General features: G+C 36.3%; 2 protein-coding genes across 2 annotated transcripts; one reads left to right on the top strand and one right to left on the bottom strand.

Annotated features, from left to right (window-relative positions):
• Positions 1 to 38,120: 38,120 nt before the first annotated feature.
• Positions 38,121 to 51,429, top strand: LOC140158936 (uncharacterized). The gene is given in 7 exon segments (XM_072182222.1): positions 38,121 to 38,200; positions 42,768 to 42,824; positions 43,754 to 43,912; positions 44,380 to 44,610; positions 46,317 to 47,051; positions 47,053 to 47,995; positions 48,658 to 51,429. Coding segments are annotated over 7 exon segments (2,697 nt in total). The 5' UTR covers positions 38,121 to 38,182; the 3' UTR covers positions 49,212 to 51,429.
• An 18,974-nt stretch (positions 51,430 to 70,403) lies between these two features.
• Positions 70,404 to 71,664, bottom strand: LOC140159483 (uncharacterized). The gene is made up of 2 exons (XM_072182971.1): positions 70,876 to 71,664; positions 70,404 to 70,550 (listed from the first exon to the last, which is right to left on the bottom strand). Exons 1-2 carry the CDS (start codon positions 71,662 to 71,664, stop codon positions 70,404 to 70,406), a joined length of 936 nt encoding a protein of 311 aa, XP_072039072.1.
• Positions 71,665 to 72,089: the final 425 nt, after the last annotated feature.

The raw sequence follows: 72,089 nt of genomic DNA, 5'->3' as shown, positions 1-72,089 counted from the left end.
TGACCATTTGATTCTTTGTAACATTAATATTTGTTATTCAATGCCGGCCATCTTGAATAAATTGGCGGCCATCTTGGATTTCTAAGTGGTTTTTATTTCTTCATGACAAGATACACAAGGAGAGGGTAACTGCAACTGTTGGTGGTTGTATGACCAAGTAATTGTTGTAACATCAATATATGTCATTCAGTGGCGACCATCTAGGAAGAAATCGCCGCCATCTTGAAAAATACAGTCGCCATCTTGGATTTTTTAAGTGTTTTATATTTCTGCTTGATAAGTGGCACAAAGAAATGTTAGTTGCAACTTTTCGAGCTTGTATGACCAATAAATTATTTGTAACATTAATATGTGTCATTCAGTGGCGGCCATCTTGAAAAAATGGCGGCCATGTTGGATTTTAATTTGGCTAACGTTGTTTTTGTATAAAGTGACCCAAGGGGAGTGTCTGTACCAATTTTGGTGCTTGTATCACTAAATGCACAATTGTGGCCATATAAGTCAATAATCTGCCCAGCTATTTGGCTTTATCTCAATATCAATATTTCCGAGTTCCGACTGATTTTGCTTGATCGCATCACATATGCTGGACAGAATATTACTAGACAAGCAGAGACACCTCTTATTTGACACTGCTTCTGCCGATAAAGCTCACAAATTGTTATTTGGCGAAGACAAAATTTACTTGTCATTCTTGTTGACTTCCCAAGAGTTAAATGGGTTAGGTCGAACAGCGACAAGTCTGATTTCCCCCCACTCAATCAGTTATTATGACAACATGCGCAAAAGGCAAGTATGGGAATATACCTGTTTTAAAAATAATGTTTCATGCATGTTCTAAATTACTTAGCATTGTTCGTAAGCAGTTTGAAGCATTAGACTTTTCAAAAAAATATGGCAAGTAAAAAAACGCAATCAAAAATTAAGAGTTGATGACTCCATCTCCAGGCAAAGTCTAGAAAAAAATTTCTTCCAATTTTTGGACTGGTCACAGAGAGCAACACAACATAATTATTTGCTTTTAAATGTGAGATTTACATTAATCACATTGGCGCTAGCTATATACCCACACAGTGAGCCTGAGTATCTTTAAACCGCAAGTGTCTCTAGTCATTTATCAATTTCACAAATGATGATGAGGCTTGTGAGGTGGGCTTTAATTTGCTACACCATAAAAGCATTTTAGTATTGAGGCACACTATATCTACACATTTCATCTAGGCATCTCATGTTTAAAGGTTGCATGTTACATATCAAGGGATTTGATACCTAAGTAATTGCACAATGGATAATGAAGAGGAATAATTTTGTGATTTTGACTGTTTTACTAAAACCAGAGTTTGAAATAACTTCAAATAAGTAGTCACCAGGACTTTAAACTAAAAGAAACACTGGAAAACTTAAAATGACAACAAAATTGTACAGTGAAAAAAAATCGAAATTCAAATTGAAACAGGAAATCAAGTTTCAGGGGCCTAATCAAACATACATGTATGTCAGACAACCACAAAATAAAGTATATCCTTTGGGTAAATCTTAAATAATTTAAATTATTATTACTGATGAACATTGCTTTGAAATATTAAAGACAGAAAGATATTCACACATTTTGTTTTGAGGCATCTCGAGTGCATGTCAAGTCAAGTAATCCACTCAGATTCCAAAGTGGCTTTTCAGATTATGTAACTCTATCCACGTACACTGTTGCCAATAGTTTTACTGTCTTTGTGAATGCCCTAGATAACCTTCAAGTTGCAACCAGAGAGAAATGTTGAAGAACCTGTGGAATGCTACTGATATTAAAAAGGATAACAATCATGCAGCTGCTGACAATCCCTGTCCCGGCATATTCGGTTGGCATCCCTTTAACTACATAGCCTCTGAGCACTATTGGGCTTTGCCTGGCTTCAACCAAATGTATAATTAATAACACAAGGCACTGAAGATGGGCCCATCTCCCATACCTTTGTCTTGGCACCCCCAAATATGTAACTTTGGACACATTAGTTTCAGCATCATGCAGTTGCTTCTGTACAAAATACATGTATGAAACTTCATTTCAAAATGTCTGAATCTTTGAAAGTCAGAGCAATAAATAGGAAAAAATAACCCAAGTGTCCCATGCCCTTGCCTTGGTGCCTCCCAAATGTGTAACTTTGCACACATTACTGAATGCCTTTGGTGTCCTGCATGCTGAATTTTAAAATGTCATCTTCATTTTAAAAATTACAACACCTGAGCCTCATAACCGCATCAACATCAACCTCTAACAAAATATATACATTTGGGGCCATGTATTTTTGTCACTAAACATGCAAAATTTGAACTGAAATATATTTCATTGGATTTTACTTTTACATCATGCTTATAAATATATTTTTTACACACATATTATTTTACAATTTTTTCCAAGTTAAGGCAAGTTAAGGTAGTGAGTTGGATGTTATAATACAGGCTAACTCCACAGAAATGGTACATTTGCATGAATTTTAAAAGTTCATTCAATGCTTCCAAGTTATTGTTTCCTACAAAGTAGACTATCAAAGCTTTCAGAAACCAATCTTGTTTTTTGCCTCGCATAATTTTATACATTTTTATGACAATTTGAAGTTTGGGGAATTGGAACAGCTTCGTGTATCCCTAATTTTGCAGGAAATTGCTGATCTTATGAGTATTGCAGATCCTAGTGTACATGCACAAAAGATATGTATTAGTGGTTTAATATCAGCTTTGATATCTTTACTGCAATTCCAGAACAAAATTTAAACCCATCAGTAACATTATAAATGTATACTACTGCTTTCAAATATGGGTATTAAAATGTCCCGTCTGTCACAGAAAAACATCAAAAAGTTGTTTATTTTCTATATTTTAATATATTTTTTATTCAAAACTTAATTCCTATCTCCTATCAAGTAGGCCTCATATAAAAAAAAAGTAAAATTGTTCACTAACATTTAGTATAGAAGATATTCCATCTCAAAATATGTCCCGTCTGTCACATTTTAGCATCTTACCATGTACAATCAAATGGGGGGAAATTTTCAAGTCAGACATTTTTAGTTTTTTACTTCAGATTCATATTCTGCACTAAATTTTGGCCAATAAAAAATGATTTAATGCTCATTTTGACAATTAAAATTCCATCTGGCAGTCAAACCATTGTAAACTCTAAAATTTGATCATTTTTATGGGTACTGGATGTTTGAGGTTGACTCCCCTCACATGAGAGGCCTCAAATGATGTTTAAGGTAATATTTTATCATGATTAGATGTTGTTTGTAATATCTGTGTGAAAATAAATCCCACAAAGTATATTTGAGCAACTCACCATTGCTCTAAAGAACACTGTAAAAAATGTTACAAAATGGTCCCGTCTGTCACGTCACCTCTGTCACGACTTTGGTGAGCCCAGGTATAAAAATCTCAGCTTTGTATTTTTTGAGTATGATGTTTACTGAGAGTTTATGTACCAATATTTAATTTTGACAGCATTTTTCAATAAATCTCACTTGAGAACAGATAGAGTTTTGCAAGAAGGTACTTTTCTAAAAAAATGATGTTTTTTCTGTCCCGTCTGTCACGCTGTATTTCAATTTGCAACCATACAGCCATTGAATCACTTGGTTTCATCTTGTGTGTTTTAAATTAAATTATGACATGTTCTCTTTGACTTGGAGTATAAAAGTTTGGGATATGTCTTGTAGATTTTTTTGTTGAGGCATTTGAAAAAAACAAAGGTCTATCTAAATGTCCCGTCTGTCACGCTGGAGTTAGCCTAGACAGTAAGCCAAAAAATTAAGGTACCAGTTATGTTCACCCCTTGTATATCCTAAACAAAGACATATATGTCATAATTGGAACCAACATCCAAATAGCTGCATCTTTTAGCTTGACTTGGGCTTTGCCTGGCTTCAACCAAATGTATAATTAATAACACACGGCACTGAAGATGGGCCCATCTCCCATACCTTTGTCTTGGACCTCATTTGTTGAAATTGTTCAAAAAATAAAGATATGACGAACCAAAAACCCAAGGAAGATGCCAATGTAAAAGTTGCAGTTTGCTCCATTGCGTGACCTATTGATGTGCACACAATGCGTTCACGAACAAGAGAACCAGCGCCGTGCTTCCATTGATTAACACGTTAAAATTAGCGTTGTGCTTTCATTGATTAGAACACAAAAGTGCAACTTTTGATTTCGTTTCTTTATTAGGTTTTAGACCACCGTTTCTTTAATTTTCAACCAATTTCAACAAATGAGGTCTTAAATCAGAGCTAGAGGGTACAGGTATCGGCTGCTTGTTTTATTTTGACACATTTTTCTTTATATAGGATACGCAGGGGTGAACACAACTGGTACCTTAATTTTTTGGCTTACTGTAGAACATCAAAGGTCATTCAATATTCCCCAATAATAAATGAACCCCAACCCTAACTATTTGCATATTAGGATTTAGGAAATACCTTTCCATCACCTTCCAACTCTACCTGTTGTGAATAGATCCATTTGATCTGAAAATACTTGAGATAATTTAATGTTCTATGAGTGAAAGTTAGTGTTATACATTGCTCAAATTTGAGGGGTATATTTATATAAATTGGCATCTGAAGAAGCGACTATTCAAAGGTATCCATGCAAATTTATTACTCAAAAGCAAAATGCACTTGGAAATGCGCAAGATCACTGTTTTCCTGCCTACTTCAATAAAAGTTGGGGTTCACTTCAGGTTTCACAAAGTTCAACATTTTGAACTTGAATCACGGTAGTCACATAATTCTTCCTTTTATTACATGTAGGCATAATACATGATGGTGTAATATTCACAGTATTACACCTTTTATGCACAACAGAAGGGTAACTTTATCCATAACTGGAAAAAAAATCATAAATTACTCATCAATTGCTGTATAATCTGAATGCTTCCTAAAATATATACCCTCATGAGTACATTAATCCATAATAAGTCTTCCAAAAATAAAATATTTTGAGCTATAAGATTGATCAGTCTAGCATTTTTAATACAACTCCCAGCTACCATATTATTAATATTTGATGAAAATTAAATTAATAATTTCCACACTAGTTCACATATGACAAACATCAGACAATTAGCTATTAGTATTACACTAGGATCTTTTATATACCAGGTGGGTACCAAATGGCAGGAGTCGGTATAAAACTATGACAATGTATGGGTAGAATACCCATAGATGATAATATTTTTTATCTATGATGTAGTAATAAACGTTTTTACATTGCTTGTGTAGTCACTATATCAAATTCATTAAAATGACTTAAATTATAACAAATTATGTGACTGAGTACTTTTCTTTCAATTTTGACCAGCTACTGGCTAGCTTTCAAAACATGATGTATCCAATCCATGTTGTCATAAAATATTTACTAACTATATGAATTCCTCAACTGGAACATCAATATACTTATATTATATCATGGTATCATAGAAGTGTGACTTTAAAATAAAAAGAATTCCAATGTTGGAGACATGCCACATTGGTCATCACATGCTTGGGGAAACATCTCCCTTACAAAAGTTTCAAAATGGAAAATGAAAATAATTATATCAAGTCTTCTTCTAGAACTGTCAAATGATGTATCGTGAAAATGGTTTGAGCATGCACTGGGTTAACAAGACATTCTGTAGTTAGTTAAGGGTTAAAGAAAATATGAGATGCAATTAAATGATATACAGTATATACTCCCAGGTAGATATCTGCTAATGGTTATAATCAATGACGCCAATAAAAAAATGATTTTGAACACACTGCAAATGTCATTTTCATTAAGCTTCACCAATTGCAATAATATTGAATTTCTGCAACAATGAAGGCAGTTAACAATTAAATGTTTATGTTCAAAATAACATTTGATATATTATTTCAAGTACATTTGTTAACTTGAATCAAACTATAAATCATGAAACCATGGTGACTTCATTTCAGTAGATATATTTTACACACTCAGACTTAATGTATACATAGTGTGGTGGCTTCAGCAGATAGCATACACACTAAAACTAATTCAAATACTTCAACAACAGAACGTGCTATCTTCAGTAGATAGCAAACAAATAAATGCTAATTCAAATACTAAATAGTGCAGTGGGTAGACTTCAGTTGATAGTAAACACACGTAATTTAAATAATCAATATAAAATGCTATCTTCAGTAGATAGCAAACAAATACACAGGTTAATAAAAGTAGTAAAAACAGAGTACGCTTACTTCAGTAGATAGCAAGCACACTAATTAATTTTATTCCAACAATTATTGCTATCTTCAGTAGATAACAAACAAATAAAGGCTAATTCCAATCTAGTAAATACAGAATGTGAAGAATACAATGTAGTGTGTTCACTTCAGTAGATAGCAAACACACTAAGTACTTATTTAAATAATCCAACAATAGAACATTATCAGTAGATAGCAAACACAGGTTATAAACATTATCAGTAGATAGCAAACACAGGTTATAAAAGTAGTAAAAACAGTATATGGTTACTTCAGTAGATAGCAAACACACTAAGACTAATTCATTTTACTCTGGACAACAACTGCTATCTTCAGTAGATAGCAAACAAATAAAGGCTAATGCTAATTCCAATTTAGTAAAATACAGAGTGTGAAGAATGCAATGTAGTGTGTTGACTTCAGTAGATAGCAAACACACTAGAAGTATTAAGTAGTAAGTACTAATTTAAATAATCCAACAATACAACATGCTATCTTCAGTAGATAGCAAACAAATACACAGATTAATGAAAATAGTAATAACAGTGCACGGTTACTTCAGTAGATGGCAAACACACTAAGACTAATTATTTTACTCCAACAATCGATATCTTCAGTAGATAGCAAACAAACAAAGGCTAATTCTAATCCAGTAAAAACAGAGTGTGAAGACTTCGGTAGATAGCAAATGCACTAAGACAAATTCAAATACTTCAAAAATACAACAGGCTGGCTATCTTAGATAGCAAACGAATAAAGGTAGGCTAATTCAAATAGTGTGATGACTAAGGACCGTCGATGTTAGGATTTTAAAAAATCGATATATTGGTCACTCATTATCGATAATAATCGATAAATCGATTTTCCTCCCAATTTTAGTGACCTGAAAATTCAAGTCACTAAGCTTCTAAAATTTGAATTAGGCATATGGAAATGTATTAGAAACTTTTAATAGTGGTGAGGTAAAATAACACTTATTGATTCTAGAAGTTTTCACATTTCAAAACACGTCTGTACTGACATAATTGCGGCAGTTAACACACTGCTTACGCCCGATTTTTGGATTTTTTTTTTCATTATCGGCAACTCCGATATATCGATTTTCTTCCGAAAGTGATATCGGCGATATTGATATTATTGGATAGCCGATTTTTTGATTATTATCGATTCATCGACGGTCCTTAGTGATGACTTCAGTAGATACATGTAGCAAATGTATTTTATTCAATTCAAATAATCCAACAATAAAACATGCTACATGCATCTTCAATAGATACAAAATAAATACAGGTCAAATAAAATAGTAAATAGTGTGGTGACTTCAGTAGATCGCAAACACACTAATGAGTGAGTAATACTATTAATTCAAATACTTCAACAACAGAACATGCCATCTTCAGTAGATACATGTAGCAAACAAATAGAGGTTAATTCAAATAATTTCTTATTTTGCATGACAAACCCAGAAATATTACTCACGGCTTGAGCTTTCGCCATCTTGGCTGATGGCTTGATCACAAGTGTCTGTTGTGATCTGGTCCACTGCGTTTCCAGCGGAGGTTGGATGCACTCTCACTCCCAGGGTTGAAAGTTGGTTTTAGCAGTGGATCATATACGTGACTGAGAGAATAAGCCCGTCGTCGCGGTTGATAGTTTTGGCCCCCTTTCTGCGTATCTGTATTGCTTCTCTAATTCTACGTGATGTGGCGTTAGAGTCTTTGTCTAGAATGCTTGCCTCTTCCCAGTTGATGACGTGATTTTCCTGGGCGATATGATCTGTAATTGCGGATTTATGTTGTTCTGTAGTAGAAGCCTTTCTGTTGGACCTAGTGAATTTAGTGTCTTTGAGAGTTTGAGTCTTTCTGGTGTTCCTTTATCCGGACTCCAAAGGGTCTACCAGTTTCGCCGACATACGATTTATCGCAGCCTTTGCAGGGGATGTCATAAACTGCATCACTGGTTTCCATAATGTCTTTCTTGTCCTTTGGGTGAACTAAGATGTTTTTCAAGGTGTTGGTTGGTCGCATCGCTGTGGAGATCTTGTGTTTTTGAAAGATCCTCTGTAGCTTTTCTGCCAGTCCTTCCACATACGGTATCACTACCATGCCTCTTGATGGTGTTTCTTCCAGTTTCTTTGATTTCTTTTGTTTTTGCGGTTTATCTTTCATCTGTTGTTTCACTCTGTCTAGTGCCCATTTGGGGTAGCCACAATCTGAAAGAGCATTTCTGATTTTGTTTTCCTCATCCTTTTTGTCAGTTTCTTCAGTTACTATGTTGTCTTTTCTGTCCATAAGTGTTCTGATGACACCAAGTTTTTGATGGAGGGGGTGTTGGGATTGGAAGTAAAATTATTGCAAAATAAGAAATAATTTGATCTACAACCCTACTGATGCATCTGTTTACGGAGGTTAATTCAAATAGTAAATAGTGTGTGACTTCAGTAGATAGCAAACACAATACTAATTCATTTTACTCCAACAATTACTATCTTCAGTAAAGAGCAAACACAATACTAATTTTTATTTTACTCCAACAATTGCTATCTTCAGTAGATAGCAAACACATGACTAATTCATTTTACTCCAACAATTGCTAGATCTTCAGTAGATAGCAAACACATGACTAATTCATTTTACTCCAACAGTTGCTATCTTCAGTAGATAGCAAACACATGACTAATTCATTTTACTCCAACAGTTGCTATCTTCAGTAGATAGCAAACACATGACTAATTCATTTTACTCAAACAATTATTGCTATCTTCAGTAGATAGCAAACAAATAAAGGCTAATTCAAATAGTACATACAGAGTGTGAAGACTTGCGTAGATTGCAAAACATGCTATCTTCAGTAGATAGCAAACATATAAAGGCTAATTCAAATAGTACATACAGAGTGTGAAGACTTGCGTAGATTGCAAAACATGCTATCTTCAGTAGATAGCAAATATATAAAGGCTAATTCAAATAGTACATACAGAGTGTGAAGACTTCAGTAGATAGCAAACATATAAAGGCTAATTCAAATAGTACATACAGAGTGTGAAGACTTGCGTAGATTGCAAAACATGCTATCTTCAGTAGATAGCAAACATATAAAGGCTAATTCAAATATACAGAGTGTGAAGACTTCAGTAGATAGCAAACAAATAAAGGCTAATTCAAATAGTACATACAGAGTGTGAAGACTTCAGTAGACAGAAAAACATGCCATCTTCAGTAAATAGCAAACAAATAAAGGTTAATTCAAATAGTACATGTGATGACACACTATAAATACTCCCACAATAGAGCAAGTTCTCTTCAGTAGGTCATGTAGTACACAAATAATTTCCATTTTTGTATTTTAATACAAAGGGTGTACTTTGCACTTTATCAAAGAATACTTTAGTAGCAGACCACTTTAAATACAATCTACATGTATCCTCAAGCCATAGTTAACTTTTGAAATGTAAAGAGACTACATCTGTGGTCTTTTGTTACCGCAAGTCATATTCTAAATATATCATTGTAAACTCCAGACAACACGCACAAATCATTTGAAGTAATTCAAGACAGAAAAAAGAAACCAGATAAGCTATTGTTGCCGACTGCATGTTTTCCTTTGCACTTAATGAATTCATAAATACAACACAAAACATCCTATTACATCAAGGGTGGGCGGAAATTAAAAGACATTGCATGTCTATAACAACCCTTGGTTCTTCAAAGAGTAAAAAGACGGATGAAGTTTAAATCCTCTGTAGACTGCAATGGATTTGTTACTCATCCTTCTTTTTCATACCCAATGATCGAGGTATTCCTACTTGACTGAAATGCTATGAATAATAATGATATTATTGGCCTCTTTGCCTGAGAAAGTCATACCGGTATACTTTTTTTTTGCACTGGAGATAGCATGTTCAAAAATGTATCAAGTTTTCTGAATTTCCCTACATGTACAGTAAAATAGACACATACAAAGTATGTGGTTTCTAGTCGGGGTAAGGAATGCCATTGGACTTTGTTTTAAAATACAGAAAAGCATGCGCTATGATCAATCTTCTTCCATTAATGTTCCATTTTTGAAGAAGTTACTGTGGCAAACAATTTTGTACAATATACAATGCATCACTTTAATGTCACTTTCAACCACTACTCACCATAGTTTGCGAGTGTGTTTGAAACAATAACAAAATGTTATCACTAAAACTACACATTGATACTTTTTTGAACTGCGGATCCGTTTATATTATTTTTGCTGACACGTGATGCTGTAAATGATATTACACAACTAACACAAGCACTATTCTTTTTGAATTTATTTCAATATAATTGTATGTGCAAATTTTAAATTGTTTGAGGTTTGTATAAATCCACACACTTCAGAATTGAAAATTATCACTTGCTGGTACTCAACATAATAGATTTGCACAAGTCTCTTTATAATTACACAAAAGAGACATGTTTTATACAATTTTTTTTCCAAGCTAAGTCAACCCACTCTGAATAAGATACTAAGCATGATTGTACTCATTTGAATGCATTTGTCATGAACATTTCTAAATGTACAAGAAAATCAGATCCTGAAATTTTTCAAGAGTGAAGTAGTATAATATTTACAGAACGGTCAACTGAACTTGATCATCAGCGCGGTGCAATAATCCTACCTTGATAGTTGAGCCATTGCATACCGTGTAAATCCTACGTGATTTCCACATGATTATTTTCCACACCACTACTTTTGATTCCAGAAAAATACATTACTATTTTTTTTTTTTTTAAAAAAATATAAATCCTGTTCTGTTAAATGAAACATAGCTAAATCCTAACCCTTTAGGGCCAAAAAATATGCAATTACAGTCACAAAATTCAAAGGCTTGGAACAAGTCTAACTAAGTACTCAAAATCTTGAGTATAGGCTAAGTGTTTGCTCATAATTTTGATGTCTTATGTTAATTTTGATAATTGATTATAAAAGAGATCCAAAAATGTGTTTTCCAAAAATTAGAATGCATGACCTGAAAATGGACTTTGTACAAGTTTTTGGGCCTGATTGTAACAGCATATGAAAAACACACTATCAAAACACATGTTTTTGGCCTTTATTTCCAAAAAATTAAATTTTACTTTCATTGAGTTAGAACTAGCTAAAGCATTTGGCCAAACAGAATAATCCAAAAATTAGTGCTGCATTTTTCTGGAATCAGGAGTAGTTTGAGTTCAAAAGAAAACAATTCCCAGAAAATGACCTGACCATATAGCGCAATAAATGTGTGTATTACATGCTTCGTAATAATTGATTGACAGGCGAGATGTAATCACTGCATGCAAGATTACAGATCTACTGTTGTAAACTTAACTAGGGTATATGGATTTACCTATGTACTACTTTATTTTTGAAATCATTCACCACCCCCCCACGAGATTTTTTGCAAATAGAGGAACTGATGCTCAGCACATACATTTTGTTTGAGCATAGACCATTTTAGGTACAGCACAGATTTGGTACAAACTGTAAATCTGTGGTGCAGCATAGACCATAAAATGGTCTATGGGTGCAGTGACGTAAAATCCCACAGGAAAATTACCGAAAAGCTGCTTGCCCCACCCCATCACTCCGGTGCCCCAACCATGGTTGGTGACCCCTAATAGTAGGATAACTCACGCTCACGCCACTGCTGTGGTGTGAAAGTTTTCATGCACAAAATGTACCCAATGTCCCTCTCATCATAAATGTTATAACAGGCAAGAAATTACTTTTTAAAAACATTACAAAAATTCTCCTACATTTTCAATTGAATGAGTTGATTTGAAGCAACCAGTTTTAATTTAATACCTCAATTTGACTTGGCAAACATGTAAGGCCCTTCGCACTTGATTATTAGTTTCCTGTTAAAGATTTTGAAAAAGGGACGAGGTGACTTTTAATTATTAATTATTAATTATCTTTTATTTTCTTTATTTAGTTTGAACTATTACAAGCAACTATTGACTCGTTTTGACTAGGGCGGGCATTTAATTATTTCACAACAATATTTAATTTTATAAATAAGTGAAGGTGGAGTTATACTCTTTCTTCATTCATCATAATTGTTGATATTATTAAAGTTAGAAAATGGCAAGTAGAAGTTGTTGAAAGTTATTTTAAAGGAGAAAATTAGAAATAAAGATAAAATAATTAATTATTTTGAGATTTTCAATTTTGGACGCGGGCGGTAAACAGGAAACTAATAATCAAGTGCGAAGGGCCTAATTTATTATAATTGTAATCTCGAAGTATGCATTGTGCATACGTACATCCCTTTTTTACATGCATGTCAATTATTTTAATTCAAAATATGGTTAATATTGCTTTTTATCCTCTCTCATCCATCTCTTTTTCTTCATCTCTCTTCAAATCTCTATCCTCATATCTATCTCCTCCCCTCTCTCACTCTTTGACTGCCATCTATCTTCCCAATTCTTTTCTCCTCCCTCTCTCTCATTTTATCTCTCTCAATATCTCCCTGCTTTAAATGTTTGTACATAATTTTTTCGCAAAATCGCAAGACTGGAGAATTCAAGCTCTCAAAGCTGGAATAAAATACTTTAAGTCAAGTTAACTTCCTGCACAAACAAGGTGAAATGGAGGCAATAAAGAAGGTAGCCTTAAATACCTCATCACTTGACACTACCAGTACCCAAAAAAACAAACAAATTAAGGTAATGGGAACAAAAATTAAGCTCTTTTCTTCAGAGGCATTTGTATCACAAATTGGGTGTAAATACAATAATTTCCTTTCTGGAAACATGAACTGCTGTTTGGAATATTTTCTGCAAGCGCAGAACATAAGCCTTAACAGATGGGGTAGTGGGCCCCTAGGTGCAGAGCAAAACCATGGTGGAGGTCCAGGGGGGGGCAGCTGCGCAGCATCCCCTGGAAGCTCATGGGTTTGATGCAGTGATGCTTTTTCATGGGCAAAAATTAGCATGTTGACTTTGCTGAGGCACTGTTGCATTTTCAGAGCCACAGAAAAATGGATCTTCAGAAGTAGCATATTTTTCCTCTATCTTGATTTTTTTCCTGTGACTCTGAATTTTTTTCGGGGAATCATGGTACCCGGATACTGTGGATTTTGTAGCCCTGTTGTTAATGTTATATTCCCCTCTACTGCAGGACAAAGACACTGGAAAAGAGTATTAGAAATTGCTGTAAAATGATTGTCCCAGTTAGGTATCCAGGGGTTGTGGAGTTGAAGGTGTTTTTATGATGTGTGATCCCATTGGGTACAAAGTATGCCTTGTGGAGTCAATTCTGGGTTTATGTACAACCTTATGGCGATAGCTTTGGTCCATAAGGAAAAAACTTCGAAAATTCGCATCTTGGTGTGTTTTTTATGCGATAGCAAAAAATGCACAGTCACACACATGTGTAATAAAAATTCATAACCTTTTGTTTTTAACCTTTCCACTCCTAGTTTTATTCTAGATCTTCACTGATGCATGTACACATGCAACTGGGGAAGGTTAATGTCTGAGGCAGTGTTGAACATCAGTCTTACCATTGACTGTCTCCTATTCCAAACAGCTGCATCATGATATCATTATTGAACTTTAATCAAGTTCATAAACAGAAATAAGAAATAATTCTTATACTGACCTATCGCTTGCTCATACTATAACATTACACTATATCAGCAGGATGTCCGCAAGTCCGCCATAAGTTAAAGTTGTTTGCAGCTATTATGAAATTGTAATTTGTAAATTGTATGAAGTGTTGAGTACTTATCCTCGAGTTAGCTAGCAATCTACAATATTATGTGCCCACCCCACACCCCTACCAACATTATGGGATGGATATACTCCCCAGAGATACTTGCATCAATGTAGTTATGTAGTAATATAAATACCAGTGTGTGGTACATGTATGCTCATCTATGCAGTACCAATTAACCCTTTTAATGCTGGGCTATTTTGTTCGTTTACCAGAGAAGATAAACAGGAGTATTCCCCCTATCAACTAAGATTAAAATAATAAATAGTTGGAGACTGGAGTCGACTCCCGCAGTTAAAGGGTTAATGGTGTAGAGTACAATCAGTTGTAACCCCCAAAACGGGCACCACAGGATCACAGATATTGGAACAATATCTGTAATGGGATGCCAAATCCAAAAAAAACCCACAAAAATCTACTTAGTTAGCAGTGGCGTAGCATCACCCCCCCCCCTCCTCAATTTGCAAGAAAAAAATCAGTTTTTTACGCTTTTTTGGTCAAAAGAGGTCCAAATATAGGGAAAAATCGCCCCCCTCTTTAAAAAAAGTAGAAGTCCACTTGTACAGGCATGCCCCCCCCCCCCATCAGGTCTTGATGCCCCCCAATATGGATGGTGTCCCCCGACCCACGCTATGCCACTGTTAATTATTGTTGCACCAAAAAGTCAACTTTTTAGGTGCTCTCATACCAAAAGACTGGTCTTCTATAATTTGCCAAATCAGCATATCCCAACCTGGTAAAAATAATAAATTGTGGTTATGCCTTTTAGGCGATAACCTAAAACATTGTTTATTCAAATCAAATTCATCTTCACTCATCAGAAAACAAACACCATGAGGATCATGAATACAATGAGCAAACTTTCCAAAATTGAAACTCAAAAAGCATAAACTAAACAAATAATCAAATCCTGATCCAGACCAAAAGTACTCACTACTCAGTGTATTTAAAGCCGTAATATGTGATTCTCTCCACAGCGACGCCCTCAATTTTTTCTTGAATTTCTACTTTTTGCATGATTGTAGTGCCCAATGGTGTACTAAAATACAGCATGAAAGACGAAGCCCGCAGTGCTTTAATTACAATAAAATTTAAGTTTTTATGTTACATCCGGAGATGTCCGGTTTTATTCAGAGTTCCCTGATCGAGTAATTATGATCAGCGAGCTAATACACGCATTGTAGGCGCTGGAATGAAATAGCAATTTTCTTTGTTTTACTTTTACCTCAATTGTTTGGCTCAAGTCAAAATTAAAAGGGGACAATGTGATCAGTGAAAACTAACATTTAAATAGGAATCTATTTGATGCAAATCACACATTATTGCTTTAATATTTCATTCAAAAATTAAATAAGTAAAATAATGGAAGTTTGTACATTGCCCTTACCATAAGAAGGGCTCCTTAATTTCTCATAATTAGCTTTGAACCAGGAAACATAACTTGATGCTAAGCATGCAAACAAACAAACAAACACAAATAAATATTAAACTCACCAAGTACATGTAGTACGTAAAAAAATCCAAAACTTGTCAAAAGTCGTTTACCAAAACTCTTCACTTTCTCTCAACAATCCACTCTTACGCTACCTGGTTACCTCCGTGACTGCCTGTATCCATACAGAGCTAATGTCAATAAACACGCTTGACAAAGACAGCGTTCAATATGAATTGGCGTTCCACATGCACGCAACTAGCTGGACAGCAGTGGAGGAGGAGCAAATTGCATTTGCACTATAAAATGTTTTATACATTGTCAATATGGCAACAGTGGAAGGGTTGCAATCTGATGCTGTTTGTCAAACAGACTAACTATCTTGCCAGCTACAATGATACATGTCTATCTTGGTGAACCATTGAGTAACCATCAATCTACTATACTGTTTGCAGTGCGTACAGAAAAGTTGAATCTTATGACCTGGTTGTGATTAAAAATACTCATCTTTTCTCTCTTCTTGTAAAACATTTTTTTTTCTCTAAATATTAGTACTAATTTTTCTCCTTTGGTTTTTCTCTTTTGCTTTCTGAACTTGTTCGTTTTTTTTCTTTCACATTTAAAATTGTTATTTTCTTAGTTTCTAGTTGTATTTTTTAAGGAAGTAAAACTTTTAATACAAAGGAATACTTCGTTCAATTTTGTAATTATTTTGGTATTATTCCCTTTAAGGGGGTACTACACCCCTCGATATAAAATTTGTGTCTATTTTTGCATTTTTCTCAAAAACTAATAACACAGTGGTAACAAAAGTTACGTATATTATAGGGGCAAGGAATCCAATTACTACACTGGAATTTCAGTGACCCAAGACAAAGCGGTTAGTTATTTATGATAAGAAATAAGGTACCGCTAGGATGTACCTCATTTCCTATCATATATACTGAACCGCTTGTCTTGAGTCACTGAAATTTCAGTGTAGTAATTGGATTCCTTGCCCCAATAATATACATAACTTTTGTTACCATTGTTATATATTATTTTTGAGAAAAATGCAAAAATAGTCACAATTTACCAGGGGTGTAGTACCCCTTAAGATGTATCATTATCATTTGTTCTTGTGCAAAGATAGGTGAATAAATTATATTTAAATGCATGCTTGATCCATATTTTGTACTTTGTTCTCAAATTTCAAAAAATGAAGTTTGGCAATTATCAAGTAGGCTGACAATATCTTACCACATAAGTCCACGCTTTCATAGCGAAATGTCAATGTGTAGAGGGCCACGGTTTCGCTGTTTTAACTACATCTGGCTCATAGGGTCCATGTTTGTCGGTGAAAAGATGTATGTGTGTGTGGGGGGTGTTGAAACACCGGCAAACAAGGACACACACATGAGAAATATCTGTGTTCTGCAACATACACACAGGAAATGCAGTTCCAATTGGTTCCTGGACTTGGCTAAAGGTTGCACCTTTTTGATCCAAGTTCAAACTGACCCTATATATACCAGCAACTGTGGTCAATAAGTTTTTAATGCATTATCATGTTGTTGAGTTTTAGAAACACTGTGGACATCCACAGTTCATGTATGTCCACAGTTATACAGAGATTTTTCGTGTCACATGACCTGGTGTGCTAGCGTTAACAAATGAACACCTGTACACGCCATGGAAACGATAAATCCAGGCTACGCACTTTCATGCAGAAATAATAAAATCAAAATTAAGGTTACTTTGCACTTTGCAATTGACAAATTAATTAGTCAACCACATCAACTCATGTCTTTTATGCATGAAATTATAAATCATGCATGCAAACCATGTAGAAAAAATAATTGTGATTCATACACTTTACGTTTGTTACTTCATAATACTTGACAGTAACATGCATGAATCTTGATTGGAAATCTCATATAATTTTTGTAATGGTTATAGCCCACTTTATCAGGCCAAAAAAAAGGGTTTGTCTCAGTTTCCCACACACATCTAGTTTTAAAACTCACACATAGCAAGTTTGTCAGGATCAGTGGATCACTAACTGTTAAAACCCAAGGCAAGTGACCATACATACCCCTGGGTGCATACCCCAAAGTCACTAACATTTATTATGGACGGCAGAATTAACTGTCCATTTCAATGTTGCCGAAATTAGCAACATGTGATTTTGGACTTGTTCTGGACCTTGTTTGCTTCCACTTTAAAGAACCAGTAAGTCTGAGTGAAAAACAAAAACTTGAGAGATGCCACAGATCTTTGTGGAAAATTTGCTACCATGAAATGATCATGTTGTTTACTGTTTTCTGACAACCATTTAACAACTTTTCTGAGTCAGTATGTCAAAATATATATTTTTAAGCTCTTGTTTATAGATCTGAATGTCTAATGAACAGCATTTTAGGGCCGCTACAGACTCTGAGTATTCGACGTATAATATTTGATGTAACATATCTACGCTTTTTATTCTAGTCCCATCTATTTCCAGTAATGTTTAAGATCTAACAAATGTTTGCTGTCGTAAAATCGATAATATGTTACGTATAATACCTGGCAGAAATATATTATAGATTTTACGTCGTCAAACGTTCGTTAAAACTTTTTTTCATTGCTGGAAATAGAATGGGAATAGATAAAATAACATAGTACATCAAATATTTTATGACAAGAAATAAAAAGTCTGTATAGTCATGTGATGTGTTGTGTGTCTCAAGTTGCTCAAGATTCACCTTCACCTTTTTCCCCATAAATTGATCACAAAAAGAACCCACTTTTCACAAAGCCATTGAAGTCAATTGGCAATTTGATATATGTACAATTTTGTACACTTCTAAAAACTGACATCAAATTGGATACAAAGTAAATAATCTTTGACCATCAATTTCACAAAAACACTATATAGCCTCCTCCCACACACTCACTTTCTGGCTGCTTGAGCATGGTTAAACATCTATCCATCAACTAAAACTAGCTTTTTCACACTGTTCAAACTCAAGTTAGTCTCAATTTCCCTGGTTAAGTTCAGAAAGCTACATGATCAACAAATCAGAAATTTGAGCACTTTGATTGTTGGGTATTAATGATGATCAAAATTTTCTAGAGTGTTCACCAGTTTTTTCATACTAGATTGATGAACCACACATTTGGAAATTGAGCTGAGCAAATTTCAAATGCGAGGTTACATGTAAGTGATGCAAAGAAAATTACCTACTATCCAGAGGGAATCAAATCCTTACACTTTACGATTTTAGGTGAATATAATAAATGACAGTGTGGTAATACATTGTAGATGAGGCCATGGTTTTATGAGAAGACAGAAGATACTCAATCTGTTAAGGGGCAAGGACTACAACTACTGCACTGGAAATTTTATTTCAGCACAGACAACAGTTGTGGAGTTACAGTCAAAAATGAGGGAAAACCAATATTTGATCAATAAATCAATAACTACTTGCCTTGAGTTGATGTATTTTCAGTTCAGTAGTTGTAGTCCTTGCCCCTATAATATACATATCTTACTTGTCACCAATGCGCTATAATTTTTGAGAAAAATGCGAAAATAAGTACAAAATTTGCTAGGGTGTAGTACCCCTAAAGTGTTTTTGCTTCAATATCCTAAAACATTTTGCACCATGGTCTTCCATTAAATTTCAGAACAATGCAGAGAGTCTTATGTCTGACCGACCCTACTTGAAACTTTTGCCCCCCGCCGTAGTAGAACTTTACTTTTTTGTCACCTTACCAAGTTTAATACGGTCTTTAGAAAAAAGGTTGAGTAACTTGTATGGAGTATTCAAAAATCTTCCAATTTACTCTAATAAAATGTGATAGACAGAAGTTTTTTCAAATGATGACAACATGAAGATGGTAGATGGGCAATGACCGAGGTGCATGTAATTAATATGGAAAGCATCTGAGAGGAAAAGATGTATCTCCTACTATTACCCTGGGGATACTACTATAATGTTTCTTAGCAGAGTATCTCCAGTGGCGTGTCCAGGGGGGCTTTGGGTGCTGAAGCCCCCTGCACTTTGTTAAAAATCATGTAAAATCAGCCATTTTTGGCAATTTTAGCCGTAAATAAGCCCCTGCATAACTCTGAAAACTCCTCTGTGAGCCCCCCCCAGAGGAAAAGATCCTGGACACGCCAGTGATCTCATGGACCTTTTTTCTTTTATACCTGACCAATGACCATCATTTCCTGAATGGCACATGGAATCAATACCAAATTGTCCTTTCCAGGTGGTTTACAATTTCAAAATTGAATCTTTAGAAATTGATCAACCATGAAATTTACACTCTCTCCAACTAACTCATGCCTTGTCATGTATCATGTCTTGCCCATGCATATTGACTCCATGTATACGGTACTGCTGAACTGCTAATTGATGTAGGATAATGAACAAATAGGCCAGAATCTATGTGCACTATTCAGGCTTGGGCGATATTTTAATTAAAATGAAAAATAATCAATTTTATTTTATTAATTGGGTACGGTACTTGATAAAAACACAGTATTTTGTCAAAAGTTAATCTTCAAATTAAATTGTTGTACATCAGCAATTAAAAGGATTGGGTTTCCTTTAAAAATAATATCCTAATATAATTACATGTAGGGCCAAAAATACCAGGATTTGTATGGCCCTTTTCAATCAACCCTAAAATCTGGACAAATAGGGTCGCTTTTTTGAATTTTCATATTTGGTATCACTATCAACTATTATACAAAAATGTTGCCTGTTTGTAATTCATACTGCACAAATCTAATATAAAAAAACAAGCCTAAGAAACCCTATAAATCATTGTTTACCAAGTGGTATTTTGTGGTGAACTTACATTTCTTGATATTGTATGTGGCAACAAAAAAAAGTAAATTAACCGACTGACCCTGAATTTGGAGCTCTAAGAGCAATACAAATTTTATTTTTAGGCTTTTTAATTTAATGCTCCTGCTACAAAATGTCTGGAAATATATTATAATGTGTGCAAATGTTGCAATAGTCATAAAACATTCAGGGTGATAAGAGTTGGTGGGCGCATAGGTGTGAAAGAGTGGGTGTCATAGCCAAGGCAGTTAAGCGAATGCCCTGGTGCCGTGTGTCATTACCGCTCATGCACTGATCAACCACACGATAAAAAGATTCGGGAAGCACCGAAGAAAACTTGGCAAGTGGTAGCAAGAAAGTTTCGCACCACGTACGTCGAAGTTCACTTTTCAAAGGGCGAACTGTTGTTATGAAAATCAAAACGACTGGTAAACAGGTCTACTAAATGACCTCAAAAGGTCCAATCTTCTCATTTCATCTGTGAAAAATAAAATGACGAAATTGCAACAGTGACTGTCACCCTTACGAGTGAAAATACAGCTTATTTAGCCAGTGTCAACATGGGGTCATCGGTTTGAATATTTTCCTAACATATTGGACTAACTCCACAGCTATATGGTTTTTTACAATATGTGACATGATCAAGGGGAATGAGTCACATGTCGACCCTGGTCCAAAATGAGTTTTACATATATGTTTCTAAAGACGACATTTAGAGCTTTCAGAAACTGAAAACCTCATGTTGATACAACTTTTTGTTGCAAAGCTATGTCAATTTATCAATCGCTGAAAACAATATAAAACTAGAGCGGTTCTCGGGCTTCGCGGTTCTCTGCTTTGGTGGTTTGTTTTGGTACTGAATGGTACATGTGTTTGGGTGATCATTGATGGTGTTTGTGATTGATTGGTTTAGGTTGGGTGATGTATGTTTTGTTTCTGTTCAGAACCTTGTGGGGATTTGGCGAGTCGATGGGTGGGGGTAATTAGTTAAATGTTTGTAAGAAGGGAAAGTGAGAGGTTAGAGAGTTAAAATGAGGTAGACGGTAGAGGTTTATAAAGGTTGAAGGGAAAACATAGGAGCATGGACACTTGGCCTGGTGAAATAGTTGTTGAATAGAAGTTGAATGTATAATGTTTGTTGATGAATGAGACCGATTTGACCGAATTAATTACACGCCTGTCTGCAGTGGATACTTTGAAGGGAAGTGACGGCCGGGTTGCCAAAAGATTTCAGCCCGAATTGCGGGTCAAATAATCGAAAAGTCGCCTAATTTTTTCTCTTTACCATTGGTTTCTATGGGACATGAAATGATCGGAAGTCGCGGGAGCCAATGTTGAAAAGTCGCCCAATTTTTTTTTCTTAACCATTGGTTTCTATGGGACAGGAAATTGTCAAAAGTCGCGGGAAAATCTTCAAAAGTCGCCCAATTGGGATACCAAATCGCTGGTTTGGCAATCCTCACTCACTGACGGGCGATGTGACGCTTTCTTTGGCGTGGTGTAAACAAAAACATGGAATATAGCATAGGCGTGCGCAACATCATTTAAATTAATTATTATTTACCGATACAACATGTACAAAAACTTGTGTCATATCGTTACGTAATCGCTATCATCATCATCAATTCGCTCAACACGATGAGTCATTCATCAAGTCAAGTACCAATTTCCTTGATGTGTTTATTATACAGGTTTGGGCAAAATCGATTTTTCTTTTATAATATCCCGTGGACGGCAATGCACAAAACGTACTACGCCATAATATAAATAAGGCTAAATAAAAATAAAATGATGTTTCCGGTAACATGCTCTGAAAAAATTGGGACGGAAGGAAGGAAAAAAAATATTTACACATACTGAAATTTCGACCCAATTTAACACTTGAAGGCTAGCCAATAGAAAAACAGTATGACTCGGGGTCTCAATCGCAAAAGCTCTTCTCATACTACACAAGTGTGTCGTACTGTCCAATATCATTTACTCTCTGTCATTCACTGTTCTTGTCTATAAAAGCTTTTTCTGTTTGTGCAATTATAGAAAACTGCTACATACAATTTGGAAATTTATGCAATACAAAACACTAAAGAGATAAAATAATATTTTGAAATGACCATAATTAGGGGTAGAAAAAAGTAAGGAGTCCAAACTCCAAATGGACCCTCTTATCTTAAATCCAAAAAATAGGGGTCCATAACCAAACTTTTGGGATCCAAAAATAGTCAAATATAATATTAACTTGTAAACAGTTAATGACTTGAACGTGAAATCAATAAGTGTAAATCAAACCAATTTTTAAGTTTACCTGACTTGGGGATCAAATCTCGACAGAGGTTTCTTGCCAATACAACATTTTACTAATTTGACCTCAGATGACCCCTGGTGACCCCAAATGACCTTACCAAAATATGGCTCTAAATGGTGACTGTATCCACCAAGTTTCATGCCCATATGACAGTTTTACTAATATGACCTCTGGTGACCCCAAAATGACCTTCAAAAAATTTGGCTCTAAATGTTGACTGTACTAACCATGTTTCATGCCCATATGACAGTTTTAACTAATTTGACCTCAGATGATCTCTGGTGACCCCAAATGACCTTCAAAAATTTGGCTCTAAATGTAGACTGTATTAACCAAGTTTCATGCCCATATGACAGTTTTAACGAATTTGACCTCAGATGACCTCTGGTGACCCCAAATGATCTTCAAAAATTTGGCTCAAATGTAAACTGTACTTACCAAGTTTCATGTCCATATGACAGTTTTAACTAATTTGACCTCGGATGACATATGGTGACCCCGAAATGACCTTAAAAAATTTGGCTCTAAATGTTCACTGTATTAACCAAGTTTCATGCCCATATAACAGTTTTAACTAATTTGACCTCAAATGACCTCTGGTGACCTGAAATGACCTTAAAAGAATTGGCTCTAAATGTTGACTGTACTAACCAAGTTTCATGTCCATATGACAGTTTTAACTAATTTGACCTCAGATGACCTCTGGTGACCTCAAAATTACCTTCAACAAATTTGGCTCTAAATGTTGACTGTATTAACCAAGTTTCATGCCCATATGACAGTTTAACCTAATTGACCTCAGATGACCTCTGTTGACCCTGAAATGACCTTCAAAAATGTGGCTCTAAATGTTGACTGTATTAACCAAGTTTCATGCCCATATGACAGTTTAACCTAATTTGACCTCAGATGACCTCTGTTGACCCCTGAAATGACCTTCAAAAATTTGGCTCTAAATGTTGACTGTATTAACCAAGTTTCATGCCCATATGACAGTTTTAACTAATTTGACCTCAGATGACCTCTGGTGACCCCAAATGACCTTCAAAAATTTGGCTCTAAATGTTGACTGTACTAACCAATTGTCATGCCCATATGTCAGTTTTAATAATTTGACCTCAGATGACCTCTGGTGACCCCAAAATGACCTTCCAAAATTTTGGCTCTAAATATTGACTGTACCCACCAAGTATCATGCCAATGTGATGTGACAGTTTTACTAATTTGACCTTTGGTGACCCTGAAATTACCCTCCACAAATTTGGCTCTAAATATTGAATCTACCCTATCAAGTTTCATGCCCATATGATAGTTTTTACTAATTTGACCTCAGATGACCCCTGGATGACCTTGACCCATTAACCAATACAAACTTGTTCTGTCTCGGGTCATGATGAACCCACCCACCAAAAAGTTTGGGTCAAATAATAATTGCCCTTGTAAAACAAACTGGGACATCCCCATACCCCCATTTAACATGTGCTTAATATCTGTATCATCCAAGTATCCTCATCTTCAATGCAACGTTCACTATTTATCGCTATGGAATTATATTTACATGTTGAAAAAGGTAGGCCTAGGGTTGAGTTTCTTGACGGGATAATATGCAGGCCTGGGCGAGCGGCATGAGAAAATAAATGTTGGTTAATCCTGAAATCTGCCAGGTTAGTTATTTTAATTTTTATTATATCGGTGCTGACAAAATGCACAACTTCCTCAACGTTTATAAATTGAAATGAACAGTCTTTTATTCATACTTGATAGGGGTTTATCGTTGAGTGTCTAGGACAAGATTACACAATTTTTCGGCCTACATCATTTTTAGCATTTTAACTTTTTTATTACTTGCTCTTTTTAATACGAGCTTTATGGGAATTAGTTCGACAACAACACCGATTTAATGAGCGTTAGGCCTTTGTCTTATAGTGTTAGGCCTACTATTACCGTTTTTATCAAATTTTGCGGACACAGACAAAATACCCAGCAAACACAAAACGTTTTCGACATCATTCGCAAAAGGTTATAAAAGGTTGTCAGAAAACGTTTAAATGTCGGGTTATATAAAGGGTATATTATTAAGAGTATAAAACATTTTCATAACCTTAAAAAACATTTTTTGATAATCTACTGCTCAGCAAACAAAAATGTTTTACAGAAAGCGTTTAAATGTCGGGTTATAAAAAGGGTATAAAAACGTTTTAATAACATTCCAAAAACATTCTTGAAAACTTGAGACAAAACATTCTAAACAGAATGTTATTTTGGGGTTGAAAAAATATTTGCGAAAAAATGTTTGCCCAAAATATTTTCAATAACGTGTTAAAAACGTTTTCATGACCTTTATATAACCCGACATTTAAATGTTATTAAAAGGTTTTGAAAAAACATTTTAAGAACATTTCTGTGTTTGCTGGGTTCAAACATTTTAACATAATGTTATTTAAGTATTGACACAATATTTGGCAAAAATGTTTGTAAAAATAGTTTACAATAACATTTTTTGAAAACATTGAAAAATATTGTTGTAGGCCCTATTGTGTTTTTTCATACAAAACGTTTTAAAACGTTATCATGACCTTTATATAACCCGACATTTTAATGTTATTAAAACGTTTTTAGCTAAACCAAAAGCCAAAATATAACTTATTTAAAACGTTTTTAAAACGTTTTTGTGTTTGCTGGGTAGTTCAATAGTTTTTCAATAGTTGTAGGCCTACTTAATATTACGAGTCCTGCTGCACGCTGTTTTCATAAATAAAATAGTTGTGCATAGGCCTAGGCCTATATCGCGATAAATATTATCTATCAATTCAACTGTATTTCTTTAATCATTGAATGGCAGAAAGTCGGGGAAAATAAAATAATGTGATTTCCAACAACTTCATATCAGAATTTCGACACGGACGACTCTTGAAAAATTTTATTTTTTCCAAAAGTGGCATAAATTATTTCATGTCAGAATTTCGACACGGACGACTCTTGAAAATTTTTATTTTTTCCAAAAGTGGCATAAATTATTTTTTGCGGCACCAAAAAAAGAGGGCGGGCGGGTTACCGGAAACCGAATTTTATTTTTAGTAGGCCTAACAAGATGAGTCATACATCATAGTTTATTGGTATCACATTGATACAACCTGATTGGTCCCCATATTTTACTGCTAGAAAGCCGATTGGTCAAAAAGCCACTTGAACATTTGCCCACACATTGATCAGCCACTTTGACCTTTTTATCACGACTTGATCACGCGCCACGATTAGTGACAAGTAGGTCTATTACTAGTAGGGATTTTACGATTTCAATATTACATTCGCATGGACGGTAATTTTTTTTGCGGGGTCGCTAGGATTCTAGCGAGTAGATTTCTTGCAATATTTGGCTTATTTACCATCCAATTTATATCCTACAATGTACCTGTATATCATTAGCATATCAAGCGCGGCCCAACAAAAATAGTTTTTTGAGGTTTCTGATCGTCACGCTGAAACACTTTTAAGGACACAATTTCCTCCGTTTTCCCAGCCATTTTGTTTACTCGTTGTTAAGGGTGCATGCCACTAAATCCGCGTGTGAAGCGGTTTCCGGTAAAAGTTTATCACGACTATAGTCCCAACTTTGCATTAAAAATGTGCAAAATCGGTACAATATTAACAATTTTAGTGTTGCAAATCGTGTTTTGCTAGAACTTGTGACTGTGATCTCTACTAATTTGAACAGAAAACGCGAAAATTTGAGTGATGTTTACGATGATGAGCGCATGAACACACGAGGTCAAAACGCGGTTAGCAGTCGGACGTAAACACGGGAAAATCGGGTCTTTTATATAGCGCTATTTTTCTCAAAAAGTAGACCTAAAATATGGTGTCATTTTCAGATATGTTATGCAGAATTTTGTTCTGATTAAGATGATATCAAATATATATTTCAAAGTAAGACGTAACTCGACTTATAGTCTAAAACGTGACCCCTATTTTGCACGTAAAGTCTATGGAAAGCTATTTTGTGGCATGTACCCTTTAAGGGGGCGCAACACTAAATAAGCGTCCCATAGGATAACGTGTGATTTTGGCCTACTTCGAGCGCCATTCCTGGCGTCCCTGCAATACTTGGCAAAATAAATTTGGTATCAAATTAAAGCTCTTTTTCTGTAGATTCCAAAACTTTTGTCGGCATATATCGATGACCGTTGACTTTTTTCGCTATTTCGCGGTGCAAAAAATATGGCCTAAAATATACTAAATTCACCACTCACATTTCAAAATCGGAAGTTGTCTTCATCCGCCACAGAGAATTGCTTTTGAGATAAAATGTCCGGTTTTTTCTGCATGTTATCATTGACGACACTTGTCGAATTCATATGAGCTGATATTGAGTGATTTAAAGTGAACATGTCGGTAGATATGGTCGCTACAATCTCATACTCACTATGGACTATATTAGCCGAATTTCGTTCTTACATAAAATGCGTAGTGATTTAGTGTTGCGCCCCCTTATAAGGATTTAAAAGTTTTCAAAATCCACATTTGTCACTTATTAATTAAATTAGAGAAAATTTGTAGCTCAACACCGAAAATTTCATGTCTCTGCGACATTTCGTTCAAGAGAAATGTTGTTTTAAAGATCAGTGCCGAAATGCGGAAAATCGCATATTTCGACTTTTCCTCCAATATGCGAGAGTTTGCACAAAACTCACTAAAACTAGTGACAGACAACAATTTAAGCACGTCTTTGAACCAAGTTTAATTTCTTTTCTAGATTATCTGTCTTGCCATTTTGTTTTGGAAAGCACTTGTTAATGAGTGTGAAGTACAAACATCCCCCCCGTTTCAGTAGTAACAATTATGATCTTTTTGCAGAGGCCTACTGAATATGCAGCAAAACGGCTTCATGCAGATTAACAATGCCTATTGACTTTAAAACCCATTTTTGAGCCTTTTTGAAGATTTTTGGATACAATTTCTAGACTTTGCAGGCGCCTGCTCGGCCAATAAAGCATTTTTCCCAATAATAATTCATCATGGTGACTTTTCGTAATCCTTGTTTATCATCATGATTGAAATAGAACACATTTCATGACGCGCATTTCTTATTTTACGCGAAGAATGTAAAAACAACGCGTTCATAACGACGGCCGTTACAAGGGGCGCAACACTAAATAAGCGTCCCATAGGATAACGTGTGATTTTGGCCTACTTCGAGCGCCATTCCTGGCGTCCCTGCAATACTTGGCAAAATAAATTTGGTATCAAATTAAAGCTCTTTTTCTGTAGATTCCAAAACTTTTGTCGGCATATATCGATGACCGTTGACTTTTTTCGCTATTTCGCGGTGCAAAAATATGGCCTAAAAATATACTAAATTCACCACTCACATTTCAAAATCGGAAGTTGTCTTCATCCGCCACAGAGAATTGCTTTTGAGATAAAATGTCCGGTTTTTTCTGCATGTTATCATTGACGACACTTGTCGAATTCATATGAGCTGATATTGAGTGATTTAAAGTGAACATGTCGGTAGATATGGTCGCTACAATCTCATACTCACTATGGACTATATTAGCCGAATTTCGTTCTTACATAAAATGCGTAGTGATTTAGTGTTGCGCCCCTTAAGGAGCAGTTCCATGCGTTTTCTGCGCGTCTTTATCTATTTAAAATGCACGCGAAGAAAAGAGGAGGGACATCAACAAGCGCGTTCATGGACGCCGCCAGGTTTTTCGCTGTATGTGCGTTTGCCGCGAATAGGCCTGCTTTTATTTCCAATTTAATAAAAGTTCCGATTTTGGTAGAAGTTTGAAACCTTTTGATATGAATAAAGAAGAGTTTCAAAATATTGAAAACATTTTTTATTGGTGTTTAAATTACAAAGAAGTTTTTCAATTTCATTGTTATTTTTAACCAATTTTTTGTCATTTAAACTCAAGTTTTGGCCTTCAATTTTAATAAAATTACATAAAATATTAGATTTAAGATATTTAAGTTTCTAGTTTGCTTTATTTATAGCACTGTCCAGTATTTTAAATTGTTATAACATTCAAAGTTTAATTTATATTAATATTTAATTTCAAATAGCCATTCATTACATTTGCTTTTTGGACAAAACGGGTTAAAAGTGACGCTGAAGGGGGGTAGGCCTACTTGATTGACATTTCTTGTCTTTTTAAATATTCTGCAGGTACTGAGAATGTTTTAATTTTGAAGTTATGCACTTGTAAAAGATGTTTAAAGAACGTTTACTCTTAACATCAATTAATATCTTCATGAAAATAGCAAATCAGCAACCATTGTGCATTCATGTGCATCAAAATGACGAAAAATGGCAATTGTCGGCTATCATGCTTGTGCTTGAAATCGACATCCTGTCTAAAGTATGAAAGAAAATAACCCAAAATTTCTTACAATTAATTCAAAATGTAGTGAAAAAGATAACAAAATCATTTTCAAGGCCAAAAAACGATGTTTTAGCCTCTTCAAGGGTGCATGCCACTAAATCCGCGTGTGAAGCGGTTTCCGGTAAAAGTTTATCACGACTATAGTCCCAACTTTGCATTAAAAATGTGCAAAATCGGTACAATATTAACAATTTTAGTGTTGCAAATCGTGTTTTGCTAGAACTTGTGAATGTGATCTCTACTAATTTGAACAGAAAACGCGAAAATTTGAGTGATGTTTACGATGATGAGCGCATGAACACACGAGGTCAAAACGCGGTTAGCAGTCGGACGTAAACACGGGAAAATCGGGTCTTTTTATATAGCGCTATTTTTCTCAAAAAGTAGACCTAAAATATGGTGTCATTTTCAGATATGTTATGCAGAATTTTGTTCTGATTAAGATGATATCAAATATATATTTCAAAGTAAGACGTAACTCGACTTATAGTCTAAAACGTGACCCTATTTTGCACGTAAAGTCTATGGAAAGCTATTTTGTGGCATGTACCCTTTAAGGGGCGCAACACTAAATAAGCGTCCCATAGGATAACGCGTGATTTTGGCCTACTTCGAGCGCCATTCCTGGCGTCCCTGCAATACTTGGCAAAATAAATTTGGTATCAAATTAAACCTATGTTTCTGTAGATTCCAAAACTTTTGTCGGCATATATCGATGACCGTTGACTTTTTTCGCTATTTCGCGGTGCAAAAAATATGGCCTAAAAATATACTAAATTCACCACTCACATTTCAAAATCGGAAGTTGTCTTCATCCGCCACAGAGAATTGCTTTTGAGATAAAATGTCCGGTTTTTTCTGCATGTTATCATTGACGACACTTGTCGAATTCATATGAGCTGATATTGAGTGATTTAAAGTGAACATGTCGGTAGATATGGTCGCTACAATCTCATACTCACTATGGACTATATTAGCCGAATTTCGTTCTTACATAAAATGCGTAGTGATTTAGTGTTGCGCCCCCTTATAAGGATTTAAAAGTTTTCAAAATCCACATTTGTCACTTATTAATTAAATTAGAGAAAATTTGTAGCTCAACACCGAAAATTTCATGTCTCTGCGACATTTCGTTCAGAGAAATGTTGTTTTAAAGATCAGTGCCGAAACGCGGAAAATCGCATATTTCGACTTTTCCTCCAATATGCGAGAGTTTGCACAAAACTCACTAAAACTAGTGACAGACAACAATTTAAGCACGTCTTTGAACCAAGTTTAATTTCTTTTCTAGATTATCTGTCTTGCCATTTTGTTTTGGAAAGCACTTGTTAATGAGTGTGAAGTACAAACATCCCCCCCGTTTCAGTAGTAACAATTATGATCTTTTTGCATAGGCCTACTGAATATGCAGCAAAACGGCTTCATGCAGATTAACAATGCCTATTAACTTTAAAACCCATTTTTGAGCCTTTTTGAAGATTTTTGGATACAATTTCTAGACTTTGCAGGCGCCTGCTCGGCCAATAAAGCATTTTTCCCAATAATAATTCATCATGGTGACTTTTCGTAATCCTTGTTTATCATCATGATTGAAATAGAACACATTTCATGACGCGCATTTCTTATTTTACGCGAAGAATGTAAAAACAACGCGTTCATAACGACGGCCGTTACAAGGGGCGCAACACTAAATAAGCGTCCCATAGGATAACGTGTGATTTTGGCCTACTTCGAGCGCCATTCCTGGCGTCGCTGCAATACTTGGCAAAATAAATTTGGTATCAAATTAAAGCTCTTTTTCTGTAGATTCCAAAACTTTTGTCGGCATATATCGATGACCGTTGACTTTTTTCGCTATTTCGCGGTGCAAAAAATATGGCCTAAAAATATACTAAATTCACCACTCACATTTCAAAATCGGAAGTTGTCTTCATCCGCCACAGAGAATTGCTTTTGAGATAAAATGTCCGGTTTTTTCTGCATGTTATCATTGACGACACTTGTCGAATTCATATGAGCTGATATTGAGTGATTTAAAGTGAACATGTCGGTAGATATGGTCGCTACAATCTCATACTCACTATGGACTATATTAGCCGAATTTCGTTCTTACATAAAATGCGTAGTGATTTAGTGTTGCGCGCCCCTTAAGGAGCAATTCCATGCGTTTTCTGCGCGTCTTTATCTATTTAAAATGCACGCGAAGAAAAGAGGAGGGACATCAACAAGCGCGTTCATGGACGCCGCCAGGTTTTTCGCTGTATGTGCGTTTGCCGCGAATAGGCCTGCTTTTATTTCCAATTTAATAAAAGTTCCGATTTTGGTAGAAGTTTGAAACCTTTTGATATGAATAAAGAAGAGTTTCAAAATATTGAAAACATTTTTTATTGGTGTTTAAATTACAAAGAAGTTTTTCAATTTCATTGTTATTTTTTAACCAATTTTTTTGTCATTTAAACTCAAGTTTTGGCCTTCAATTTTAATAAAATTACATAAAATATTAGATTTAAGATATTTAAGTTTCTAGTTTGCTTTATTTATAGCACTGTCCAGTATTTTAAATTGTTATAACATTCAAAGTTTAATTTATATTAATATTTAATTTCAAATAGCCATTCATTACATTTGCTTTTTGGACAAAACGGGTTAAAAGTGACGCTGAAGGGGGTAGGCCTACTTGATTGACATTTCTTGTCTTTTTAAATATTCTGCAGGTACTGAGAATGTTTTAATTTTGAAGTTATGCACTTGTAAAAGATGTTTAAAGAACGTTTACTCTTAACATCAATTAATATCTTCATGAAAATAGCAAATCAGCAACCATTGTGCATTCATGTGCATCAAAATGACGAAAAATGGCAATTGTCGGCTATCATGCTTGTGCTTGAAATCGACATCCTGTCTAAAGTATGAAAGAAAATAACCCAAAATTTCTTACAATTAATTCAAAATGTAGTGAAAAAGATAACAAAATCATTTTCAAGGCCTAAAAACGATGTTTTAGCCTCTTCAAGGGTGCATGCCACTAAATCCGCGTGTGAAGCGGTTTCCGGTAAAAGTTTATCACGACTATAGTCCCAACTTTGCATTAAAAATGTGCAAAATCGGTACAATATTAACAATTTTAGTGTTGCAAATCGTGTTTTGCTAGAACTTGTGACTGTGATCTCTACTAATTTGAACAGAAAACGCGAAAATTTGAGTGATGTTTACGATGATGAGCGCATGAACACACGAGGTCAAAACGCGGTTAGCAGTCGGACGTAAACACGGGAAAATCGGGTCTTTTATATAGCGCTATTTTTCTCAAAAAGTAGACCTAAAATATGGTGTCATTTTCAGATATGTTATGCAGAATTTTGTTCTGATTAAGATGATATCAAATATATATTTCAAAGTAAGACGTAACTCGACTTATAGTCTAAAACGTGACCCCTATTTTGCACGTAAAGTCTATGGAAAGCTATTTTGTGGCATGTACCCTTAACGACGTAACTGATTAGTCTCGACCCCAGAGTGCAACGTGGCTGTATCGCGAACATGACTTGAAGACAGAAACCGGCTGTAAAAGAGGTGGGTCATCTCGCGAGATCTTGTGACTTGCATTGTTTCATCTCGTAAGGTCGATGGCTCAAAAATTATCTTTGAAGTATCACAAATTCCAAGTGTAAGGTACTTGGATACATTAAACAGGATAATTATGATTTAGAAATCAGATATGTGAGTACCAATTTTATATAAATTGACTCAATTGCAAAAAAATGTTGCTACGTTTGTATAGATCCCAATGACACACACAGTGGCATAAGCCAGTCTCTGTGTACAAACGGCGTACACGAGACTGGCAAGTCTATACCACATCGTTACGACTCTAAAAGCGACCGAGTCAATGGGGGATATACTATCATGACTATTGGGCAACTTCCACTTGATTGGCCTCAGCCAGTCTGAGATAGAAGTATAAATTCGTAACCAATGGCAACGGTAGGCAAAACCGGCTATGCACGACTATGTGCACGACTATATGGACCAACCTCTGGTTGGATCGCACGGAATACAGAGTTGCCAATGCAGATTAATAAGGTATAATATTGGGTGACTTTGTGAACGTCCAACTAAATTAGTACAATTCTGAATACTTCGTTATTCTTTTTGTAGATGTCGACTACCATTCAAATTTAATAGGTTTCATCATTAGCACACACTTGACATATCCTGAAAGTGTCACTGAAAAAAAATACTTCGTTTGTCTGCTTTTTTGTATACAAGAAACACATGAGACATCTGTTTGTGTGGACTTTGTGCAAGGAGCCCAAATCCCCACAACAAAAGAATTTGAACACTTTCTTTGCCTATATCACAAAATCAATATTAGCGACATCCGACTCATTTCCCTTGATCGTGTCACATAACAGTAGACTACCCCGCAGACCGCCGTAGTCCACTTGCCCATTGTGCATACTCTTGATATTGTATTTAAGCTTAAAACTCTGATTTAATTAATGTGTGCACAATTGAAAGATTTTCACATCTGGTTTTTTTCAGTCACCCTACTACTCCCTCTGTTTGTTAGCTTCCCAAGTGGACTACTGACATTGGATTGCGGTTTTCATGCTTAACATGGCTGTCTATGAGCTTCTATAGATGAGATTGTCGGAAATCTGGCCTACTAAAATTGGCCATGATGTAATGCATCTTTAAATGGATCTGGCTTGTGATTGGTCGCCTGATTTCGTTATGGTTTAAATCCTCCGGTACCTGTCATTACCATTAATAACTACATGGTACACAAGTATGTGGCCTACCCCGCCTTTGTGTTGTGTAACTGCATGAATGTGTCAATAAGTGCATGAACGCGTCTTGTATTCGCTTGCGGTAAAATTTGATTGATAAACAAGTATGATTGACAGTGTGAGTAAAATTAGGGACTTTGCCCGTTCAAAATACTGTTTAAAATTAAAAGTCCATAGTCTATTTTTAACATGGAATTTCGCGATTAATAAACTGGCAGATTCTAAAATCAGAATTGTTCAGTATTGAAGTGCCAATATACAATTATGACATTATGATATGTTGCATTCAATAATATAAGCCTACGTACACTTTACTTTTACTGTCACTAATAAACTTTTTCATAACAATTTTATACTAGTATTTTGATGTAATTAATATCAGTATAATTTCGAGTTCAACTGAATGCTTTCATCATGATTAACATCAAAAATAGACTATGGCATAGTCTAATATAACAGTAATGGAAAGAAAACTGAAATTGTTCGTCATTTTTCGGCACAAAACTTGTTGGCAAAAAATGACGTCACAGACATAAGGCCCTTCGCACTTGATTATTAGTTTCCTGTTTAAGATTTTGAAAAAGGGACGAGGTGACTTTTAATTATTAATTATTAATTATCTTTTATTTTCTTTATTTGGTTTGAACTATTACAAGCAACTATCGACTCGTTTTGACAAGGGCGGGCATTTAATTATTTCACAACAATATTTGATTTTATAAATAAGTGAAGGTGGAGTTGTACTCTTTGTTCATTCATCATTATTGTTGATATTATTAAAGTCAGAAAATGTCAAGTAGAAGTAGTTGAAAGTTATTTTAAAGGAGAAAATTGGAAATAAAAATAAAATAACTAATTATTTTGAGATTTTTAATTTTGGACGCGGGCGGTAAACAGGAAACTAATAATCAAGTGCGAAGGGCCTAAACAACAATCTCCTAATTAGCATAATGGTCGCCATTCCTCCAGCTAGCTCGTCCTGTATCGGAGTTTCGCGAATAGCAGGACACATCACACATGAAGTGTGATGTGTCCAGACAGGATATACTGTAGTTCACCACGTAAACTTGTATGGCTCAAAATTCGGACCGCTCGCCATTAAGTTTACTGCTTTCTGTGTTTTGAAATTTGTTGACGTTTTAACGATCCCGATTCCGGTCGATTATTTTAGCTGTGTCACGTCACATGCATGGCGCTGGTGGGTACCAACCAAACTTCAGAAAAAAAAAAAACCTCGATCGCCGATAACGATGTGATATGGAACTTACATAGGATTACACAGAGATATTTCTTGCCAAAATCTGACCATTTCTAGGCAAGTTGGCCCTACTTTGTCTGCGTTAGGCCAAGTAAAATAAAAAACATGTTTCACGTCCGGATTTTTGAAAAAAAGGAGGAGGAGGGGGCTTTTTACTTTTTATTTTTTATCTCAAAATCTGTGTAAATACCCATAATTAGAGCTGTTTTAGCATACACAATACGGGACACAATAATGCCTGGAAAAAGGAGGAGGCCTCTTTTAATTTATTGTTCTGAGAGGTAGGCCCCCTCTAATTATCTCAAAACCTTCCAAAAGTGTTTCTTGTATTATTAGCAAGGCTATAGAAAGCATCTCTACTTCCTAAACATATTTTATGAAAAGTTATAACTGAATTTCAAAAAATAAAAAAATAATTGAAAAAACCTCCAAAAAGGAAGTGGGAGGGGATGTGAAACATGTTTATTTTTTTATTTGGCCTTATGTGAAAAGGGACAGTCTTTAAGTAAGTATAAGTGCAACGCTTTTGATGTTTTGATGTTTCGGGAGACTGGGAGGGATCATAATAAAAAAAATGATGGAGCCTATTCTTGACTGTGTAATATTCCTTCACCACATTGCCGTACGGTAACAGTCTTATACGATGGACAGATACATGGATAGTATCAGTTTGTGAATGACATGAATGAGGACATCGTATAAGTTCCTTGTACTAGATAGATATACTGCCATATCACCATCCATCTGTCATAGACCATATTATAAACTGGACAGTCATGACAGTGCTGGAATGGATGGTGATGGTCCAGTCCAATCCCAACTTCCACACACAAGTTCCAGCAATGCAATGCAAACATCATGCAATGCCAAATGCCAATGGCAGACTGACTGTCGAGCTGTCATCACTGGTGCATGGCCATTCATTTCATGGGTGTCAATTAGTCACGATTATCGCACTTTCAGTTTCCCACGCGTTTGAACGGGAATTGGATTGCGTACTTTTTCGATGTCTAGTGAGCAAATTTTTTCAATATTTTGAGAAAATGATGTCAAATTTTCTATTCTGTATTGTTTGGTAATAATGTCTTTTGCCAATAGTATGTTTAAAGTTGTAATTTTGTGTTTTTGATCGCAAAGATCGGATATTTTCGTTCGATTGAATTCTGAACCCTTCGCAAGGGCATTGAACTTGAAGGGTGCCGATTTCGGCAGAACTTTGACGATAATTTTGCCTTTTTGGACACTAAAATGCTTTCGATCCTTAATTTTGTTTCAACCGAGTCTTAAATTAGCAAGCACAATCATGACAATACGGTTGGTACCACTTTTATATACATTGATGAAATTTTAAAGATTTTTTTTCAAGTTTCTAACCGGCGCAAATCGTTAAGTGTGTATTTCCCATTGACATCCAAAATGGCATAAGCCAGTCCTCAAAGATACATAGGTACTGCGTATATAGGACTGGCAAGCGAGTCTAGTAGGTGTCAATCGGCAACATCAACAACTTACTGAAAGTCATGAAAGTTGAAACTAAGTGATGCCGGGCATACAACAAAAATACGGTACCTCTATGATACACATCTGTCGACAGAATCAGAAATAATTTTCTTTCGAATAAGCTTACCTTTTCATCCGTGAAAACCTTCCCGGTTGTTTTAAACAGCTGATCAAAGTTCACCCGATCAACGCAGTCAAAGTGTGGAATTTGAAAAGTGTGTTTATTTTTAGCACACGATGTTTCTTAGTCTCTTTTAAACTCTTCTAATTACGTTTGGAATCACCGTGTATTAAATTGAAAATTTACAGACTGTGTAAAAGTATAGAGCCGTTGGTATTTTGCACTCCTGTACTAGTTATCCTTTGACGCTGTATCTGCACAATGAAATAGTGTGAATGGATGGTCTGAGTTTACGTTAAGAGATTGAAGTACAATAATTGATTGGTTTCCGGTTTACGGGAATTTCTGTAAAAGTGAGGGCACACTTGATAGTTGGGGACCAGAGAGCACTCAGAACGCAACTGTGAGGTCCATCGATTACTTTGAAATTAATTTTCTCGGTCAAATAAAAAACATTAAATGTATTTTTTTCAGTAGGCCTATGTCAGATAATAAAACCACAGTGCTTTGATAGTTTTTCCTTTCTTTAATCCTGGTGTTAAAATCAGGCATGAAATTGTGTCTTTTAGGCCTATAGTGTTTTTTTGGTTGGTGACAAACCCCCAAAAACCCAAGATTTGTGATTTTCAGCCACATCAAGTCATTCAATAGGCGTTTTCAGTATTGATTTAATTTTTGAGCTTGTTGGCGGCATTATATGCAATTTAATTTACCTTAGTAGGCCTAATTTTGTTATTTTTTGAAGAAAAAAGCCCCACAAAATCGATCTGAGACAGAGAACCAATTCTCGCGACGACTCTTCTAAAATTATTTTGTTTGCGAGAATTTTATTCTCCTAAATTCATCTCTATTCCAAACGCAATAAGTTTATAGTTGATTCTCTTGATTCTTGCCAGATGAGTATGATGCGTTTGTGAGTATCAATTTTTATTCACGTAAGTTCAAAATTGCACCACAGATGACAATTCCCTAGGCTTACGTGTGGACAAACATTATTTTATATAAACATTAAAACTGGCGCCAAAATCAATTTTTCATCAAATACGGTACTTTTAGAAAAATGTTCTTTCAGGATATGCAACAAAAACTTTACACAGATTTTTTAACTGCGTGGAATCAATCTTTGAAATTGGGCAAAGTTGTTTTTGAACCACACTGTATAAAGGCACATACACATCAGTATATTTTTTGGAATTCCAACAGGATGCGTTCATCATGATTAATAATAACATATTTTTATTTAAATCAAAATTCGACTATGGCATAGATCTGAGATTACTGTACTTGATTTTCAATCAGGCTTTTTGAAAATTGGTTTATAGAGATGGGGGTTTTTTTTCCCAAAATTTTCTCATTATAAGTAGACTTTTTAGTGTTTGTAAAAAAAAATGAGGATTTATCAAAACACTGTCGCACCAAAAAAAAAAAAAACCCTGGACAAATACCTGTCTTTTCCTGATCAAAATCACATTGTATTTAAATACTAAATTTAGGCCATCCGGTCAGGGAATTTAGGAACATTGTGCACATTTTAGAACTGGCAACACTACTTTTGATCAGATTCCAAGTAAAAATGGCGTCGGATACCGAGGTAAGAATTCTCAAATTTAGTATCAATTTATGACTGAATTTTTGTATATTTGTCGTTATTTGATAGATGTATTAGTAGCGGTTACTTTAAGGAAAATGTGTTCAGTAATTTAAGAACTGTGAATTGACTTTTGAGTGCGTAATTACGCTTGAAAATGCCCACGTTGGTGGAAGGTCAAAATTCGGAAACCTTGTCATGTAGTCCGAATAATCAGACCCAGAACAAAATATTAATTTCTGACATGATCTTGTACTGGGTCTGAACTGTTTCCATATGAAATCTTGATGGCAAATTGGACAATAGAAGCACATGGTTCTACGTGACAGCTTTTTAATCCCTATTCAGGTTACGTGAATCACGCTATTGTGGACCATCCTTCTGATACTTGAGTGTTTGGACACGCTGAACGGTTTTTTGTCTACCTCTCTGTTTGTAAACAAACCAGGAGGTCGAAATCGTCCTCCTCGCCGAATACGAAAGTCAGCGTAATAGTACGGCACTACTTGTCATGCATTAAATGACATCCTGTATTGTTTATTTGTTAAAACTATTGATCCTTCAGAAGAATCTCGGCAACAATCCCATGTATGCAAGTTTGGCGATCCTGACTTTTAGACCACACTCGCTGTATAAGGACTTAATTTTAACTTTTAGTAAACGGTGTAGTTTTGTCATGATCATGATGATGATGGTTAAAAAAGTTGCCAAACACATGCACTTTCAATGACTTTGATGTCAAGGTTTAATGTATTAGAAGGAGCTCAGGGCTTCAACAAATGAGGGAAATTATGGGGTAAAAAACAAGGTCAAAACAACCTTTTGAAAATAAGTTAATCGTAATTAGCGTCACTTCCGTCACATGAAAAGATGATCAGATTCATATAAGTGAAAAGTTGCAGGTGAAAAGTTGCAGAATATTTAACCTTACATAGCTTGGGTGTTCTAAAAGTTGGGATCGCCGCAAGTTTAATACTCCTGCTCGGGTGTACGTTAAGGTTACAGCCCGCTAGTCCGAAGGCCCGCCAGTCCAAAGGTTCGCTAGTCCGAAGGTTCGCTAGTCCGAACACGTATTTCAATGGAGGACGTGAGGGTCGCTAGTCCGAATTTGCAAAAAGGTTCGCTAGTCCGAAAAAAGGGTTCGCTAGTCCGAAGGTTCGCTAGTCCGAAGGTTCGCTAGTTTGAAGGTTCGCTAGTCCGAAGGTTCGCTAGTCCGAAGGTTCGCTAGTCCGAAGGTTCGCTAGTCCGAATTTATTAAAAGGTTCGCTAGTCCGAATTGTTAATCAGGTTCGCTAATCCGAATCAAAAAAAGGTCCGCTAGTCCGAATTTTATATAAGGTTCGCTAGTCCGAATGATAAATAAGGCCCGCTAGTCCGAATTCTAAATAAGGTCCGCTATAGTCCGAATTTTCTTTAAAGAACCTGATCAGCGCCACCATACACCGGTCTCAAAATGTATTGGAGGTGTTTGATCAAATATAGTGTGTTACCTGATAGGTGCACACAGGTTCACAACATTGTTCATGTTCTGCATTGTTTCTTTAAAAGTAATGATGGCAAGTACATAAAAGTATACATTTTCAGAAAGGAAACAATGCAAGTAACCCAATAAGTTTCCAAATCGATGAAAACTGTATATTTATGTTCTAAAGACACAAAAAGTATACATGGTATAGATGCTGCCATTTTTCTAAAGTATTTGAATATTTATTCCTTTTAAAAATGACTGCTGTAGGTTTTGCAGAATGAATGAAATTGCAATCAAATATACACCATCGCCTCAATGGTAATGGAAATAATTCATGCAACAACGAGAGCTAGGCCTATTATGAATGTCTAAAATACAAACTTTTCTATTTATTTTATTTCTTCATTGATTACTTTCTCTATAAATCCTTCTTCCTTTAATTCTTTCTTTCTTTAATTCTTTCTTTCTTTCTTTCTTTCTTTCTTTCTTTCTTTTTCTTTCTTTCTTTCTTTCTTTCTTTCTTTCTTTCTTTCTTTCTTTCTTTCTTTCTTTCTTTCTTTCTTTCTTCCTTCTTTCTTTCTTTCTTTCTTTCTTTCTTTCTTTCTTTCTTTTCTTTCTTTCTTTCTTTCTTTCTTTCTTTCTTTTCTTTCTTTCTTTCTTCCTTTCTTCCTTTCTTCCTTTCTTCCTTTCTTCCTTTCTTCCTTTCTTCCTTTCTTCCTTTCTTCCTTTCTTCCTTTCTTCCTTTCTTCCTTTCTTCCTTTCTTCCTTCTTCCTTCTTTCTTTCTTTCTTTCTTTCTTTCTTTCTTTCTTTCTTTCTTTTTTTCTTTCTTTCTTTCTTTCTTTCTTTCTTTCTTTCTTTCTTTCTTTCTTTCTTTAATTCGGACTAGCGGACCTTATTTAAAATTCGGACTAGCGAACCTTATTTATAATTCGGACTGGAGAACCCTAAATCAAATTGAATTAGCGGACATGATTTTAAATTCGGACTAGCGAGCCTTATATATAATTCGGACTAGCGAGCCTTATTTAAAATTCGGACTAGCGAACCTTGTTAAAAATTCGGACTAGCGGACCTTATTTAGAATTCGGAATAGAGAACCTTCGGACTAGCGGACCTTCGGACTAGCGGGTACTCGCGCCTACGTTAATAGGCCCAGAACTCGGGCCACCATGGCCATCATAGTAGACCTGTATAAAAGGCGAATGACACATGACATGATGATGATCATCATTTTAAATTTATTCAAATTAAATAAAGCCCTTGGCTAACATATGAGTCAAGAAAGCCAAAACTGAAAAATATTTCGTCATAGTGCTTTTCTTGTTGGACTCGCTTGCCAGTCCTATTTTAGGACCTTGGCTTACGCCATTTTGGATGTCTAGTATGTCTATAGCATGCTGGGACCATCACAATCTTTTGCTATGTGTTTCAGGACTACTTATTGTCCAACTTAGTGAAGAGTAGTATTCAGTTAAAAAAATGTCAGTATGATAACAGTCAATATCTGATTGTCTGTGCTGACGAAACAAAGTTTCGACATAGCTACACCCTTGCGAATCAGGAATAAAAATATCGATCTTTGTGATTAAAAACACAAAATTGGCAAAAGAAGACATTATTGCCAAACAATAGAATAGAACATTTGACGTCAACTTGTCAAAATATTGGGAAAAATATGCTCACCAAACATTGGCAAAGTGGGCAATCCAATACCTATTCAAAGGCGTGGGAAACTGAAAGTGCATAATCCAGGGCTCCAGGCTACATCTTGTCAAAGATTGATGTTCGTCAAAAACGTTCAGCCAATATTTTAATGCAGCGTTCGAATTAAGAATTTTTTTGAGGTTGTCCGCCGGACAACCTCAAAAAGATATTTGGTTGTCCGAAAATATTTTGGTTGTCCGAAATTTATATGAACTTTTTGTGCCGTAAAAAATTAAGTTGCAAGTATAAAAAAACATACACTGCCGTCAGTATTCACATGTCACACACCTTTCCCAAACTCACCTTGTTCAAGTTGTTGCTATTATAAAATATCAAATACCGGTATATCCAAGAAATCATTTATTTATCATCAATAAATTCATATTTGTGCTGGATTTTATGCTTAAAAGCATCAGAATTCCCCCGGGCAGAATTAATTCTTTTCAAGAAGTCAAAAGACGTAAACATGAACATCTCCATTGATAAAGTATCTCATTAATTATTCATGAGCTCATTGGGTTTCTAATGTCAGGGTATAGCTTTAGGGGGGTCTTGAAAGCCGTGATGTCAGAGACTGGTGTCAGAGGTCAGGTCACTCTGGTCAGGTCATGAGTTTTTACCAGGGGCCCGCCATGTGCTAGCTAGCTTGTGTACCGTGTAACCGATTGATATTGCACACCTGGTAAAGGCCAAGGTTATCATGATGTTTATAAAATACTTGCTACAAATTTATGGGAAAACAACATTTTTAGTCATGATTTCTTCTGAACATTTCAAGATTTATGCAATGCATTTTATGGTAAGCTTACTCCGTAACATTGTGGTACACATTTTTATGGTTGTCCCTCGGACAACTGCCGTCAGCATTTTGGGTTGTCCGACGTTCATTGTGGTTGTCCCGGACAACCACTTATTTCGAACGCTGTTTTAATGCATCAGTTGCAAAACAAAACAAAACTTGCCTGAGCTGACATCATCAGCCAAAAATAAGATCTCACACACCGGTCTCCATTTTAGAATTTCATTATCCACAGTAAAGTTTACGACCATGTAGATTGATAAATTTGTTTTAGAAATAGATCGTGTTAGAAACAGTTCCAATCCCAAAGCTTACAAGGTCAAGTCAAAAGGTTAAATTTCATCATAACCTGGAAGAGGTCAGATGATTGGCACATGTTCGTGGCAAATTTTGACAACTGTCTACTAGTGTGTTTGAAAGTGGCGATTTGGAACTAATTTTTCGGAAATTACTCTCCAAATAACGAAAAATGATGGCTTTGGACTCAAGCCTTGAATGTGTAACTATTGTTTGCCAATTCGAAGCTGGAAGTGTTTTGAAGCATCTTCATGGCAAGGGCATTGTTATTCATTACACATTCTTTCTTATTTAATTGCAGGATCAAGAGTTGGAATCCCTACGTTCAGCCCTGTTAGCATCCTTAAAACCAGTACCGGTAAGTATTGACCTGACCTATAATATCTATATTTGTCAGTGAGTAGACTTCTCTGTAGTCCACTTGCCCATGGTGCATACTAAGGCTGGCATTTTGGTGGGCTCATGGTACCCGCCTCGAGATTACATTACCCTGCCTCGGTGCCCAAATTTAAAAAAAAAAATTGGTTTTTTTTTAAGTTTTTTTTCTTTTTTTGGTAGTGTCCTGGACCTAGACCTAAATGCTAGGATCATTCATGGTTGACCTAAATTTTTTTTTTTAATTGCACGATGTTTTGTGTTTTTAATATAAAAATTGATACTTTGTTTTCATGTCATACTCTATTAATGATATCAAAATGCATTCAAATTCACAAAATTACCCGAAAATGCCAGGCCTAGTGCATACTCTATAACTATTAGATTTAAACACTGATTTGTATTTGTACACAATTAATAGATTTTCCAAGTCTCCCCAAGTGAATGTTAATGACTTTCAATTGTGGTTTAAACAAATGCTTAACACAGGTGTCTAACGAAAAGCCATCCAGCAAACTGGACAACTAAAATTAGCTATAATGTAATGCATCTTTAAATATGTCTTGTGATTGGTCGCCCATATCTCAAGATTGTTTCAATCCTCCTGGCACATGCCATTACCACTAACTACAGCAACTACTGGCGTAAAAGTTAAACTCACACTTGTTCGTCTCATACATCCATGCTTGTGCTTGCGATTAGATTTTCTGGGAGTTCAGGGGTTTTCAGAACCCCTGGTTTTAAAATCTAGTGCTATCCCTGCTTGTTTATGTACCCTCTAAAAATGCACAAAATTGTGACCATCTTTGCGAATCTATAATCCACTGTTAATTCAATATGTTTTATGCAAAGCTAACATCTTAAATCTGTAGGAAAAAGAAAGTATAAAATATTTTGTTTTGTAAATGCTAGCAGAAATCTGATGGTCAAAACATAGAGTCTGATGGTCAGAACAGCGAGCAGGTGGATGGTGAGGAGACAGCTGAGGAGAAAACTGAGGATAACGAAGTAGAAGAGGAAGAATACTTGGCTGCATTGAGGAGAGCTGCATTGAAATCAACCAAGCCTGAGGTATGAAATACTAAATGGAGCTAACTGAATTCGTACTTGTGCCATGTAATTTTTGTATAACAACAATGTACATCTATATAGTGCAGGGGGCTGTCAATAGCATGCCGGTTCGATCGCATGTACATATTGCATTGACAGCCGGAATTCACAGTTTAGCATTGGCATTTTCAGAACCTTGAGCTGCAAGACGGTACAGTAGCTGACTGACTTAGATCCGACATTGCCATTACGGACCTTACCCTCCTGACGCAGCTGAGGCTTGGCCTGGCATTCAGTGTAGCTCAGCTACTCAGTTTCACTTTGCTCACAAATTGTGTTTCACTTGAAATTGATCACATAGAGTACAAATATCACAATTGACCACAATTGTAGCTGTTTGTGGAAGAAAAATTTACAAAAGATGTTCCCTAATCAGTGTTCATTTTCCTTTGAAAAAGTAACATCTCTGTTTAATCTTTCATTGGCAGCCACCACCACCACCTAATCCGCACATGTTCAAAAGGACTGGCAACCTGATCTCCATCCAGATTCAAGAACCACCAAAACCCAAGATATTTGATTCGCCAAACTCTAAAGCAGCAAACGCCGCATCCTTGCGTGGTACCAAGTTTGGTCGCTTTGAGTCGGATTCTGAATCTGACGAGGAAAGCGAGGAATCCGCCAGTGAGGATGAAAAAGATAAAAGCGGAGAGATAAAGGTAATATGACTGATGAATAAATGTTCTGTTTCTATTACATTAGCTTCCAGAGAAGTATGGCATTCTTTTACTTTGATTGATGCAAGCACCGTCCGTGTTTTAAATGAGCCTTCATGAGCTCTGCCCCACCTAATTCTTTGATACGTCATCGGCCAATAAGATTATCGGTTTGATGTTATTATTTAATGATTGTCAGACAATTGAATCAGCCAATCGGAACCCTACTTCTGTGTTTATGTTGTGTACAGTCTCAAATTGTAAAAAAAGTGCCGTTCTTCTCCACCAGCAAGTGTCGTTCTTCTCCACCAGCAAGTGTAAATATGAAACTAAACACTTTTGTTTAGTAGACAAGTACGATTGCTTCGGTACCTGCCAGTCCTTCAGGAACCCAGGTCTGAATTTCCAGTACTTGTTACCAGCAGGTCATTATTTAATGTTTCTTATTTTAGTTCTCTAGTGCAGGAAGTGGTCCCTTGCCCAGAAGTCCAATTACAAGGCGGTCAGAGTCAATTCCGGGGATAAACTAAACCATAATTAAAGATCAAACCATGGCAAACATATCTTTATAGCTGTGTTTTTTTACTTTTAAATATATATATACATTTTCACGAAATATCATTGCTTACTCCCACAACTGTTTGGAGACAATTTATAAAATTTTCTGAGCGCAAATTACGTACTCCACTATGACCATCGTGATACTCAAGAGTTATAGCTAGCACAATTTTAATGCCGGCTATTTTAGTAGCTGAGTGTGTGTAAGGAGGGAGATTAAAAGATGAATTTGTCTGTGCAAGGAGATTAAGAGATGAATTTGTCTGTGGTGTAGCTCTTCTCCCTCCTTACACATAGCTACACCACAGACCAATTCATCTCTTAATCCCATGGACGAATTCATCTTGTACTGTTATCTCAGATAAAAAATGCAATATCTTGGTTGTGTGCATATTCTGTGATTTCAAAGATTTTTTGTGCCGGTCGGTGACCAATATATTAAGCTTAGTGCCTGTGCCATATATCCCAGACCGGCGTGGCTAGAACACTGGTGATACTCGGGTAGCCACCTATAAATCACAGAAGGTACCCAGGCACACAACTCCCGATAGGTCACATCCTTTTTGTTTAGGATGTATAAAGACTCAATAGAGAATGTAATCTTTCTTTGAACTGTAAAAATGTGATAAAAAGTCAAGAAACCACCATAATGTATGGGCTTGTAAGCACAGATGAATGGGGACATTTTCTGGTCTAAAACCCACCAAACATCTGACTGGGGAGCATGTTCCCAGTTGTAGAGACTTCTCCCATGCACCCCTATGGCTAAAAGTGCCAGTTTATCAGGGGGTGTAGGACATGTACCCGATTTGTAGGTTAATAGACAAGTGTCCGCAATTGACGCACACAAATGTGCCCAATTGGTGGGTTGAATTGTGTGTCCCCTTTTAGCAGTTTTAGGCAAGTGTCCCCAATAGACACATGGTACAAGAGGGTTTGTGTGTGCCTGTGTTGTATGTGTGGATATCAAGCAATTAGTGCAAAAAGCTGCCCTATAGGCATTTAACAATTTCTGCATTCAATATTATGTATTTTATGTATCTAAATAGATGACACCTGGCAGCTATTGCAGATGGGGCCTTCTTGTAAGTAATCCCTCAATATATATGATATGTATTGTAACTACTTTGTCTATTTTTGTCTTGCAACAGGAGACAGATGGAAACACTGATAAGAAAGATGCAACCAACAAAAAAGATGGCAATGCTGAAAATGAGAAGAATGGAAGTGGTGAAGACAGTGATGATCAAAGTAACAGCAGCAGTTCAGACTCTGGTGATTCTTCAGAACATTCAAGTAAAAATTCTTCCAGTGCTAGTGAACGCTCCTCATCATCTTCTTCGTCATCCTCATCCTCGTCATCGTCATCCTCATCCTCCTCATCATCAGACTCAGATAATTCCAGTGATGAGGATGGTGATGAGAAAGGAAAAACGGACAAAAAGAGAACTTCTAGGGAAAGTACTAGAGAGAATGAAGATGCGAAGAAAACACAAGAGTCTAGACCTAACAAAGAGGCACCTGATGTAAGGAGAGTAATCGAGAGTAAACGAAAGCACTCTCCATCACGAAGGAATGAAAGAAGCAGGCAAAGGAGAGATGATGTTCATCACTCAAGTCGTGACAGAGACAGATTAAGAGATCCACATAGAGGTGGAAATGACCGTGACAGAGACAGAACTCGAGGAAGTGAAAAGTATTCCTCTCGTGGCTCTTCTAGAGATAGAAATCGGTCTAGAGATAGAAACAGAGACCCTCCGAGGTCACATTCTTATCGTTCGCAGGATGGTAGTAGAACTAGAAATGACAGAGAGAAGAGTCAAGATAAACCAAAAGATAAGGCATTGAGGCTAGAAGACTCAAGTTTGCCTCCGGGATGGTGTGCAACTTGGCAGTGTCAAAGACACCAAAATATCTTTGAAAGCTGTTACTGGGGACAGAAAAAGTAGTAACCATTCCAAACCTAGAAGATTGTCCTCAGATCGAGATAGACATACGTCCGAAAGAACAAATCAGCATGGTACTTCAAGAATTGATCAGCAGTATTCAGAACATCAGGGTAGTGCTCCACAAAGAACAGTAACAGAACCTCCAGAGTCTGAATCTGATATCAGTTCTGGAAGTGGAACGCCATTTTCTGCTGGTAGTGATAGCGAGTCGGAAGAGGAGTCTTCGCGCTTTAAACATGCAAGTGAAAGTGATGGGAGAACTGCGTCAGATAGCGCTGGTCAGTCAAGATTGATAACGTCCATGAAATTGCCCAAAGTTGGAGTTGAACAGCTCCTCAGATCTCACTCAAGTGAACGTCTGCATGAGAGGGGTCGCAGAACAGGTGATCTTGATATGCGCCGCTCAGTTTTAGACCGACGAGGTATGCATAGGAATGAACACCGAAGCTCGAGTCATGATAGGGGCCCTGAACGTGAACGTAGGGGTGATTACCGACATGGTAATAGAAGTCGTAGTAAAGACAGGGAAGGGAAGAAAGATCAGAGTAAAGATCAGAGTAGACATAGAGATAGGAGGAAAGAATTTGTGGAGGCAAGCTCTGAATCAGAATCAGAGGATGCCAAAGGTGGACTCAGGAGTGTCATTAAAACAGGGAAAGATAAAACTTCTAAGGCATTGTCCTCAAAAAGACCACAAGAGAAGTCTTCAAACACAGACTCGATCAAAATCAGCAGCAAGAAGGATGCTGAGAGAAGCGACTCCAAGAGATCATCTCGTGATGGCGAACGGAAGAGGAAGAAAGAGAGAAAGGAGAAAGATGATGGACAAGAAGCTGAAGTACACAGAAGAGATCCTGAAATTCATGTCACCTTTGATAAAGGTAAGGGCAGACACATAGTAGAGCTTGTGGTGGTATTTTAAAGACCATAATAATTAAAGATGATTTGTTTTCAGTGTGACTGGGGTGTTCCCAAACTTGATAACAAGCGACTCAGTAGTGTATTATGACCCAAGAACTAGTCAAGATTGAACCATAGATCATGTAAAAGAAATATGTTTATCAAGCTTTGGTTGCAACTGCAATTCATGTGCATAAATAAAAACTTTTTCTCAGAACTGGTACTTATTCTGACTGCTCCTGTGTATGGTAGTGAAACCTGGTGGAACGTGGTATATGGACCTTTTCCTTACCTGATGGCATTTCTAAGGCATCGCTATCCCAGGGATTCCTTTCCTGGGGTCCTCTTGCTTATTTACCATACAGTTCTATGGTGATCCTCTTTTAATCATTAAGTGAAATCACTCCTGGCAAAATAACAATGGAAGCAATTTTACTCTTCTTAATTTGTTACATTTGCACTTTTAATAAATAGATCAAATGTCATCTAGGGACGGGCAAGTCTAATTTAAATTATCACGGTTAAAATGATGCACGTGAAGGTGGTGGCATTTTATCCGACACTTTGTGTCAAGAACTGTACATGCCTAGAATTACAAAATTCTAGTTTTTATTAAATTTATGCACTTAATTTTTCCTTTCAGCAGAGAAGCCCAAAGTGTCGGTGCTAGACAGACTTGGAGTGATGCCAGTATCCAAACCAGTCAGAGGATCGATCAAAGACCGGCTTGGTAAGAAGGTGTCGCACAACCACAGAGAAGTAGTGGATGACGATGACAGGTTTGAATCATTTGATACAATAGATGATGATGAATTTGACAGCCACAGAAATGTGGAAATTGGAGCTAGAGCTGCTGTTATTGAACTGAAGAATCGTGTGAAATCCGGAGTGAAATTAAAAAGACCTGTGCCACTCATGTCATTACCTCTAGACCCTGGGGAGGAAGATCCAGCGCGGAAGATCATCAAAAGATCATCGGAGGAAAAGAAGGAATCAAGGTCTTCAAAGAAAGGTAAATCGAAATCACCCAGGAAAAGTAAGGATAAGGATAAAGAACGTGGTGGATCAAGTACTCCTAAGAAGCGTGGGGAAGAGGAGCTGGAGGAAAGAATAAGACGTATCAAGGCCAAGAATGCTGCCATCGAGCAGAGGCAGAGAGAAATTGACGAAGAGAAGAAACGCTATGGCTGGTCATGAATCATTGGTGCTTTATAGCATGTAATATTGTTAGTTTTACAAATGGTTTGTTTTCACAAGCTTCTGCATTGTTGAGGAAAGAACAAGTGAAAATAAGAAGAGCATGCACAGTTTATGGATTGTAAGCAGACCCATTTAAAAAGTGAGAATTGCACTACAAGGTGATTTTGGCTTCACCTGTGTTAAAAATATTATTGTTGTTTTTGATAACAATCATGATTTTTCAAGTTTATATAAGGACCCATACATCATGATACATGTATACCAGATGGTTTTTCAAATTTTATCAGGCGCAACCTATTTCAAGTTGAAAATTGTTGCACTTCAAAAGAGTACTGAAATACTAATTGACTTAGCAGTCAAGTTAGCAAAGTTGATACAGCATCATGCTTCAGCGTGAGAAGGCCCGAGTTGAAGCCCGATGAATTTGGAGATTGTTCTCGTGAAAATAATTGGGCTTGAAATTCGGGCTGGACAATGAACTAGCTGCTTGATCACGCGGATTTAGGGTTTCTCTACCACAAATTGACTTCCGGTAGAGAAACCCTAAATCCGCGTATTGTCTTTACACTGTATCTCATGATTATTTATCTCATGAAAATCAAAATTGACATATATTCCATGCAAAAGAATGATGTAATTGATGATAAATGAATGAGTTCTGTAAACAAATGTCACTGCCATTGTAAGTCAATGCCTAGATGATTTAAAGTACATTAACCCAATGATATGCTATCAAGTGTACCGCATTCAACCTAATAGCACCCCTGCAGTGACTCCTGTCTAAGGGCTTCCTTTTAAATTCCATCAAATATCTAAATAAAATTACCTTCTAAAACCGTTTAGGATTTTTGCTGATTTTATACTTCATATGCACTGAATTTTGAATATGTGTGCACATAATTCCAAATTTGTAGCTTAAAGGTTAATAAGCGCCCCAGAAAATAACTGACTTAAGTGCTAATTAGGTTGAATGCAGGACTGAAAGGGGTGCTTGAACAGCCAGAGGGGTTCATGGTTAGAATAAATCCATGGGAAGACTATGGGTAGTATGCATATTTGTAATGCTTTTAGTGAATACTGAAAAATTTACCGCTCGTATAGTGTCAGACTCATGAAAATATTCTCACACGACTTTGGTTGTGCAGTGTGCACCATAGCATAACTTCTTATTGGTGCTCGACGCTGCCTGTGTCTTAGCTCGCCATTGTGACAGGATCACCCTCTGAAGTTCTAAAAATATGTATTCAATAACAACACGGTCTGACACTTTTTTAAAACACAAAGTTTCTCAGTCGTCACCCAGAAAGTTGAGGGCAGCAGTCTAGGTATTAGGTGTTGAATACGTATTAGGCTGAATATGGTCAAATAAGGTTCAATGGGATTCTAAGACAGGATAATCTAATTTTAGTTGACAGTAACATTAATTTTAAACATTGCTGTTCCAAAACTTGCCGAGTCCATAGTTTTTAATGACCAATTCTACTTCAGCATCTAGAATGCCTTGTGTGCATTGATGGCTATTTTGGGATCGGTGTTTATGAAAACTAATAAAAATGTGTGTATGCCTCAGCCTCGCCATCATAGCGCTGCAAAGATGAAACAGTCACTTGTAGACTGAAAATGTTTTTGGAAATCTCTCTTTACTTGCTTTGTATATCACCAGTATGGCAATGAAAAAATTGCTCATGACATGCAATGGGTTGGTTTAACGTGCACAGTTTACCAATGCACAATCCTGGAACCTAGGATTGATTGCAGATATCAGAACCGGGGATGGTCCCCCTTCTCTTTTCGAATAGCTCTGACACTTAACATGCTCAGGGTTTGACTCTTCCTGTACACAGGACGGGACCAACAGCTTCATGTGACTTCCGAATCACATACATCGCACATACACTACATCTGCACGTGCTAAGCAGTGTATGTGTGTCAGAAGAAATTCTACATTTAAATTCTGTGATGTAACTGAACTTAATTGAAGGATTCCTGACCATTTAGGAACTTTTTGGGAGGAAGAGAATTTTCACTTAAGGCAAGCCCAAGGCTCGAACCCTCATCGATCAGATCTCCGGGATCGTATCAGAAGAAACTAAATCAACATGTATATGTGACACAATCTGATCCAACCTTGCCAGGGCAGGATTTGTCATTTTCGAAATTGAGATCAGCAGAAATTGACTGATTGACTAAAATTTTGAAGAAATAAGAATTTTTTTTTTAAATATTTCGGATTTTTCAAGCTTTCAGTGATTTTTAAGTGTCATAATACCTTTTCCTTTGCCTTTTCCAGAAAAACAAAAATCCTGACTGACCAATCCTACTTGGCAAGTCTGTTCATTTTTTTGTCACCTAAACAGTAAAATGTATAAGAAAATTGACATTAAAAAAGCACATTAACTTTGTAATGGAGTGTACAAAGAGCAAGTTAAGTTTACAAGTTTGTCTACATTGGCTTGAGTGGGTCGCAGGTGGTTGAAACAATCAGATTATTAATGAACTCAAGACAAGATATGTAATCACCTTGTCTTGAGTTCATTAATAATCTGATGGTACAAAACGTTTTAATTTGCTTATTTTGCTAATTGTCAATCTTTGGCAGTTGTCAAATTTTTCAGTTTATTGCTCACAACAATTAAACTGAATCTCAATTTGGAGCAACTGCTGCCGCCTTAACCATAATCCCTATCCTATACTTTGTTCAACTAATAAAGGGCAAAAATTATTCATTTTTGTTACTGTTATTAAAGTCACAACTAAGTACAAATTCACAGAAGGGTGCTCCATTGACATTAAGCAAAGTGCAACTAGCATCTGCAGGGGTATGCATATCATTCTATACCACGCCATAAGAGTCTTGCCATTTATAAGATGAATAGATAACAGCCCTCGAATTAACCCACGGCACCGACGGCATATTGCCGTGGGTGCCCAACCCCACTGCCGCAATGCCCTCAAAATATGTCCTTTACCGACGGCAGTGCACTTGCCGTGCCCTCTAAAGAAGTTGCCGTCGGTGCCCTGCACCTCAAAGGACTTTGCCGACCACTTCATTGTGAACTCCTTTGTGATGAGTTCTAAGGTCATTGCCGACTTTTATTTACATTGATTTCCCCTTCTATGACCTTTTGAAGGGACACCTGTGCTAAAACTCAAAGCTGACCTCAGAATATATCCTGCCTGGACACATCACACTTCATACCTCAGAAGACAGTTTTGCCGACAACCCCTTTGTGCACTCCTTTGTGATGAGTCTTGCCGACTTCTATTTACATTTATTTCCCCTTCTATGACCTTTTGAAGGTACACCTAGGCTAAGCTCAAGGTCACTTTTGCCGGCTTTCTAACTGTTTACTTTTATTATTTTCCCTTCCATGACCTTTTTGAAAGGACACTATGCCTAATTAAGATAATTTATTATTTGATTTCTGGACATTTTCAAATTAATTCTTATATCTGTTGGATTCATATATATACCCTCACTTAGACATGATTATAAATTCCATGGTGTTAAATTGTTTTTTTGCCCAAAATCATTGTCTGGTGGAGTAAAACAACCCTAAATCTATTGTGTTATATCATTGAATTAAAAACATATTTTTAGTGCATTCAGTCATAGTCACTAAATATTTCAATGAGCTAATTTGCATATTTTACCAAATAAGGAAACCTGTTTTGTAGTATAGGCCTACGTTCATATCAAAATATTTGCGAACATGATTAAGCTCATCAGTAGAGTAGACTATAATGAATTTATGCTTAATGCTTGTGGTGATAGCTGATGATGTCCAGGGGATGCTGATGTAACATTTACATATATTATAATGAGCTAATTTGCATATTTATATTTTGCAATTTTTTAAGGAAAATACCTTAACCTTTGGTGTTAGAAAGGACAGAATAATTCTGGTATACCTGCCCACAAGTATAGACCTAATCCAAATCGATATAGCTACAGACTGAAATAAAAGGAATTCCCCAATTCTTTCCGCATTGTATACTTGCGAACTTCAATATTTGAAGACTAATGTTCGATAAGCACTATTGCACTAAAATCATCTATCATGATTGCTAACGTGAGTTTTCTTTACTTTTGAGAAATTGCCTTGGTGCCCTTCTCAAATTTTAAACAGTTGCCGTGATGCCCTTTTGAAATATTACAAATTGCCGTGCTGCCTCGCCTTTTCAATGGAAATCCAAGGCAATTGTCAACTTGCCCTAAAAAAGTTGCCGTGCCCCTTCAGATCCTTAATTCGAGGGCTGATAGATAATCTAATCTTTTAATCCTAACATGCTAAGCCTAAACCCCAACCTAATCACTTGGGGTGGCAGGTAGCAGTGATAATTAAACTAAATATGCAAACATTTTTATTTTCACTCAGAAATAGAAAGTGATAATAACGTGTATACTTCCCGAGTTTATTGCAAAGCTTTTGAAGTATTTTGTTTATTTTCAGTTACTGTTATTTGTATAATTTCTTTGACAATACTGTCCAGTGATAACATAGTTGTCTATATTGAATGGCTAGTTTGAACACAATTTCCATCCTTATGTATTTTTGTAATTGCAATTGTTGTGATTTATGAATACATACCTCAAACCAAAGTAGTTTTGAAAAACTTGTAAATTTTAAATACTTCAAAACTTTGATATGTATAAATAAATGTCTTAAAAATGTTGAGTTAGAATGTAACTGACCCTTTGAAATACATGCTAGCCACTGCCAATGTGTACCAGGCAGGGGTAGCGCTAGGTTGCTTTTGGGGGTCCCGCACCCACCAAAATAGAGTTCGGACTCCCTGTTTTTAAATTTTCTGCAAGTTCAGGGGTCCCTGCAGACCCCCAGTTTTTCAATCTAGCGCTATTGCAGACATACTATTTATGCTGCATTTGTGCAACTCGGACTCGCCAAACTCTACTCCGGACCCCCTACTTTTTAATTTTCTGCAAGTTCGGTGGTCCCTGCGGACACTGGAGTGTTTAGTTCTAGCGCTACCCCTGGTGCCAGGAATCCCAGGATATGCATTTCATTGTTTATGTTTGGCCATTTCTCTGGTTTATGAGCCTGTTTATCCAAACCAAATAACAGTTTTGGAGGTTTTTAATTGTGCGTAATATTTCACTTGCAAAAAAGTGCAAAAGCAAAGATGTCATAATAGTACATGTTGGTTCAGTATGCAAACCTAAACTATGAAGAGTGAATAATGTGAAGATTTAAGGCTTAATATAGTGTGCTGCCACTGAGTTGCGTACTGCTTGGTGAATGCAGCTAATAGTTATGTGCAAGTGGCACTCACCAAGAGACATGCTATTCAGTAGCATGCTCATACGGTCCACAACTTATAAGTTCTCCCCCTAATACTTTTTAGAATAAGTCAAAAAATGTTTTACGAAATGTAAAAAGGTATGTACATGTATAGCCCTATTTGTTTTACACACATGGAGGTGGACCAATTTATAGAGTCACCAGCCCTCGAATTAAGGATCTGAAGGGGCACAGCAACTTTTTTAGGGCAAGTTGGAAATTGCCTTGGATTTTCACTGAAAAGGCAAGGCAGCACGGCAGTTTGTAATATTTCAAGAGGGCATCATGGCAACTGTTGAAAATTTGAGAAGGGCACCAAGGCAATTTCTTAAAAGTGAAGAAAACACACACAAACATAGATAGATGATTTTATAAATGAAGGGGCAGGGCTGGGGCACCGACGGCAACTTCATTAGAGGGCACGGCAAGTGACTGCCTTGGGTAAAGGACATATTTTGAGGGCATTACGGCAGTGGGGATGGGCACCCACGGCAAAATGCCATGGGTGCCGTGGGTTAATTCGAGGGCTGAGAGTCACACATCATTGCGTTCAGTCACAATGGTTAATTGTGTAAGAAAAGAGGCCGTTTTAAAACTTGCACCTTAATCCATAGCAGTCAGTTTTTCTTTAACAAACACATGAATACAGAATAGAGCTGGCTGACTGAATTGTTTGAGAGCTGACTCCTATGGACTCAGATGCAACTTTTAACACTGTTTAAAACGGTCTCTTTTTTACATAATGAACCATTGTGACTGAAAGCAATGACGTGTGACACTATAATTTGGTCCATGTGTGTAAAACAAATACGGCTACCCTTACCTTTTTACAAGTTTGCATTTTGTCAAATATTTTTCGATTTATTTTAAAAGGTATTTGGGGGAATTTATTAAGTTGTCGACCCTATAGTAGCAGGACTCTGAAACCACTGTTGTCACCTATTGCACATTGGTAAAAAATTGTGGTCTGTGCCACATGTTGATGCATTGGCAAAATGCTGGTTTTACTGGCCTTAATTGATCAAAAGTTGAAAACAAATTTTGTTTAATTTTACAAAGTGCTTGTTGCACAGCTTATAAATGTTTGATGTTTGAAATATATTTTTTTTTAATGACATGTAAGCTGAAATGACATGTGTCTAAATTAAGTTAGAAAGTCGTAAGATATTCTCAAGAGTTTTGTGAATTCAATGTGTACAATACATAAACATATACAATACATACATAATATGTACATATGAAAGAAGTTTATGAGTTTGTACTTAATTTTACCTGTCTTTTCTGTAACTATTAGACATCAATATGTACAAAACAAGATAGACCAGGTCTAACAACAGACCTGGTCTAACCATAGAGGTTAGAATTAGGGAGGGATCCTTTAACTTTTTTTTCTCCCTTAGTTCTAGCAAAGTTCAAAAGTTAAACTGCACCCATCTAATATTAATCGACATGTATTTGCCCTTAACAGGATCTACAATAATATAGAATAAGATATCTAAATACCAAAAAGTTCCTTCTCCGTACGACTAATCTCTATAGTTAGACTAGGTCTAAGGTTAGACCTTGTTTAACTTGTTTTGTGCATATGGACCCTTTTAGTGCAAGAAGCCCTGTGCAATAGCTGCCATAGAGATATTTGACAAATTCTATATTGTACATCTGACACCTGGCAGCTATTGCAAATCGAGGGCTCAGTGACACAAAGAGGTAACTCCATTTTGGCCATTCTGAGAAAAATGAGTTTAAAGATAATGGGCCACATTGACTTATGTAGTTAAGTCTATGTTTCATTGGCCATTGATTTCAATGGAGTGCTAAATGGAGTTACTTTTATGTTTATTGGAAAGTGCTCATGTTTCTGAAAAATTTGATATCAAAATCTCATTTTCGCAAAAAATGGTGTTACGTCTTTGTGTCACTGACCCCTCAAAATGGTCCTTCATAAATGAACTATTCTCAGTAACCTCTTAACATGTACCTCATGGACTCTGATAGAACCAGCTACTTCCAGAGTAAGAAAAATTACAGCACTAATGTTTTGGAATTTAAAAAAATATTATCCTGTTTTGCCCAATGATACATTACATAGCCCAAGTTGGAACTAACTGGCATTAAAAGTCAAATTTGAGCCCAACCCTTTAGTTAATATTTGGCTAGCACTTTGTTCAGTGCTGATGTGACAGGCCAGCCCTCTCTGATACTACAAATTTGCCCCAGTTTCTGTGCAGCTTGATGGCTGATTCATTCTCCGAATCTCAAGGAACAGGAACCAGCTGTATATTTGGCCACTTGCTGACAGGAAGGGCAAAAATGTGTGTTTTTCATTTGCTGTGACAATGAAGCCCAAAGACTTGTACATAGACTAACTTCAAGTCTAATTTTGGAAAACACATTTTTTAATCATGTTTATAACAATTTTCAAAATTATGAGCAAACTCTTTACTCAAGATTTTAAATGCCAAGTCTTAAAATTTTGTGACTGCAATTGTACAAAAACATGCAAAATTGCATGTTTTTAGTCCTTTTCCCCTCAAATTGCAATGTATTAAAAATTGTACATGTAATGCCAGTTAGTACTAACTAAAGGATAAAGATTTAGCTATGTCATTTGGCAAAACAGATAATATTTGTTTAATCTAACAAATTGGTGCTGTATTTTTCTGGAAGCAGGAGTAGTCCTTAAATTGCAGTGGAACCAAGGCAGTTTTGCTTTATGTCCCTGGTGAAACTGTGGTCAAGTAAGTTACTGAATTGCAAGCAGAAAATGAGCAAATTTTTCAGGTTTCAACCTGCATTGACATGGGTCTTTGTAAATGAATTTGATGTCCTGCTTTAAATTGTGCATATATGCACAGTATTCTTGTACGCAGTGGCGTAACTAGGGGGTGGGGGCAGGGGGGCAACGTGCCCCGAGCGCCACCCTTGGGGGGGGGGGGCCAAATTGACCAATTCAGCATCAATTCTGCACCCCTCCAAGCGATGAAAGTCAAAATTTTGGCACACTTTGCGCACATTTCAGCACAAAATCAATTGAAAGAATATTTTAACACCGATATTCAACTTCTAGCAACCAAAATTAATTAGTGGTAGGCCTTATTTGTCCAAAATTTCACGTGCTCCGCGCGCAATTGCTTCAAGATGGGGGTTCCCCGTCTAAGATATTCTCGGGGGTAGGGGGGCCAATTTTTTTCTTGCCCCAGGCGCTAACAACCCTAATTATGCAACTGCTTGTACGATCAAATTAACAAAGGAAAGCTTGCCCAATTTGTACTGAGTACATGGAACCATTTTCAAGTATTGCCACTTTTGATATCATCATTGTTATAGTGCCCACCTGTAGGAGAATAAAGTATCCTTTTTACACAAAGATATCCTTTATCAATAACCAGTATACTGAGAAATTCAATTGCAAGATGACAGTGTCATTCAAATTCTAGATGGGGGGATAATTACATGCACCTGCATGAGTGTTGTCATGGTTGAGCGGCTGCAATACAGGCGTTTGTTAATTTGGGTTCATTGAATTCGCTGTCGTAGTGCACGTTAGTAGCCATTGGTTACTGCCCCAAGCCTGGGCTCATACACTTGTTCCGAATTTTAATATGCCATAGGCTTTGTGTTGTGATCATTTCGATAAGTGGTTCGTAACAAAGAGAACGTGATCCAGTTGACCTAGCATTGGTCATATTCTAACATGCACTACGACAGCAAATTGAATTTCCAAGTACGACACCTGTTCTACATATAGGATGAAGAGTGACTTTGTAACATACTGTTGGTTGTTATTGTATCATGAGTGATGAATAAAGCATATTGTGCTTACAGAACAACACAAAGAGAAAAGATTGACTGTGTCTCTATTTTAGTCTATGAAAGTAAGGAAATCAATTAAGAGTCACAATTTTTTTAATATTTATTTTTTCGCTCAAGATTAAATAAATACTAAATTACAAGTCTGTGTAAAATAAATAAACTATAATACATGTGTATCGTGGAAGGTTTGAAAGCTTCAAAGAAGTTGTGTTTACCATTTCCGGACTGATCAGCCGTGAAAGAAACTTGGCAACCTACATTTCTTTTAATACTTCACCAGACATGAGTTTGGGCTTCACATTTCAAATGCCAGAGTTTAAAAACAATTTATAAAATATCAATGTTTTTCTCATAAAAGCTTTCATCCTAAAACTGACCCTTTGTACAGATATCACAAAAAGTATCCTGGGGCACATACATTTTTGGTGGGTATGTTCCTGTGGAATTTTGAGGTAGTGGGTCTTTGGGAGCTGACGGCATACTGGTAAAAGGGGAGTCTTTTGGAGCTGCGAACGGTCAAAATCAAGGGTCTTGCTTGACTTTTTGGTTGAAACTCGCCAGGAAAAAATCTGAAGCAAGCAATTTAGGGGTCTTTTAGAGCTAAAATATCAAAATGAAGCTCTCGTTTTGTTAAAATTCAGGGGTCGTTCCAGTGGAGCATACCTGTATTAAGGTAATTCTGCGAAACTTACACTGAGCCTATACAGGCTGTATCAAAATGATAAGTTTTGATGGTAATTGAAAAGCCGGATTCTTCCAAATGCAACATAGGGTCCATATTTTTTATACAACTGTTTATGACAATCAACAAATTATGTGGGTCCAATGTTGCATTTTGATGTGGCAGTCATGTCCATTCGCCACTTGCACGGTTCGCCATTATGCACTATGTGGGGAGAGCCTCGAACTGGCAGCATACATGAATGGGAATTGAACCAGTCATATAACATTCTGTGTAAGGTTACGTAATTCTTCCTTTCATGTATGCTGCCAGTTCGAGGCTCTCCCGCATATAGTGCATAATGGCGGAACTGCAAGTGGCTAATACCACTGGAAACTGATGGGTACCAATCATTTTAATACAGCCTGTATGCACCCTTTGGTGAATGTTATGAAAAATAGGTGGTCCCTGTAGTGCACTGTGTGGTTACAGTTTATCCTTTGATCCAAAGCACTGATGTTCAAGTGTCAGTTTTTGTAAAATTTTACTTTTCCATACCTTGCATTTAAAGAGCAGACTCAAATTCATACTTCCATAGTTATTTTTTTATAGGACAGATGTTGACATTTCTGGCGCATGTCCCCGTTCAATTAGTGATGGAGGAAATTCAATAAATTTATCACATCAAAACATGGCTGTCATGTTTGAAAAATGTACATTTCAATTACTTAACCAAGTTCAAGAAAGAACTGCTTTTTTTTTTTTTTGCTTTAAAATGACATCTCACACATTGATGTCAAATTCTGTAGGGGGGCAGGGCAGGGGGGCCAGTGGCCCCTCCACTTTTAACCCATAATGTGTAACATGTCTGGGTGAACATATAATCAAATCTCTATTCTAGACCCTTAACATGCTTAAGAAAGTGTAAAAATAATGCACGAAATGGCTTCAATTGGACCTCAGTTCATTGTGCAAAATTTTCCAACTCCCCTGTGTTAATACACAGTGTGTAGGCCTATGGATAAACAAATTCCCCTTTTCGCATCTGCTTTGGACACCCAACACTAATTTATACAAAAATAGTGAAAACTTACCCACGAATGGCTTCAATTTGGACCTTCATTTGATCAACCCATTTTCAGGTTTTTCAAACAAAAATTGTTCACAATAATAGTCCCAGAATAGTCCACCAAATGGCTTCAATTGGGCCTTCAGTTTGCAAAAGTTTCTCACTTCTGAGGGGGATGCGCCCCCTTGCTTTCGCCCTATTTTCTGCTTTGGACACCCGACACTTAATATTTACAGTAATAATTTATACAGTTAATAATAGTGAGAAATTGTCCACGAATGGCTTTAATAGCTTCATTTCACCAATTTTCGGCTTTTTCAAACTCATATTGTACACAATAATTTAAAATAGTCCATAAAATGGTTTCAATTAGGCATTCATTTTGCCAAAGTTTCTCACTTCTGCACCCCCCTGCGTCGATTTTTTTACATCACCCTGACTGGTCCCCCCACTTTCAAAATCGTTCCGCCGCCACTGCAGAGGGGCATTCCTTCAAGGCATTCCTTGTATTCAGAATGTAATTTGGTGTGTTAGCATGCATCACAATTTTGCGAATCAACTGCACTCGTGAAATCAACACTAGTTTCTACATCTTTATTCTTCTTGCTCCAATCATTTCCCGACTTTAATGAATCCTTTTCCGCTTCTGAAAGTTGTGTTTTCAGTGTTTTCAAATCCTCATACTGCAGCTTATACCATTGAAGATCTTGCTTATCTTTGCCAAGTTGCTCATTGACAATCTTCAGTTTTTCAATGTACATCAACTGCACTCGCGAAATCAACACTAGTTTCTACATCTTTATTCTTCTTGCTCCAATCATTTCCCGACTTTAATGAATCCTTTTCTGCTTCTGAAAGTTGGGTTTTCAGTGTTTTCAAATCCTCATACTGCAGCTTATACCATTTAAGATCTTGCTTATCTTTGCCAAGTTGCTCATTGTCAATCTTCAGTTTTTCAATGTACATTTCATCCTCCTTGGCTTTCGCTTCCAAGCCATTGAATGTGACTTCCAAGCCATTGCATGTGCACTCTAAAGTGTTGCACTGCAAAAATAGAAAGAGCAAAATTAAAAAAAATAAATAATAATAATAAACAGCAGCCTGTTGTGTCCCCCAGGTGAGGTAATTAAGACAAAAGTCAAATTCCTGGGTTTTTTTGCTGCAAATTTTGTGATGTTGAGCATGTTGAACTGAATAGCAGGTCACTAATTTACTCTGAAGAATCTATGGGCCAATCTAAAAATATGAATGTTATTACCGTAAGCACCCGGGTATAAGCTCACCTTCGGCTATAAGCCCACCCCCTATTTTTCAAAACATTCTGGGAACAAGGGTGCACTCAGGTATAGCCCAGTACTAAATTTTGGCCAAGTTCTTAAATCAAATCAATGCTTTGCTCTCATATTTAAGAAAAAATATAAAAATATCAGTTGATAATTAACATTCCACACTTCTAATTTTAAGAAATTGACATAAAAGATAGATATTACTGGTACATTGGGCATATACAAATGGGGGTGATTGTTTTTATTTTTAAATTCTTGCACTAGCCCCTCCCCGGTTATAAGCCCACCCCCATTTTTGAAGTGAAATCTGCCATCTAGGGCAGTGGGCTTATACCCGAGTGGTTACGGTAAATGCTAACAACTTACTTTCTCTTTGAGGGACTGATTTATCTTCATCATCTCTTCATATAGATGGTCTAGCTGCTTTTTGATATTATCTCTTTGGAAATTTGTGCATGAATCCACAATTGATTCAAGGAGTTGCTGTTTTTCTTGCTCAAATTTCACGACAGTTTCTTCTGATGGTAAGTTGGTCTCCTCCAGGCTAGGATCTGCTTCTGTACTTGCACCCTGTATATATTTTGATACAATGCAATAAACATAAGTATAAACAATGATAATTTACAATATTTGTAGAATTTTGTACATTCACCCTGCAGGCTAGTGCACCCACAAAAACAAGGAATGACCAATAGACACAAAACATACATTGAAGCAACAAATCGTTAAAAGAATTTTATTTGCTTCAGTTAAGAAACAGAAAATGCTGTAAATGTAAAACCAAGACCCAATCAAAGATGTATATTATAGTGATGTGGTTCATTACTTGTTGGTAATACCAATCGGGTGTGGTGGGGCCCTGTTCCCTGGTGGTGTAGTCATACTGGGACGAGATAATCAAAATTTAAGATATGCATCTTTCTTTAGGCTTGATTTAAACCAAAATTGCTTTCCTTATACATGTAGTGCCAGTGAGAGGGAGAAAGTATACACTTTGAAAGAATGAAAGTAGAGAGATGAGAGAAAGTGTTTTTCACACATACCTCTGAACTGGTAGAAGTTTTGGTCTGTTCTTCATCTTCTTTTTTCATGATTGCCTTTTCAACCAAATCTCTAGCATCATGGTTGTCAATCTCACCGAGTATATTACTTAATTTCTTCAAGGTTTCACAGATGTTGGAACTTTCATGGACCTTGAAGAAATTATCGAGAACAATAACACTTGGGCTCTTCTTCTGTCCTTCTGCAATACTCTTGATTGCCGTTACCACATAGACTTCCTTCAAGCCAATCAGTGGTGCTAGGGCTTCCCAACCATGCCCTGTTGTGTTGTTACCATCTAACCTGACACATATTTTTCTGAAGATATCATCTGCAAAAAATCTCAGTGTTGTTGGATCAATTGGATCATAGTATGGTTGCTTGGAAAGGAATAGGTCCTCTTGACTGGTGTCCTGCAGTTCTCTTGACTCCTGTACAATATATAGTGAAAATATATATATATACAAGTCTGATTGAATTGGTCAAATCATGCAAAATAACATATCTTGATACACTCTTAGATATCAAGATCCAGTGGTGCACACCGACATCGCCTGTTTAATAATTACTTAAGGGGGTATTACACCCATTGATTTTTTTTTTGCATTTTGTGAAGAAATTACAAAAAAATTGGACAAAGTGGTATGCAAAATGAAGGGGCAAATCTTCTCGCTTTATTGGTGGCATCGGTATCAACGTAGCTTACATGCTTTTAAAAGTAGAAGCCAAAAGGTGGTACATCACTGATGATTTAAATTCACTTCATTTTGAAAAGCTTACTATCAACGGTGTCACGTCAGAACTCGCATTTAAAAAAAAAAAAATTATTTCTGTAAATGTCCAGCGCCTGATTCACTTGATCATTAAGTTTTCAGGCATAGCGCCACACGCGCCGATATTTTCAGATCTCCTTTGTAAGTTAATCGGACCACCTGGATTTATACCGGGATTTTTAAATCACAATGGAAGTATTGTGACCCGATTTTAACGTGCGCATTGGAAGAGCGTTTTCATTTACTTTCGATATAATTTCTGCGGTGTAAAGTCGTGGGTTCATCGCCACCGCCTTGGTGGTTCACCTTTATTAATGGGCGCGGTCACAGTACCTCTGTGAAATTAATTACTCAGTTTGGCAATTGCATGCGTAGTATGGGCAATTGAGGTCAATTATGTATTTGAGGATGAGTAAAGTTTCCTGGTTTTGAGGTTAGACCGGCGCAGGTATATTTAAAGACACTTGAGACTGTGATGGCAGTCCTGGACGTGGGTGTTCCCAAGAGACTACCAGAGCGATGCATGCAACGCCGCATAAACTATATCTGAAGTCAACGTAAGTAAAATATATTGTTTTGTATATGTAATTAATTTGGGCCTAATTATGACAAAATATTTAATTTGGAAATTTGGAAAGTTTCTTTTAGCATGTTTGATCTCAAACGTTTGTTGGAAAATTTTAACCAATTTTCGGAAAGATATTTATTTGATTCATCAATTTACCAATTCTTGAACTTGAAAGAATTTCCCATGTTTAAAGAAATGAATGGCTTGGAATGTCCAAAATGTGGGTTGGAAGAAAAATTCAGTTAAAGAAATTGTAATTGAATGAACCAGAAAAACGGTTTTGTGAAAATAGTCCTTCCCGTAAAATGTTGGGAGTCAATGGTATCGTTGCTGTGTTTATATTATTGTTTGTATTATTTGTATATATGTAGGCCCTAATCTACAATCGTGAAATAAGAATTTACGACATTGAGAAATATTTATATAATTTTGGTAAATTGCGAAAGCAACTGTTTTGGAAAGAAAATGTATTGTTGTGCAAATAAGGAAACAAAAGAGATGCACCTGTATGCAAATTAGATGACGCCAGTGCCACGCCCTTGTTAATTAAATAGGTGTTTAAACGTGGTCGTGTGCATCAATTTAAAAATGAAAGTGCGTATTTTATTGTTTTGATATTTTGTATTAAAAATCTATTCAAATTGCGCATGTATTTTCAAATTTTGGGTTGTTTGTTTGTTTATATTCCAGTCCATATTTTCATTTGAGGAACTGGATGGGTTAAGGGGTTTTCACCATATTTTCGTTTGCTACTGGTTACCAACGACTGGAATCACTTTCACCACTTGAACTTCACCTCGTACACAACTTGACGACCCGATCTTCAATTGGAGATAAAACATCATTTTCTACCGGTTTATGAACTTTCGCGATCAGCGTTTGGCATTTTTACATCGTCATTTACGCATGAACTTATCGCGAATACATTATCGGTACCAATTCTTCGGATCAGCTTCAATTGAACGGCCGTGGGTTTGTGTATACTTTTGTGAGGTTGTGTATTATTAAACAGGTTTATACATATTAATTTTGGGATTTCAAAACACATCTAAATTGCAAGAAACTTGGATTATAAATCGGTCAAATCAATTTATATTAAATTTTGGATTTCACTTTCAACATGGCGCTTGGTTGAAGCGAGCATTGATTGACCGTTACATTTGGAAGCCCTTTTTGATTAATCATACACTTGGACTTTATTGAAATTTATTGTTGATCATTGTTATTATTATTAAATTCAAATCTGAGTGGATGATTTTCAAATTCAAAAATAAATACTATTGTGTCATATACTTAATATAACTACTGGTGTTATTGAAATAGATTATTATATTTTGTACTCAATTATTTGTATTGGAGTTGGAATCAGGTTAAAAAAAAAAAAAAATCTGATACATTTATTTATGATAGATTACGTATATACTTTGTCTGGAGTACTCATTGTATAGATCTAGTGTCTACCGCATCCCAATAACTTGCTTTTGTTTCAGTAATCCGGTCATTGTGATCTCCAATTCGGGTTTTGGTCACAAACGGATTTCGTTAAAATTTTGGATATGTGTTGCTAACACATTAGGGAAATAAAGTTGATACGTAAAATGGGAATAAATGGTTCCTGATTTCTTTTATGACTTCATGAACTTGGTGCTCCACAACTATCAAAGAAGGAACTGGTTAAAATGCTTCTATTTTCAATGTTGAGCTATATTTTGTATTTTTAACTTGCGACATTATTTCACTGAAACTTAATTAAGCCACAGGTAACAGGTTACCACAACCATACTACAGCAATGTTGAAAAAAAAAATTATTTCTTGTCACCTATACCACCATATTGGGTAGTTTTCCGTAAGTTTAACTTTTATGATTTTGGTAACTATTTTATATTTTTTTGTGAAATCCATCTCAACTAGGCATTCTAAATTGTACTCACCATTTACATCCCAAGGTATATTAGTATATCCACCTTGCACTTCTCGATATATATCCAGTTAAGGGGGTACTACACCCCTGGCCAATTTTGTGCCTATTTTTGCATTTTTCTCAAAAATTATAGCGCATTGGTGACAAGTAAGATATGTATATTATAGGGGCAAGGACTTCAACTACTGTACTGAAAATTCAGCAACTCAAGCAAGTAGTTATTGATTTATTGATCAAATATTGGCTTTCCCTCATTTTTGACTGTAACTCTGCAAGTGTTGTCTGTGCTGAAATAAAATTTCTAGTGCAGTAGTTGTAGTCCTTGCCCCTATAATATCCATATCTTACTTATCCCCAATGCGCTAACAATTTTGAGAAAAATGCAAAAATAGGCACACAATTGGGCAGGGGTGTAGTACCCCCTTAAAGACAGAATATCAAAATTATGCCTCATAATGATATCACAGACTCTCACATGTGTATTCAAAATTGATGCTTAAATTTGACCTGAACCAATTGACCTATAAGCTGACATACGGTGACCTAATAGCCTTTTCTTCTCCTAACAACACATTATAGTATTAAATTGACTAATGACTATGCATCCATTGTGTAAGTGTTTATTTAATTTATCCAGTGTTATATATTTTGCATGCACCCCTAGATTTTCTATAGAGAGTATAACAAAGGATTTAATGTATTCTATTCATGTACCCTACTTGAACAAGTTGAATAGAATAAATTATGGGAGGTTATGAAACACACAGCTGAGTTACTAGGATACAGTAAACAAAAAATATATAGGGCTAAAATGACTTACTAAAATACTTTAAAAACACTTTGTATGATTGTAGATATATTTTAGAAGTTCAAGACATGAGGTGATGAACATATTTATGTACTTCATAAATTTGCAAGAAAAAAAAGAAGAGGGGTACTGATGAAAATCAGGGTATTATTTCCCCTTAAGAGACACTAAAATGAATACCCGGGATCGATACATGTGAATGTGCTATGCACAATTTAATATTCAGACAAATCTTTGGATACCGGGGTAGAAAATGATGAATAACTCCCGTAATTTTTTTATTCTAAAGAAGCCATATTTTTTTGCTTGCACTAAATGTATGTGTTGAAAGGATATGATAGTCGTTAGCTTGCGTATTGAGAAAAAAACGTGCGTATTGAACTCGAAAACTGACAAAAATTCTGATTTTATATGTGCCGAACTAGCGCAGCGTAGGCCACTCGTGAAGGCAGTCTAAAAGCAGATGATCTCATGGCGTATACCATGCTCACTCACACACACAGAAGTCAGTCACCAGGCTATTGTCAATAGCCTTAGTCGCATGTCCTCGGCCCATTATGCGTCAAAACTATTAAACAGGTCGGAACAAAATGGCCATGCGTGGCTGTGGATTCAACCTACTATGGCGATTTCTGTCATGAAGATACTAGACTTGATCCACCAGTCCTTCAACTGCTTACGCACGGTCATCGGGTTGTGCTGGCAGGTGAGGACTGGTAACGATTGCGTTCGAAAATTGGAGCATTTATTAGCTCATGAATAATTAATTAGTTCTTATCACGTGGTCACAGCATCTCCTTTTAAGGATGTTATAATTTATTATGAATGAAATATTTGCATTGTTTACTATAATCATGATATTTGACATGAAATTATAAATAAATAAACAAATTTGTACTGCCTGAATATTTATTCATTCTAATTTCACACATCATTTTCCAGGCCGTTTTCCATGCATTTTTGAGTTGTCACTGCGTCTCCTCATGCTTTAGCTCTTTGACTTGCAAAATATGCATTGTTTTTCCTTTTTTTTTTCATCATTTAATACGCACGTGGGAAATTGAAAAAAAAATATGTTGATTGTAATACAATATTTCACTTTTTTTACTGTTTATTTTAAAATTGTTCAACTTGATTCACGTGTATTTTGTATGACCAGTGTGTTTGTTTATAGGGGGCTGTCATTTTCTTCGAAAGGGGGTGGGTCATGAATATACTGGGGATCATAGAATTTTTAAACCAAAAATAGAGGGGGTTGTAATTTTTACCCCAAAATAGAATAGAGGGCTGATGACACAAAATTTGTTTAAGCTGCGCGTGCATTCTTTCAATTTACGCTCAAAATGAACGTACAATCTTTAGTTAATTCAAAATAATATATAATTCAACTTTTTTGCCCGCTCCGCGCACGCTTTTTTAACCCTATGATCAAAATTTTAACACGCTCCACACACTTTCTTCACATTTAAGTTTTGCATGCCTCGCGCCTTACTAGTTCCGGTGATGAATAATTTGTCATCAGTCTGTGTAGGCGGAGGGGGTCATAAAACTTTTTGACTCGAGATAAGGGAGTCGTAAAAAAAAATTAGCCCGCGATAGGGGGTCATAAAAAAATGTACTTAGATTATACCGTTTGTAAGTCATGTATAAATGTGCAGTTGGGAGTGGGCCTAGGACTACGGCACGGGATTGGTAGTCAGTATAGTGTAACGGCACGGTAGTCACAATGTTACGCAACTTACGCCACACAACTTACGTGGACGTAACTTACATTGCATTGTTAATTTACGCAACGTGACACCCCTTTCCGTTGCGTAACTTATGTTGCGTTGCGCAATTTACGTTGCGTTGTTAAGTTACGCAACGTAACTTACATTGAATAACTTACATTGCGTAACCTACATTACGCAACGTGCGTCAAACAACTTACGTGACGTAACTTACGTTGCGTTGCATTGTTAATTTACGCAACGTAACTTACGTTATGTAACTTACGTTGTTTTCGCGCAACTTACGTTGCATTGCATTGTTAATTTCACGCAACGTAACTTCACGTTACGCAACGTAACGTAACTTCACGTTGTTTTGCGCAACTTACGTTGCGTAACTTACGTTGCATTGCGTTGTTAAGTTACGCACCGTAACTTACGTTATGCAACATAACTTACGCGTTGCATTGTTAATTTATGCTGTGAAATTACGCAACATAACTTACGTTACGCTAACGTAACTTACGTATGCGTAACTTACATTGCATTGTTAAGTTACCCAACGTAACTTACAAACGTAACTTACGTTGCGTAACTTACGTCACAATGTTACGCAACTTACGTTCTAATAACGGTAGGTACACGGCTAGGCTGTAGACTACAACAAGTCATGCAAGTGTAACACCATGCATACATAATGATATGATGTGTGTATAATAGGTCCAATCTGTGTGTCCAATCTACGGTGTGTACAATCCGTGTAGTTGAATCAGGCTGTTTGTTGAAAGTGCACATCCAATTCATGAACATGGCATGGTAGGCCTATGGCTATGCCGGTGTGAATTGAAATCAAGAAAATGCCGATCGCCGTTTACATGGCACAAAAATGCCTCCTATTTTGCTCTAAAACAACCGATGACTTCAAATAAACAGTCTAAAAGATCACCAGCAACGTCACCTTCAACTTCTCCAGCCAAAGTTTCAGCATTGACAACCAGGTTTGAAATTAAACATATTTTGTTGTTTTTCCTATGGACGGTTACACAGACAAGCTGATGATCTGTCTCTGCTCTGATTTCTCACAAAAAAATGTTATTTCATGAATATTCATCATGTATCAGCTGCCATATATGGCCGCAGTACAACAAGTATTGCGCAGGCGTCAACCATATTGAGCTACTGCGCATGCACGCAGGATCCTGCGTAAAAACAATACAATACAAAAGAATAAATCGCCCCACTTTTTTGCGGTTCGTTCTCAGGCCCCGAATCGAGAAACGGCCATTTTATTCCGCCATGTTTTTTTTTTGAGATCGGGGCCGAGGGACTTTTTTCTCAATTTTCATGCCGATGTGCTCCTATGACGCTACGCCACTGGCGAGAACCAATCGGAGCAAATGTTACAAAAATGTGTATTAATTGTTTATAATGCACAGGCGTACACTCCCTGTACTATGCACAATTCTTTTGGACGCTTTCATTTTTCTTGCAGGTTGATGCATTTACAGTAGAGAGCTTGCATTTTTCAACATTTTTATTAACAATGTTGTTATAAAAATAGCAAAAAATCACAGGATTATTTTCTCATGTCTTTACAGCCGGCCAGGCTGTGCAGTTGATACTCTATTCCTGACTTTTCTGGCTAAAACTGGTACATTTTTTTTGACTTTGTTGTCCAAATTTCAAATCGCAAAATCAAATTTCAAAATCATGATGTGTTTGTTAAAATGAGCGTAAAGAATTTTCCACAATTAATAGCCAAAATCACTTGGTGTAGTTTGAGCATCTATTAGCATGCTAGATCAGATAGGGGAATAAATTATCCTCTTGGTTAGAAGAGATGAAATAATTTGATTGTATTTACCTCATTATGTGATTTTTTTTCTTCAGACAACTGCACATCCATTGAAACACCAGCAGCTGCCCCCTGGCAAACAGTCAGCCTAATGCGAGGCTGAAAATCAGCATGGTTTGGTGGAGATCTAGGTTGTATGAAGTATGTGACTGACGGACCACCTTTCTTGCTGATATTTGGACCACAAGTTGCAGAAAGGAATGTCCTTAAAGAAGAGAATAAGATAATAGGGAGATTGAATACAATTTACAGAGCATGAGAGGCACATCAAACTTGTGATTGTTAATTCTCTTAATTCCCAAAAGGCTCATTATATTGAGGGCTCTTCCACAAAGAGTCCAATTCATTTAGACCAAATTAATAATTCTGAAAGTTAAGGGGTCAGTCACCCACCTTTGTGCAGTATTTTTGTTGTGAATCTCCACTGATGATGATATTTGACTTTTTATCTGTTAGTGACAGCGTGAGTGTCATATCTTCTTTGGTATCTCTTACTTGAAAGCTTTGGGTGGAAGAGGCATCTAGTTCCTGCACAGAGAAACAACAAAAATTAGCTTGGTCAAATAGAATCTTTTGGTCAAGTAATCTTCTAATGTGAACTGATTTGTCATATACATGGCCATAACTAAAACAATTAAATGTACATGTGAAGACAAACTTTATAATAGATATGAAAGATAGATAAAGAAATTGTTCTATACAAATCAATATCTTCATATACAAACAAATTTGCTTAAAAGTTGTGAAGAAAGATTTGATACTATCAAATGTATTTGTATATGATTTATTGAACTTCAAATTTGGAACAAAACTATTTTTTTACTAAAATGCCTTATTAGGAAAATTAACTTACTTGTGCATCTTCAACATTGCATAATTGCACTTTGACTGCATACCGACTAGGTGTCCCATCCATGTGTCCGGGCATGCATCTCATGGACACAACTGGCTTCATCCATTTGAATCCTATCTCTCTTGCAGTTATCTCATCTTCTGCTTCCATTTCATCTTCATCTTCCTCTTTGCTCCCAGAAACGGTATATCGGGTAAAATGGACGATCTCAAAAGTGAAGGCTCTATTTGCATTTTTGATATTGGTTTCAGTTGGCTCAATGGTTGTCCAGCTTTCTTGCTGGCTTTGTTGATTGTCCTCATGAACTGTAAACTTCCAGACACCAGATGACGCACAATGTGGAATTGACAAGTAAACTTTCTTCTTGAATTTCAATCCTGGTGGTCCACATTCTATGATTGGAGAGAGGCAAGTTTCCTCCTCCTGGAGTTGGGGTCCTGAAGACAGAGATGGGGGTAGCATACGGATGTACACAAATTGCTGCTTCTGAAGAGCGCCTGGTGGTACATACAGGTGGACACCTATGCCACGAATTATAAGGTTTCCACCAATGTCTGTCAGAAGGGCACCAACAAAGTTCTTTCCTGCAATCATTGTACCATCTACATGACCTGTTAGTTTCCCTTTCAACCAATCACTGAATGCTTGATGATCTTTCATGTCATTAGTCAACATCTTTGTCATATCCGTCTCACTCTTCACACTATGTAAAGAATCAAAGCCACTGTCAATTGAATCCGAATGTGGTCTGTTCTGTTGTTTAGGCACATCACTAACACCAGACGCCATTTTGTTAGACATTTGAAGTCCACATCAAGTTGGGAAACATGCTATTGAGAAAAAATATAACAAAAATAAGAAATTATGGTTGAAATACAATTTTCTTTTTCAAAAACATGAAGTAGGCAACTTTTTCATATCCCTGAAGGTGGCAACCCTGTTTAATGCAACCAAATCTACTGATTGTCATATCAAACAGTTTCAAGTGAAAATTGCTATACAGGGCTTTTTCCTTGAAAATCCATCTTGTCTGGCAAACCTAGTTTTCAAGTTCTAGTCCATTTTGTACTTGTGGTTACTATTTTAAGATTATGTTCATACAAACTTTTATCTCAATTAATTTCATTTTTCAAATGTCCTACTTATTTTTTAAATTAATTTCATCATATTTAAGCCATATATCCTTGAGTCTATATGAATCAAAATGTCAATGA

Source organism: Amphiura filiformis, chromosome 8 (genome assembly GCF_039555335.1).
Source record: "Amphiura filiformis chromosome 8, Afil_fr2py, whole genome shotgun sequence".
Classification (NCBI taxonomy): Eukaryota; Metazoa; Echinodermata; class Ophiuroidea; order Amphilepidida; family Amphiuridae; genus Amphiura; species Amphiura filiformis.
Note: the sequence above shows the minus strand (reverse complement) of the source record. Positions and strands in the feature narration are given on the sequence as shown.

Excerpts from the sequence above, each read along its gene's own strand:
- LOC140159483 (XM_072182971.1), bottom strand. The coding sequence starts at position 71,664 with ATGGCGTCTGGTGTTAGTGATGTGCCTAAACAACAGAACAGACCACAT. Across the intron at positions 70,551-70,875 it reads GCAATGTTGAAGATGCACAA|GAACTAGATGCCTCTTCCAC; the intron begins GTAAGTTAATTT and ends TTCTCTGTGCAG.